The sequence below is a fragment of the Pinus tabuliformis genome, chromosome 3_2 (assembly GCF_031772625.1).
Source record: "Pinus tabuliformis cultivar Carrire ecotype Pingquan chromosome 3_2, CPIR1, whole genome shotgun sequence".
Classification (NCBI taxonomy): domain Eukaryota; kingdom Viridiplantae; phylum Streptophyta; class Pinopsida; order Pinales; family Pinaceae; genus Pinus; species Pinus tabuliformis.
In genome coordinates this window covers 157,137,374-157,209,462 of record NC_142302.1, presented here as the reverse complement: position 1 = coordinate 157,209,462, position 72,089 = coordinate 157,137,374, and positions in this window count along the sequence as shown.

Sequence of the window (72,089 nt, the reverse complement as noted above, 5' to 3'; positions counted from 1 at the left end):
GGCTTGGAAGGATTGATGGCTCTCTATGGAGCAATGATATTCTATGTACATACATATAATCATATTTGAGGATCAATTTAATGATTTTAGAACATGCACCAACATACTTTCTTGACGATTTCTTCTTGGATTTTACTTGATGCTTTGAACATCCATGATTGTGTGTTTCGATCAATATTATTTAGGATATCTGTTCAATTTGTGTGCTTCATGCTTTTCGCCAAGGAAGTACATAGAGAATATACGTTTTGACTAATCTTCATTGATCATTAAGCTATGTTTTATAGTGTTGATGAGTATTGGTTAGAGAATAAAAAGGTTGGCTTATTGAGAAGCTATAAGACCTAGAGGGACCAAGACCTTGTTCTATGGAGAGTCAAAGCATCTAAGATTTGTATGGCTAAAGAAGGTCAATGTATCTGCTGTCTCATAGGAAGATGAATCTCATAATATGCCAGCAAAGTTCTAGATTATAGGAAGAAGGCCAAAAAGGCCTTGGGTTGTCTCTTGTAAGCCAAAAATCCTCAGAACTAGGCTGCAGAAGAGACAGAAGATGTGCCTCGGTCAGTGGAAGTTTGAAAGGCCTCAGGGGTGATATCACAGAGGCCAAGAGAAGCCTTAGAGGTGGCCAAAAAGGGGATACAAAATGCCTCAATCAGCAACCCAACATTTGAAAGACTAAGAAGCAGGTCCTGACACCTCAAATCAATGAAGAAGCCAACAAAGTTGTCTTCTGTGTAAAAGCTGAGTTGCAAGACCAAATATAGGCCTAGTTGAAAGGTTCAAAAAAATCTTATCCTCAAAGCGTTACAAACTTGAAATATCAGGGGCCTTGTAGTCATTCTAAAGACTGATATCTTTGTATAAGTCTGAGATCAAAGAACAGAAATTTAAAGACAAGTTAATCAAATATCCTAGCATCTATAAATGTGACAATGTGAAAGCAAATTCGATCTGCAAATATATGAAGTGTTCCATGACTATTATCTGAGAGTATTATCCATGTTTTGCAAAGCTATTGCCTTGTCTAAATACCATATTTGATGGATCTACCATATCCAACAACATAATTCTTTTGTTGGTCGAATGTATAAAGTTCCCACTTAATATGACTTCCAATCTCGTATGAGAAGGCAAATGAGACGAGTGTAGTGTGAAAGGCGTTTTGGTTTGCAAACGTAATATGGATGGATAGTTATGTCTGACTCTGGCGAACTAATCGATGCAAGGGCTTCTTAATGCTCTACATAGAAAAGAGGATATTCAATTCTTCTAAGCTATCAATACATGGGTTTGATACCTTATGATGTGAATATGAGAGTGGTGCAGTGATTTGGCATGCAATCTCAAGTTATGAGTTTTGGAGTAAAGATTGCCTTAATCCTCTAATTACACAAATGAACCTTATGGAAAAATGAAGTCACGAAGTCGCTTTCTCATTCAAATCTTGTAGTAATTCTTGGAGATTCTAATAACAGGGTCAAAAATGATTTAAGGAATCTCATTAACAATTCTGTTACATGGGTCATATCTCATTAAGAAATGTGTTGTATTGATTCAAGCTTTAGGGCCCAGACAAAGGCTCACATTCAGGCCTGTTTGGGCAACCTTAAAAGTATGTTTAAGGAGGTTTGGGTGGATTGCAGAGAAAAGTATTCATATGAAGTCCATTAGCATCCATACAAGACAAGGAGATTTTGAATTGATATAACAAATTTCATAACGTTAAGTATCTTCAAAATCTGTGAAGGGCCATTTGAAGATTGTTTGTTTGCCTCGGTTGATGAAACAAATTCTCTTGAAAGAATTTTGAGGAAGTCATTGAAACATATTTTGTTGACATGATACTAGTTAAAAAAGAAGCAGATGAAGCATTCCTTGATTAATTGAATACAACCTTATCACATTTACAGAAGCATGGGACCACATGGCACATTCTTGTCCTACTATGCTTTGAATGAACTATCCTATCTACACTTGCACATGGCTGATTCGATGACCTTAATTATCTTACAAGACTTGAAAGAAGCATGCAAGTCGTATTTCAAGAGGGATACTTCCTTTGGAGATACTCATTACATTGTAGAGTATGTGTGAGGCTGTAGAGATATGATCTTTTAGATACCATATATATTATTAACTTGTTGTGGCCAGCAACAACCCCCTTATTATTTAGTGTTATTACTAATACTAAATAAGTGGGGACCCTTAGTCAAAAAATTAAAAAAATCAAATAGTGCTTGAATTTCCTTTTTCAATAAAACTTACCTTCATAAACTTAGGAGAATACCCTTGAAAAATCGAAAAAAGCTTAATTTTTATGATAAGGTAGAATAAAATCACTCCTTAAGAAATATCGCATCACAAAAAGGATAATGGATACCTCCTTACAAACAAAATTCTAAGGTTGCGAGATCGCAATGCGAAACTTCATCGCATCGCATGCATCAAATATCACTTATACCGAAAAACCTCAAACTGTTGATATGCGACGGCGCATATCGCAAATTGCATTTCACGGAAAACATATTAACAGATGATTTTCATATAACACGATAGTGCGATATTGCGATAATGCGATGTAGTGATCTATGATATTACAAAGCAAATCGCAAAATCGCTTCATCGCAAATCTTTCAGGATCGTTGTTAAAAAAATATTTTCCATAAACCGAGACCTGGTTATGCACTTTAATGCTAATTAATGAGTTAGTTGCCAATCATTAATGAAATAGGGTTTCGTGCTTATCGAAGAGCCATTTCACGTAAGGTGGTATATTTTATATGTCTTCAGCATTTAAAACTTTTCCGTCACCTTTTCCTTATCATGATTCTCATCTCATTTGTAAACTGCAGGAATGAAGAACAAAGAATTATACAAAGCAGTATTCAGGATACTATGGGAAAGAAAGGCAAAGCTCCTAGTTCTGAAGATCAAGAAATGACACCCTTGTATACAGACACCGCCTGTAACAGAGACGCTGGTATTACTACTTGAGGAAGAGAATCCCAAAATAATGGAGGTTATAGCTACTGCAGGCTCACACGAGTCTTTTGAGGTGTCTATTACGGAGCTAGCTTGCTCATTCTTACACCGAATAGCGGCAAGGCCCAAAATTCTTCCATACACGAACATGGTTAAATGGATATTGGAAAACACCGACATAAAAAACAGACAATTTAAGACTCAGGGTCAAGGACTCATTTACTCATTTACTCCACAAGATTTGAAGCTCATGTATCATTTACCAGAGCCATAGGTGACTTATAATGGACAGTTCATAGAGAAGTTTGCCAAAGAAAATGAAAGTCTGTCAGAATGTACCAAAGAATGGTCAAGGAGGGACGAACCACTAAAAAGGGATAAACATGGTATGTATAGTACTGGTTCTCTCACCTTCCCATATTGCTTTGCTGCTGCTATGCTCTGTAGACTTTTTGGGAAGCAAGACATTAACAAATTCTCATCTGAATGGCTACCATTATTGGATGCCGCCATTAATGCTATTGTAATGGATCGGGCTAAAATATTGTCTGACAACTTAGCCACAGCCATTGTAAGTTACCGGTCTAAAAGAACTGTTTCTCAGAGAATTTACCCCCCTTTCTACTTATCTATATCTATAATGGATGCAATCTGTTATGTTTCCAAGTTTCATTTAATGGGTTGGAAATGGACGACTCAAGACCCCTTACCCATTCATATTTATCATAAAGAATTGTGGGATTCTAAGTTCACTCCGTATTTCTACAAGATTTGTCATGGAATCATGCTGCCCTTGTACAAAATATTGTACGATAAAGATGCTCCAAGATTTTCTCTTGAAGCAGAGGTAGATATACTCCTTGTCGCAAGATGGTTCAAAGAAGAAGTGTTTACATATGTCAGGGTATTCGGAAGTCTCGCTTCCCCTCATGTCTTACCTTTGTATGTTCTTGATAAACTCATGGAACGATAAATTGCTTATAAAACCTACGGACAAGGAGGCTTGACTAAAGAGTTGAAAGATAAAAAGAAAGCTATTTGGCCACAATTTCCTATGGCCTGTGGGGCCTTTTCATTATTTGATGTAGGCCATGCATTCAAAGAAGTAAATAACATAACATGTCTACGATTGTTCAAATTTCCAGGAAGACCGTTTGACCCTTATGATATTGCTAAGAATTTCACTACTGCAGTCAAAATAAAGGTGTTTTCTAAAGCATATGATCTTTTTGATGACATGTTCCAACAGAAAAGTACGCTTGAAGAAATTCTGCATTCGGCCCAAGTGCGATTCCCTCCAGCATAATTTCAAGAGTTCAAGATATACAGGGAAAGGAGGTTAACTAATATCCATTTGGGAGAACTACGCTTGGAACCCGTAACGGAACCAACTCCGAGTATCAGTCTCAGTGGAAGCTCAGGCACAGACAAATCTAAATCTAAATCTAGGAAAGAAACATCAGAACATTCAAAGAGATCCGAAAGTGGCCATGATAAAAGTGAGGGGTCAGTAAGAGATACTGCCCAGTCAAAAGAGCTCCCATAGCAACAGGCTTTGATCTCTCCACAGCTAGATCCTTCCCCTCTCATCGTCCAGCCACCTTCAATCAGAACCGAGCTAGATAAAGAATGGGAGACATTCAATGATTTAATTAATATTGAAGGAAAAAGCACAAAGACACCCGTGAGTAATATACAGGCAACGGATGATATAGTCACAGGAACAATTAGCAATGTCTCAGAAATGGAACATATTCTCATTACCCCATCCTCTAAACTTGTGCTCAAAATAGAGGATATTCCTCCTCTTGATGTATTTTATAGTCCACAACACAAGGCAGTAGTGAGAAGACAAAGAAAGAAAAGAAAATTGGAAAATGTGCTCTCACACGATGCAGAGAAATTAGACATCCTATGGCAAGATCCTACCACCGATCCCACTAAAAATCTCACAAAATTATCTTAGATCGTAGGAGCATATGCCTTTGCGACCATTGATAAAGCATCTGAGGTACAACAACTACTAAAAGAGAAGGAATATAAAATACAGGTTTTGTAGCAACTGTTGCTACAAGCTGGTGGGCTCCAGTATTGTAGCAATAATGCTACAACTCCTGGGGCTTCCTATCTCTAATTTTATCAACCCGGTAGTTCGTACAAACTTGGAAGCGATGGTGTTGTATGCACAAGTACTAGCTCTTGTCGCAGCTGTCACTTGGTCAGCTGGCACAAGTCCGCTAGGGCTCAAGACAACTTCTATATGCTCTCAGAAGAAGCTTTCTAAATGATGGACGAAGGCTATCTCAAAGGAAATTAATCTATTTTGCAAAAATGAACTGAAAGCCAACCAAAACATGGAAACCCTGGTAAACCCTAATCTGACTAGTTTAATCTCTATGATGCAATAGTGGAAGTGCAAGTGTCTAAGAATGCTGCCATTACTGCTAGTGATATGAAATGCATGAACTTAAACTACTTCCATTGAAAAGAACATTGTTTTTGTATTTTTGCTTAAGTTGTTGGAGTGATTATGATTTTGTTTCTTATTAGGGTTTGATTGTGCAGGGGTAGTGTGAAGGGAAAGAAAGCTTGGGAAAGGTCAGGGAGGCTAAGAGAGGGTCTAAGGGATCCCTAACATTCTTTCTGAGAGTTTCACAAAGTCTGGATGACATGCAACCGTGTTTATGAACTTCTACAGGAAGTCTGCAAGGGTTTCTACAGGATGTTCTGCAATTCTTCTACAGGATGTTTCGAAATGGGATGTTTGAGGATGGATGGTTGATGGAAGATGCATGGATGGTTATGGAGGTAGGATGGGGGTCTGAATTGACCCAGGAACTGATGGATGGAGTGGTGAGATGATGTGGAAGGCTGACTTGCATCAACGAAGGTGTAGGCAATGGAAAAGCAAGAAGGTAGGGTTACGTGGCAAAAGAGCAGATGGGAGATGAGGAAACAGACTTGGTGATGGAGGAGCTGATCTGGACGAGGCTCAGATGAATGAGGAGGTGATGAAGGTGATAGAGATGCCCTGCACAATGCTCATTCAAACGAATCAATGAATCCTTGCAAACAAACCAAGTCCTAGCTAACTTAATCCAACTGTCAATGAAATGAATAAACAGCAGCTTTGTTTGGAAAGAGAACCATGTACATCACGTGAGTAAGAACATTCAAAAAGATCTAAATGCATGACAAACTCCTACCAATCGATTCTAACCATAAAAAGCTACTTTAACCATCAAAAACAACCAAAATAACAAAGCAAGATCTAAAGAGCAGATTTCATTTTAAGAACGCAGCAAACACATAAAGATAAACAAGGGAGGTATTGAGCGCTTGAGATGGGCCCAACCCCAAGAGCTACAGCCTCCCAAGAGAGATTTAGAGCTGGTGCAAAGCTGGATTCATCTTATTTAATCAAGAATGAAGAGTTACATCAAAAATGTCCACAAGGAGAACTTGAAAATGAGCTGAAAGCAAAGCTAATCTATTGCCTAAAAATCGAACTACAAAATGACTACAACAAGACTATGAAATGGCTAACTACAAGCTACAAAATGACTAACCACTAGCTAACCAAAATGAGGCCCTAAGCCTTCTTATTTATACAATTTGAGGACCCAACAGTCCTCCTAAAATTTAGGGACTTGGCTGCCCAAGACTTGTAGTTAACAGCAGTCCTACTTGACTTGCTTGGCTGCCCTTGTGCTCATTGATTTGGTGGCCTTTGAACTCTGAGCTGATGGTGGAGAATTCGAGGTAAGGGCCCATAAATGAGGGGGACACCTTCCTACAAATCCTCTAGCTTGTTCTCCCACGAATTTGGATGCCAAGTGCTCATTAAGACCTTCAATTTTGTCTCCAAGTTTACCAAAAAGGCTACACAAAGCACCCATTAGACTTGTTGGCATAATGACTAACCAAATTCACTCTATTGACATAAAAATAATCAAAAACATGCAATAAACAAATGAGAATGGTGGACTAAGCCAAATTAGGAGGTTGAATGAGCCCAAATAATTGCCCATTTTTGGGGCTCATCATCACCCCCCTACTGAAAGTGTTGCTCATCCTCTGAGCAACCAATCTCTCTCCTTGTCTTTGATGGCCCTGGTGGCCTCCTTTGGCTAACATCTCGGCCGATTCCTCCTTTGGCTTCCCTATTTTCAAACTTCCTGTAGAAACAGTTCGCTGGCTTCCTGTAGAAACAGTCTGCTAACTGTTCTCTGTCTTCCTGTAGAAGGTCCTGTGTCAACTGTTTTGGTCTGCGTGGCTGAGGGTGCCTTCTTCTTGAACTGTGCTGCTAGGCATGGTGAGAATACCCGTGTGACAGTGTCACATTTTTCATCATCATTCATCACTGCTTCATTGAGATCTTGATCTGTCTAGACAGATCTGAATATAGAGCCGAGATGTAACCCTTGTTATTTCTGCACTATATACACAGTCTTCTTTGTCCATCCAGGATACTGCGTTTCAGGCATGCCGAGCTTGTAATTGCTTCAGTGATAGATTTAGAGCTACTTTTCACACTAACCATATAACAGCCACAAAAAGAAAAAAAGTAGTTTATATGTGCACAGGTGAGCGTTACAGTGGTTTATCATTATCATGTGGAGCATTTGTTAACAGGAACCTTGGAAGAGAATGTGATGCAGCGCTATTTGAAAGAAATTCTGTGTATCCCACAAGCAAACCACCATTCTTGACCCACAGGCAGACTAGTTTTAATTGTCCCCACTTCAACCAAGCTAGTTCACCACCCTTTAAAATCTCATGCATGGAAATGGTATTTTTGAGCCTACCTTTCTTCAAGCTTCACTGTGTCCTGCTTGGCTGTGGGTGATTTTCTTCAAGCTTCACTGTGTCCTGCTGAGTAGCCTCTGTTACACATCTCCCTGCATGATCTTCATTTATTTCTCCCAATATTGGAATTGAAATAGGCTGTTTTGACTGTCCAGAATCAACATGTTTTTCTTGAAAAGATGCAGTAACAGTTGTGTTGTGTCCAGCATCATTGTCTGACAACACCATGTCCCTTGGATTTTCATTCATCCCACCTTGTCGTGTATCCTCCATCTCTGTCAGACTGCTCCGGAAGGCTATGTTGTATTCCCTGTAGAAGACTTCACCCGTTTCCTGTAGAACGTGATTCGGCCTTTGAGTGAGCCCGATGCACTAGAGAAATTCGAAAATAGGTAGGAAACTCAGCGGAGGTCGATAGATCAGAGGATGTATACTTTGAGTGAGCATGATGCAAGTGCAAGTTGACTAACAGTCTTTGAATTTCAGCCGAGCGCTCAGTGATGTCTGCGTGATTTTTGGAGTGAGGTGGCACATACGTGTGCTGGCTTATGCGACTGTTTTGCAATCATGAACTGCAGTGGTCACTATTTGTTCTCTGCTTGAAATCTCATCGATTCCGGTTGCACTGGAGTTAGACTGCCCATACTGTCCGTTTTTTGACTTTCACGTGCATGGTTGACCCATGCATGCTGCATGACTTGCTAGAGAACTGGACATCAAGTGAACCTTCCTAAATTTGTGGCTTAATTCCATCACTCCATTCGTTCATGTAGTTCTTGAATTAGATTCATGCAATAGAGGAATAGGTTTTGTCACGTACCTGAAGCCAAACGGCTGCTTGTGAAGCTTCTTGCTGCTGCATGCTCTGATTTTGCTGCTGCATGCTTGGATCCTTTGATTGCATGAGGCTTGGCTAATGATTTTTGATTGCTTTTCCTTGTGCAGGTGTCCTCTGGCCGGATCTGAGCTGCATGCAATCGTTTCCACGTTCAACTCTGCCCGTTCAAGCTGCTGCTGCTGCATGGTCACAAAACCAGAACTTCTTTTTGCCATTTCTCCCAAACGGTAGATCAGATTGATCTGAAACTCGGTGAGCATGTTCCTACCATCATTATGCATCTCCCATAGCAAATTTGTGATCAATGGATGCACGGATTTCGAGAAAAATGGAAAATGGCTGAAGATTTCAGAGGTCGATTTCTCAGAAACCGTGCATCAGAATTGGCTGAAACTGCTTGGGTATGCTACTATCACCCATGTGCATCTCCCCATGAAACAGGTTTTAAAACGGATGCACGGATATGGAGAAAATGCAAAAATGGCTGATGGTGATGGAGGCTGATTTCTTGGAAACCGTGCATCGGAATTGCATGAAACTGCTCAGACATGTTGTCATCAACCTTGTACAATTCCCCATAAAACGGTTTGTCAAATGGATGCATGGTTTTCAAGTTATGGCATAAACAAATTCTGCTCTATGTGTTTTTGCTTCAAGGCCTTTTGCATGTGTTTGCATGGAAGGGAAAACTGAGCTTGGGTTGTGATGCAGGCATGGAGATGATGGAGGAGGAGTTGGAAGATTGCATGAGGACTTTTGAACCCTTGAGGAAGCTACCATGTTCGCCAAACCACTTTTTGAAATGCATGCCTAGTTTCCCACAATTTCTACAGGAAGTTCCTGTAGAAGCACAATGAGAAGCACAAGGAGGCGGAAAAAATGATGGAGAAAGGCAAGGGATGGACACACAAGTGCTTGTAGGCCTAATCAACAGATTCCCACCATTAGATTCACTTTTGAAATTGGATTTGGCTCGCCCAAAGGTTCTACAGGATGTTTCCTGTAGAAATACAGAGCTTCCTGTAGAAGGCACAAGAAAGATTCCTTTAACCTTGATTTGAGTGCTCCTCCTGTCATGAAACGCCCTTCTTGCAACCTGCAATGTCATTGCTGCAACATGAAATTATTCAATGGAGATTAGCTTTTATTTTTATTTTTCTTTTTCTCTTTTTTTGAAAAAAACAACTAGGGCGCCTCATGGAGGTTTTCACCCTAATTGCCTGCCTTGGGCGCCTCCAAGGGAGATTTTCACCCAAAGATCTTATTCTCTTTTCTCTTTTTTTTTCCCACCCATTGACCGCCTCATGGAGGTTTTCAATCAATGAGCCAATCTAAGGCGCCTCTGAGGAGGTTTTCACCTTAGATTTCTATTTTCCTCTTTTTTCAAATTTTTTCTCTTTTTTTTTTTTTCCTTTTTTTTTTACCCTACCCTACTTGAAAAACAAAATCATTTTCAAGTATAAGAATACTTCCAATGGAGCCATGTGCACATCGAGATTAGAGAAAAAATTATGTGAAGGCTCGAAATGCATGCTTTGATAGGTATCCAGATCTCAGAGACCAAATGATTTGGCTTTGGAGGGATCAAACAAAGCTGAGGAAGAAAGTACCGCTGCAACTTAGTGACCTTCTGAAACCATATCTCAATATAGCTTTGATATCCTTGGTTCTTTTGCTGATCTGGATCATGTTTCATGTCACCTTCTAACATGACTTTCTCATCTTCCTCTTTTTGCTGATCTTTCTCTTGAATACATGGAAGATTTGATGGTAACCATGATGAAGCTTTCTCGATCTCTAATTCTGATCTCTTCTCTTCATCAAGTGCAACCCATGGTTCTTTGATCTCTTCTTTTGAATCTTCTTTTGCTGGATGTGATCCTTCAATGCTTTCAAGATGATCTCTTTTTTGCAATGCTTTTCCTGAGCTATGGTGAAGATCATTGAGCTCAAAAGGAGTCATTTGCACATGTTGTGCCTCAGATTTGCAATGGGGTTGAGCTGCTCCATTGTATGGCTTTGGAGATGGTACGGGTAGTTGAATGGAGGTGTGAAATTGAGATGGAGATGGGTGGCATTGTGGTTGGGTAGGCATTTGGGGTTGCCTTGGTGGAGGAGGAGGCGATGGTTGTGGATGAGCAGGTGGTGGAGGAAAATGAGCGGGATGAGAGTTGTATTGGAGCCTCCACTCCTGATAAGGTGCATTCCACTGAGGCTGTGGTTGAGCATAAGAGTGAAATGAATGAGAAACTGGTTGGGCATAATATGGATCTGTGAAGGAACAAGGAGGATATGACCACGGAGGAGGTGTAGACCAGGAAGGATGAGCAGGGGGACCCCAAGAAGGCATGAAAGTGGCTTGATAGGGGTCATAATAGGTCTCGGGTGTCCCTTGCAGTTCCTGCTGGTAAGATCTAGGTTCATGTGGCCAACTTTGGTTCATGTAATAGAGTGATTCAGTGGTTCCTTTGGCTCTCTGATATGCAGCTTTGAATCTGGGTAAGGAAGGGCACTGATCTGTAGGATGGTATTCTTCACAGACAAAACACACTTCTATGGAGTACAATGGACATTCGTTCCTAGGATGCTTTCTAGTGCACCTAGGACAAAAAATGACCAAAGCCCTCTTGGCTTCCTCTTGCTTCTGATGGATCCGCAAGGTATCCAGTTGCATGGCAAGAAACTGCCTCATATCACTCTTGAAATCTTTGATCTGATTTTCAAATTCATCTTTGGACAAGATGTTGCTCCCAACATTTCTGCTTGTAGCCATTCGCTTAGAGGAATGTTTTCTTCTTCTTCTCCCCTAGAGGTTCTTCAGATATGTCTTGATGTCCACCCAGGGGTTCTTCAATCACAGCCATCGAAGAAGAGAGAATATTGGCTGTGTGAAGCAGTGGGGGTGTTGTGCAATCATTTTTCTAACTTATCTCTACTCCTACAAGGCATGAAATGAAATCTTTTTGGTTGATTTTTGCTTTTTTTTTCTACTTCTACATGCAAAACTGAAATAGATTGAACTGCAACTAACTATCTTGCTAAAATGAAAATGCGGAATTGAAATGAAAGCAGGAAAGGACTAATCTATTTTGCTCAAATGAAATTGCAGGAATGAAATGCTAGTCTAAGCTTGCGGAATTGAAATGCTAATCTACGCTTGCAGAAATGAAATTGCGGAATTGAAATGCTAATCTATGAAAGCAGGAAATGCTAATCTATGAAAGCAGGAAATGTCTATGCTACTTTTGCAGAATGGAAATGAAATAAACTACTTAGCAGAAGATTGTAGTGGAAAATAGAAGAAAAGCGACAATCACCAATACTCTGACGCTTCCCTGGCAACGGTGCCAAAAAGATGGTGGGCTCCAGTATTGTAGCAATAATGCTACAACTCCTGGGGCTTCCTATCTCTAATTTTATCAACCCGGTAGTTCGTACAAACTTGGAAGAGACGGTGTTGTATGCACAAGTACTAGCTCTTGTCGCAGCTGTCACTTGGTTAGCTGGCACAAGTCCGCTAGGGCTCAAGCCAACTTTTATATGCTCTCAGAAGAAGCTTTCTAAATGATGGACGAAGGCTATCTCAAAGGAAATTAATCTATTTTGCAAAAATGAACTGAAAGCCAACCAAAACATGGAAACCCTGGTAAACCCTAATCTGACTAGTTTAATCTCTATGATGCAATAGTGGAAGTGCAAGTGTCTAAGAATGCTGCCATTACTACTAGTGATATGAAATGCATGAACTTAAACTACTTCCATTGAAAAGAACATTGTTTTTGTATTTTTGCTTAAGTTGTTGGAGTGATTATGATTTTGTTTCTTATTAGGGTTTGATTGTGCAGGGGTAGTGTGAAGGGAAAGAAAGCTTGGGAAAGGTCAGGGAGGCTAAGAGAGGGTCTAAGGGATCCCTAACATTCTTTCTGAGAGTTTCACAAAGTCTGGATGACATGCAACCGTGTTTATGAACTTCTACAAGAAGTCTGCAGGGGTTTCTACAGGATGTTCTGCAATTCTTCTACATGATGTTTCGAAATGGGATGTTTGAGGATGGATGGCTGATGGAAGATGCATGGATGGTTATGGAGGTAGGATGGGGGTCTGAAGTGACCCAGGAACTGATGGATGGAGTGGTGAGATGATGTGGAAGGCTGACTTGCATCAACGAAGGTGTAGGCAATGGAAAAGCAAGAAGGTAGGGTTACGTGGCAAAAGAGCAGATGGGAGATGAGGAAACAGACTTGGTGATGGAGGAGCTGATCTGGACGAGGCTCAGATGAACGAGGAGATGATGAAGGTGATAGAGATGCCCTGCACAATGCTCATTCAAACGAATCAATGAATCCTTGCAAACAAACCAAGTCCTAGCTAACTTAATCCAACTGTCAATGAAATGAATAAACAACAGCTTTGTTTGGAAAGAGAACCATGTACATCACGTGAGTAAGAACATTCAAAAAGATCTAAATGCATGACAAACTCCTACCAATCGATTCTAACCATAAAAAGCTACTTTAACCATCAAAAACAACCAACATAACAAAGCAAGATCTAAAGAGCAGATTTCATTTTAAGAACGCAGCAAACACATAAAGATAAACAAGGGAGGTATTGAGCGCTTGAGATGGGCCCAACCCCAAGAGCTACAGCCTCCCAAGAGAGATTTAGAGCTGGTGCAAAGCTGGATTCATCTTATTTAATCAAGAATGAAGAGTTACATCAAAACTGTCCACAAGGAGAACTTGAAAATGAGCTGAAAGCAAAGCTAATCTATTGCCTAAAAATCGAACTACAAAATGACTACAACAAGACTATGAAATGGCTAACTACAAGCTACAAAATGACTAACCACTAGCTAACCAAAATGAGGCCCTAAGCCTTCTTATTTATACAATTTGAGGACCCAACAGTCCTCCTAAAATTTAGGGACTTGGCTGCCCAAGACTTGTAGTTAACAGCAGTCCTACTTGACTTGCTTGGCTGCCCTTGTGCTCATTGATTTGGTGGCCTTTGAACTCTGAGCTGATGGTGGAGAATTCGAGGTAAGGGCCCATAAATGAGGGGGACACCTTCCTACAAATCCTTTAGCTTGTTCTCCCACAAATTTGGCTGCCAAGTGCTCATTAAGACCTTCAATTTTGTCTCCAAGTTGACCAAAAAGGCTACACAAAGCACCCATTAGACTTGTTGGCATAATGACTAACCAAATTCACTCTATTAACATAAAAATAATCAAAAACATGCAATAAACAAATGAGAATGGTGGACTAAGCCAAATTAGGAGGTTGAATGAGCCCAAATAATTGCCCATTTTTGGGGCTCATCACAAGCCAATGCCAACAACGAAGCACAGAAACAACTTGAAAGATTACATCAAGACTTCCAACAAATACAGAGAGACTACCAGAACAGTTTGGCTGAAAGAGAAAAACAGTTATAGGATATGCAATATATGCACAAGGATGATCCTAATCTTACAAAATTCATTACAGAATCCATTTCCTTAAATGAAAAACTACTGTAGCAACAGGAAGCATTGTGCCAAATAATATCAAAGTGGAACTCTTATTGCGAAATAAGCGATAAAATCACTAATCAAGTCGTGGACTTACGACATGATTATGATTTAATTGATAGAAGAGTTACTGAATATTTGGCTTGGAAAGAAAAAGAGGAGGGGAAAGGAGCAGGCGCACCAATAATCAACGACAATCACAAAGAAATACTCTTTAACAAATGGGATGCACAAAACAGGAAAGCAGAGCAAGCGGCAGAAGAAGCAGCCACAACAGTAAACAGTGTTATTGACTGCATAAATGAAAATTTTCACACGAAAAATTTAATCTCAGAAACCACTCTAGGGTATCTACCAAAATCACAGCAACTGCAGACAGGCTGGAGACAGAAAGCTCAAGAAAAGGCAGAATCGATCAAAAGATTAACTAAGTTGAATTGGGATTCTTACTGGGCACATTTGGTAAAACCACATAGCCAGTGCATGTCTCTCAAATGCATCATCAATTTTGTTGAGAAGATGGTGCCAACTCTTGTCGATGCCGTTTTCACAAGACAGTTAAAGTCGGAAGTAGGCTAGCAGACTCTTCTCAAACAAATGCTGAACACTTGCAATTACAAGGAACAAATACAGAAATAGTTAGTTGTTAGTTTTAAATTTTAGATTCAATGTTAGTAAGTTTTGCTTTATTTTTTCTTGAAATGACTATGGTCATTTTAACAGTATCCTACATTTTTGTAATAAGTTATTTTTAGATTTAGTTAGTAGTATTTAAACCCTTCTCATTCATTTAGAGAAGGGTCCTGAAATTTGTCAAAAACTTGTCCTCAGAACATGCACTTTTGCACCCTACAAGGAGGTTTTGATGAATGAATGAAATAGGATTTATTGATATCTGCATATAATATCTACTACTGATGTTGTACTTCTGTACTCTTAGTGGATGTTGGATTAAGAAGAGATAAATCACTATCACTTGAAGCTCATAAGTAGAACTAGTTATAAATGGTACTTCTATCTCTTAACTCTTTCTGCCTTTGTGTTAAAGTGATATTTATGTTCAGTTGTTTATATATTGATGCGTGAATGCTTGAGTTATCATTTGGCACTTCTATATGGTGATAGCTATTTATTTATGCTTAATGTATGAGTAGCTTATTATGCGATATGTTTTTTCACAACTGTTTCGTCTAACTTTTTATACGAATTGGTTTATCTCTATTAAATTCTCTTCTTATAACAGTTGAATTATCTTTATTACCAATTGTTATTTTAAATCATTTTAGATTGCATAACGGAAAGATTACACCCCGGGTTAGTGTAGAATTAGATATTTTTGTTTATTAGAATACAATTGCATGTTATTAGATTAGAGTTAAAGTAAACGCATTTCACTTAGAATCTTTTAGAAAGGAAATATCAAATCTCAACACACACACACATAAATTGGGAAACTAGTCCCATATCCCCAGTCGGACCCACTATACCAAATGGAAAAGGAGCTGCTAACCAAGTTCCAGACTGGGTGGGTATCCCCCTTGTTGTAGACCTGATTTTCGGGGCTTCAACATATTTGGTGCAAGAAGGAGGGCCCCCGAACTGTGAATGGCAAGTAAGTATAAATCTAAATACCATTCTAAGAGTAAATCGCCCTCACCATCAACCCCGACTTCTCCATCGCACTTAGAATCTTTAAATCTAGAGCCAGAAGTCAAAAGAACAATAGTCGTTGCTACAAACCCTGACATTTCAAAACAATCTACTATTGAACCTCCTGAAGTTGAATCTTTGATTCATAAACTTCAGCGATTTTCTATATCACCTCAGAAATTTGATAAATCTCAAGGTAGCGCGACTTCACAATATAACCCTGCTCATCCTCTTACCAGATTAAAGAGTGAAAATTTTGGTGTTCAACCAACCGAGTTACCTCTACCTACAAGAAAGAGAGCAAGGAAATCACCTAAAGTGTTTTATAGTGAGACTCTTTCATCATCATCATCCATCTCCACCTCTCCACCGTGAAGTCAACCATCCACTCCTCCACTTCTGATTATTGTCCACCAGTCCATAGGAACTTCCACACCTTTTTCTCAATCATTTGGAGTCGTAATATCCTCATCTTCTCAATCGCAGGGATCATCTTCTGCACTTTACTCTGTTAGTAGTTTAGCGATGGCCCAATCTCCATGGAATAACCCAGGGGCAGTGTTAATGCCTACGCCCTTGAATCAGTTACCAGCCCATCCTGAAAAATGGCTGCCTAAGTTTAATCCTGAAGCAGGAATGCTAGCGGAAGAACATATAAATAGCTTTATGTTATCCATAAATCTCAATGGAGTTACCAACGAAGATGTTGTCATCCGACTTTTCCCTTATACTCTGTAAGGAGTAGCTGGATCATGGTATTTCTCATTACCGTCTGGATCTATCACTAGTTGGGATATCTTCCAAGAACAACTCCTGACTAAGTTCGATGATGACAGGTCTAACCTTAGGGCTAAGTCAAAGGAACCTATCAAAGATTTTAATTCATGTTTCAATAAACTATTAAATAAAATTCCTACTGCTTCCAAGCCTAGTGAATAAGTGTGAAGTGAGTGGTACATCTCTGCTTTACGATCAAACATAGCAATCTTCGTTTATAGGGCTAAAAAAACAACTTTAGACGACAATATGAAAGAAGCAATAGTGGTAGAGAAACGTATCATAGCTCTAGAAAAGAAAAATGCGATAGAAGAATGAAAATCCAAGAAGGTTACTTTCAAGGAAGACCCCAAGAAAAAACAATCGAAAGATCCATTTGATTTAGAAGGATTGCAAAAAGTTTTGAAAACCATGTCTAACGAAATGGTTGACATTAAGAAACAAGTGATAGAAACTTCTTCTAAAAATCCGTATAAGCCTTATAGAAGAAACCCTTCGCCAGATTCAAAGCCGCCAAATGCTATCACAAGTGCTAAATCAAAAGAAGAAGAAGAGGAAATTGTTACCAAAGAAAATACCGATGAAAAAGAAGTTGTAGAGGCACAAGGTATGTGGGACTTCATCCTCCCAGATGAAGAGGATCAAGAGGCATCCCTTGTTAGTACTCGAAGTAGAAATCAACTTGATCCTCCTCAACCTACTCCCAAGCCAAAGAGCACAAGCTCAATGACTAAGGATAAAGTCACAGTCAAGAAAATGACACCTAAAGCGACTCAAACTAGCCCAGTCCAAACAGATTCATCAACTCCATCAAAAACACTGATCGTTTTGGATGAAATGGAGTATAATATCATAGAAGACATGAAAAAGACTAGGGCCAACATAACTTTTTACAAATTGAGCAAGTTAAAACACCAGCAAAAGGTACTTTTGAAAGAATTACATGTTGTACCAATTGCACCTTTGCCCGCCGCTGTAATCTCTCAAGCTTCCCATGAAATGGGAAGGCCTCCAACTAACATGATTAATAAAGTTGATCCAAACAATATCGCTTTAATTAGAGGAAGGTCGAGATCTCACACTCCCCCATTTCTTCTTACTTATGAAATTTTCAATAAAAATTTGCATAATTGATTAGTGGATTCTGGAGCGTCATCTAATATTCTACCAAAATCAATATGTGCAAAGTTGAACATTCAACCGCAAAAATATGTTGTGTGCATAGTTCAGCTAGATCGATTGCAAGTTGAAGTGATCGGTGAATTAAATCAGGTTACCATAAGGCTGTCATCCAATCCAAAGGTATGTCAAGTTATCGACATTTTAGTTGCTGATATTCTGGAATTTTATGGCTTAATTCTTAGCAGAGATTGGTCAGAAAAACTTCATGGATACTTTGCAACTGACTGGTCGCACATGTGGCTCCCTTACAATGGTGAACCAAATCATATAAAAGTTGAGCGAGAAAAACATCAGAAATACATAGTAATGGAATTGGAAGGAGAGAATGAACCAGTAGCATACAACAATAACATCATTGGCAACTACTCAGTAGATTCTTTCTTAGGAAATTTTAATGCTCATACTTCACCTTACTTAGAACATTCTGTTTTATCTCAAGTAAAATATTTCTCTCAAACAGATAGTTCTAAATGTATTAATTTTATAGATAGTCCTATAAATAAATCTTTATTCTGGAAGTTATTTTTTGACGGTTCTAAGTCTAATGAAGGAGCAGGAGCAAGATGCGTGTTAATCAGTCCAGAGGGAAACAAAACTCTGCTAACTTGTAGACTCGAATTCGATTGCACCAATAATACCGCAGAATATGAGGCTTTAGTTCAAGGATTATACAAAGCAATCGGATTAGACATCAAATATCTTCAAGTTTTCGGAGATTCTGAAATTGTAATCAGAGAGGTACACAATACTATACATTTTTTATCAGGTCATCTAAAGCATTACCAATCTTTAGTTCAAGATATAATTGAACACTTTATAGCATTTAATATTTCATCAATTTCCAGACTCTAGAACGCTAGTGCAGACCTCCTAGCTAACGTAGCGTCCAAGCTCATTCCTTCATAAGACTATAGCCCTAATTGATTTTCAATCGAATTAATCTTTAGACCCTAAATTCTTGATAACATTACCAATTGGAGGATTTTTAACGACGATCCTAATATTGTGAGCTTTCTCACATCCAAAGGATCTTACACCAATCAGATAATTGATGAGGACCAATATGACAGACAATTGCAACAAGATAGCACTGATAATGCTATGCCAAAATCAGTAGTCAAGTTAGAAGACCTTTATGATTTGAAAGATCAATTCAAAAGATCTACCAATTCAAAACTGCAAAGTTCATATAGAAAACCAGATCAAATCTGAACTCAATAAGTTATTGAAAGCCAAAATCATTTTTCCTGTTCGACATTCCAAATGGGTTTCCAATATGGTTCCCGTTAGAAAGAAAAATGGAGACATTAGAATTTGCATTGAATTTCAAAACCTTAACAAAGCCTGTCAAAAGGATAATTTTCCTTTATCTCCCATGGAGAAAATACTACAGGCAGTCGCAAGATCAGAATTAATGTCCTTCTTGGATGGATTCTCGGGATACAACCAAGTGTTGGTTCATCCCCATGATCAATTAAAAATCACATTCAGAATGAAATGGGGCACTTACGCATATCAAAAGATTCCCTTTGGTATGATCAACGCTGGTGCCACATTTAAGTGAGCCATGGACATCGCATTCAAAGGATTAGTTAACAAACCAGTGGTAATCTACTTGGATGATATAACTGTATATTCCAAGAAACGAGGCAATCATCTTAGAGATTTAAAACAAATCTTCCAACGTTGTCAAAGGTATGGAATTTCACTTAACCCAAAAAAATCCTTTTTCGCATTAAGTGAAGGAAAACTTCTTGGATTCATAGTGTCAAAATATGGAATTCATATTGATCCTGACAGAATCAAGGAGATTTCCGAAATACCCCTACCTCACAACAAGAAAGCTATGCAATCTTTCCTTGGCCAAATTAATTTTGTAAAGAGATTTGTTCCAGATTTTTCAAGAATCGTGTCTCCTTTACAAGCAATGATTAAAAAGAACTCAATCTTCAAATGGGGCCAAGATGAATATGAGGCATTCAATCTAATCAAACAAGAAATTGTTAACACTCCATCTTTAGCAACTCCGAACTTTTCCGATCCTTTTATTTTATATACATTTTCCTCTGATAGATCATATGCTGCGATACTCACTCAAGCAAATCAAGACAAGGCAGAAGCTCCAATTACTTTTTTCATTTCAAATTTACAGGGTGCTAAATTAAATTATTCAGATGTAGAGAAACAAGATTATGTTGTTTTCAAAGCAATTAAATATTTCAGACCCTTTCTACTTAAGACCCATACAAAAATCATAGTACCATTTCCAGCGGTAAGAAATCTCTTAGTACAGAAAGATGTGGATGAGAAAAGAGCCAATTGGGTTACTGACTTACAAGAATATGACGTAGAAATCAAACCAGCAAGTATTGTAAAAGGTCAAGGCTTTTACAAAATGCTGGCTGGAGCATCGCTTATTTCCGAAATACCATCTACAGAGATACAAATGTATGAGGTAAGCCTAAATGATGTTGAATCATTATACGCTGATATTATATCTTATCTAAAGAATGGATATGCTCCTTCAAACCTCGATCATACCAAGAAAATAGCTCTAAGGTTGAAGGCTAAACAATATCAGCTCGTGAACGATGTTCTTTTTAAAATAAATTATGATTTTGTTCTCCTTAGATGTCTTGAGAAATTTGAAGCTGAAAAAGTCTTGCAGGAACTCCACGATGGGCCAGCAGGCGGACACTATGCTAGAGACGCTACTGCACATAAAATCTTAAGCGCGGGCTATTACTAGCCCACATTATTCAAAGACTCACATAACTACGCAAGGAAATGTTAAGTTTGTCAAACTGCTGCTGGAAGACAAAAGAAACCATCATTGCCATTGCAACCGGTCAACATTGAGCAGCCTTTTGATCAATGGGGATTGGAAATAATAGGTGATATCACTCCTCACTCCTCTAAATAGCATAGATATATCCTTACAGCAACAAATTACTTCACTAAATGGGTAGAAGCACTTCCTCTCAAGACAGCTAATGCTGAACACATCATCGAGTTCATAGATCAGTTCATAATCACCAGGTTTGGGTTGCCTTCTGCTTTAATGTTTGATAATGCATCATACTTTTCTGGTAATGCAATGACTGAATTTGCACTCAAAAGGGGTTTCAAGCTTAAATACTTTGCCAATTATTACCCACAAGGGAATGGTTAGCTGAATCTACAAATAAAAACTTAATCAAAATCATTAAGCGAACCATTGATCAAAATCATAAAAATTGGCACAAGTCTTTAATATATGCTTTATGGGCAGATCGAATAATGCAGAAAGCCTCCATTGGCACTTCTCCCTTTAATTTAGTTTATGGGAAAGAAGTGGTTCTTCCAACTCATTTAGCAATTCCCTCTTTGGCCTTAGTTCAATATATTGATGAAGCACCAACTTCTTCCTTACAACTAAGGCAACTGGAAATAATTAAGTTAGAAGAGAAATGAGAATAGGCCAAAATAACTCATGCTCATCACCAAGCATTAGTAAAAGATTCTTTTGATTCAAACATAATATCCAGAAAGGACTTTCAGATGGGAGATCTAGTTCTAAAATGGGACAAGGCTCATGAGGAAAAAGGGAACATACGAAATTTCAACGAATGTGGCTTGGCCATTTTCAAATCGCAGAAGTCATAGGTCCGTCTACTTTTATGTTACAGGATTTAACATGAAAAAGAGAATCTTTACCTGTTAACGGACAGATCCTCAAAAAATATTTTCCATAGGAGATCATTATTCTATCTTGTAGATTAGTTTCTTTATTTTAGTTTTTATTTTGATAATAAAACCAGTTGTAAATGGTTACATTCGGAATTCACGAAAAAGACATAAATTCTCTGTTAGATTTTGTTTTTTCACTTGTATAAATAGAATTGTTACACTAAAAAATGTCACCATGACTATTTACAGTTAGTATGGCTCTATCAACAGTCATGCTATCCTCCTGGGCAAGTCTTATGCCTCTGCTCTCCATGTCAAAACTCCAAAAAGAGAGAAAGTCATTATAAATGTATTTATCTCTGGGTACGCAGGTTCTCTCAACCTTACCTGCGGATACGCACCTAATGTTCACAAAAGCTGCATACTTGTACGCTCTGTATGTAAAGGGGCAGGTGCATACCCCTGTAAAGGTCAAAATGCGCAAGTTTCATCTTTAAAAAGTTACTTGTGGTCATTTCTAGAGCATTCTAGAAGGTTGTTCGACGTGTATTGAGCGCCTCCAGATGGTTCATGTACCCCTACCAAAGAGGAACTTATCCCATCAATAAGGGAGCTATCCCATCCAAAGAGGGGATTATCCCATTGATGGTGGACCTGAATAACTTCCTCTTGAGCACTATAAATACAGGCATTGGGCCAGAAGGAGGGGAGGTTGGAAGCTAAACATTTCTAAGGGTAGATGCTGCTGGAATTAGGACTCCCATTTAGAAGCTTGTGAGGAGAGATTGCCATCTTTGCTTGTTCTATTTGGAAGTGGGTGAGCTTTGTCAAAGTAAAGGAGAACTCTTGATGGACCCTGGGAGGGACTTGCACAACACCAAGGCTCAGGTTGTAATTGTTCCTTTTGTTTCCTATTAATGCAAATGAGTCCATTCTTCTCAATAACTTGTTATTTATGAGTTGTTTCATGTACTCCTTGGTCTATGTGTTAAATATGTTTTATTTTATGAGATTATCAAGTGCTATTTAATCGTTTGATTGTTAGTGAATGCAGGTTTCGAAGTGAAGGAGGAGCTCATCCGGATCAGCGAGGCTGGACTGCTACAACAGCGTTGGACTACAGGTAGGATCTAAACACTTGATTTCTTATATAGTAAATGCATGTTTAGAGAAGGATTGCTCTTATTTGTCTTGTTTGTCACTAGAGAGTCTTAGGCTCCTAGGGAGGTTGGTTGTGTCCGCACTATCGACTCTTTCCGCCTGACAAAATGGCGACTCCACTGGGGACTCCATTGATGTGAAAGTTTTTTCCTTTATATGCAACTTTGATCTGAGAAAAGTCATTTATTTTCTGATTTTTGGCTCTGTGACTTTGTATTTGGGTGGGTTAGCTTAGGGTTAGATTGAATTTAGTTTTTCTTGGCTTTTTCAGTAGTACGCACCCTCTGAGTATTGCACAGTGCGTACTTGTACGCACTGTTTCTGTGTGCACAGAGCGGGCCCGCACCTGTCTTAACGGGTTGCCTGCGTACCCTGCTAAAAATTAAGAAAATTCCATTTTTTACATTTTTCCTCTTAGATTTTGCTTTTTCTTAGGTTTTACTGCCCAGATCCATTAGTCTCTTGTCAAAGATCTTCACCTGAACTTGTTTCGATAGCATTGAGTGTTTTAGTGGATTTCATAGAAGTTTAAGCCCTAGGGTTTGATTTTTGAGTAGGTCTTGTAGTGACTTTGGCGGTAGAAGTTGTCAAGCCTTAGATCTCTCTGGTTTTGTCAGCCTTCTTAGAAGTCGGACCTGTCATAAAGTCTACCTGTGAGAGCAACTTACCTTTGAGTGGTCTCTTTGGCAAATTTCGAAGTGCTTGTTGATTGAGTATTGAATTCCATTTTACAAAAAGAACAAAAAGATTTGAGTTTTGTTTTGACTGGTCTTTTGATTCTGCATTAGCTGGTCCTTGGCTTGATTATGGTCAAGTAAAACAACCTAGAATCATCTTTGTAGGCTTTTTCCTCGTTAGGTTTGCTTAGAGTAAATTTCTTTTTGATTTGCTTGTGAGTCAAGTTTTCATAGATTTTATAACTTTTGAGATTGATTTTCGTTAAAATAGATTTATATGCTTTATTAAATAAGAAAAAATACAAAAACATCTCCTTTGAAAAGTTTTGTTTCAAGTAGCTTTGAGGCGTTTTGAAAGAAAAAAAAAATTTCGTGCACGTAAGGAGTGGTCATGTTTGTATGCTTGGAAAGATAAAGAGAATTGTTTCTTTGATTGTCTTTACTAAGAAAGTTGTTTTCTATAAAATTTGCATTTCTCAACTCTCTTAGTTAGGAATTTCATTGAAAGAGAAAAGTAGCGTAAATCATCTTAGGTGCATCTTTGTAGTGGTTTGAGTCGAGTCTACACACCATTGGTTTCATTTCCGCTACCTTTTGTCTTTAAGAAAAACCATAAAATTAACGCTTAAAGTAAAATCAACGTAGTAACTTTTATTTACTAGGGCTCTGAAACACCAATTTAGATCAGGCTAGTGTCTTGGAGTAGGAGAGTAATTAACTCTCCAAGACAACAAAACCAAACAAGTAGCTTATCTTGTGATAGAATAAATCCAATTGTCTCATTTGTACTCTGGGAAAGCTCCTCTTAAAGGAGAAGCACGAGCTCGTGTCCGAACCAGTGAGGGGATCAATCCTCCCTCGTTGGGAACGACGCCAGACACGCACGTATTACAAACGGTAAACCTCGGATTAACCATTGTCGAGGAGCCAGGGGTCACTTGTCGGTAAACCTTGGATTATTGTCAAGGAACCGGCAAGGGGATTGAGCTTGATACTCTGCCCTTGCGTGCTGTCGGAGTGTAGACTGTTCCCCCAGGTGCATTTGTTGCGGTTGGTAACCTTAGTGACCATTATCTTTAGGATTCTACCGAGGTGACGGTGGAGGGAAGATCCCACTGTACCTGGAGCAGACGTCGGCTAGACTCACTTGGATTTTCCGGGGGTTCACTTCACTCGAGACGGTTAAAGTGGAGGAACTTGTGCCGGTCTATTCATTAAGCAGGTTGCCGGGGTAACTGTTCCACCCGCCACTTCTGTACTGAATGCGATGTTGGGTTTCATCTCCAACTAGCGTTTTCGGTCTGGAAGGCTACTGTTTGTGCTTGGTTTGACGCCCTAGATTCTTTAGGCGTGTGATTCAAATTTGTTTGGTTCTTTAGAGACTTTAGGTGGTTTGATTTGAGATTTTACTTTGTTTTCGTGTGTAGTAGTTAAAAGTTTTTAGCTGTGGCGGAATTACCGAGACAGTCCCGTAGACTTCGGGGCCAGTCTCCTGAAGTTGTTTCTGTGGCCGAATTGTTGAGGAGATCCCGTAGACTTCGGGGTGAACCTCCTCGAGACGACCCCAGTAATCTAGAAGGTTTGAAGGTCCTTGTAACTCCTCCTAGTGGCAGTAGAGTAGGTTCACCTGAAGAAGGAGAATCTTCCTTGGTAGTCCATCCAGATTACCAAAGTCTAGAGACAGGTTATAATCCTAAAGCTGTTACAGTTTCTGAGCTTGCTGGTAGTTTTTCGTCTACTAGTGATACAGGCGAAGAACCTGAAATATCTGAACCTGTTACTCCGACTTCTAGTGTTCCAGATTCACCAAGAGTAGAACGAGTTATCACCGAAAATCTTCCTACTGGTTTGATTGCTATTGAAGAACTTGCTCCAGAGGAAGAAATAGGCGTCTCTAACCTTGAAGATCAACTTACTATTGACCTCAGGGAGCGTGAATCTATCTTTTACAGTCCTCCTAGAAGTACTACTTGGTACCTTTCGTTAACCAATTATTTAGACAACTCAGGGGTAGGTTTTTCTACACCTCGTACTCCTTTTCCACCTGGAGGTATTTATACTCCTGTAAATATGTCTGGTCAGTCGTCCGTGTTTACTCAAACTCCTGAATCTTTCTTACACGGCGGTCCTTCTGTTCCCACCGGGTATCAATCACTTTCTGGTACCTTTGCGGGGGCATCTCCTCAACCCATTGATCATGGGTTATTAGCTGGAAACAATGGTAATATACCATTGGGTGTAGGAGACATTTACATGATGTCAGGTTCAGTTCCCGTTTCCCAACCTCAAGGTGGCCAATTACCGCCTGGGGGGCAGCCTCAGTTAACGCCTGGGGGGCAACCTCAAGGTACACAAATCGTGTCTGGGGGCAACCTCAAGGTCAGTATGTACCTATGGTGCAATACATGCCTCAAGGTCAACCCCAGCCTCAATATGTACCCCAGGGTCAACCTCAGTATCAATATTTACCTCAAGGGTATCAACCCCAAGGGTATCAACCCCAAGGTATCAACCTCAAGGGTATCAACCTCAAGGTCAAGGTCAACCCCAGTATCCGTATTTACCTCAAGGTTATCAACCTCAAGGTCAATACTCGAGTCAAGGTTATCAACCACCTCAAGGTCAGTCATATGTTCAAGGTATGGGAACTGCACCTTTCAATTATCAATCCTATCCTCAATCCGGTTATGGATCTCAGTATCCTCAACCTGTTACGGGTCAATACCCCGGAATGTTAGTGTGGGATCCATCACAGGGTCAACAGGTGTTGCAGCCAAGTATACAGTTGGTACCTCAAGCTGGACAACCCGTAGTTTCTGGTCCACCCCAGCAACCGCAACCTGTCCAGTCAAATGTTCAAACTTCTGTAACTTCGGTAGTTACTCAGCCGCCAATTGCACCTAGTACTCCATCTCAAACGGCTGCTGCAACTACCGCTACATCTGCCGCACTTACTTCTGGAGTATCGACAGCTCCGGTTTCTACTGTCTCTGCAACCACTCCTCAGACATCTTTACCGTTGTCTGGATCTACGATTCAAACCACGGTCCAGATGCCTACAGGTCAGCCTGGTATAAGTACGGTTGTCACTACTCAACCTCAATTTGTTCAACAACCGTACCAGGGACAGTACCAACATGGGCAAGCTGTCCAACAGCCGGTTTACCAGTATCAACCGTATCCTGGGTACACTTATCAACAACCTCAACAACCCCAGTACGGTCCGGTTAATCCTGGTTTTCCAGGAGGATATAATATCCCTAATGCGACTCCTGTTCCTAGTTATCCTGGATATCCTCCTCCTGGGACTGGTCTTGTGACCCAGAGTTTTAGAGATCCTAACCGGCAATTACCGTTTATCGCAACTTTGGATTTACCAGACTTGACGCGCCTAACGAACGATCCAATTCAATATCTTCCGTTCTGGCCGCCAATGCCAAATAAGTTGCCCAGTGATATACCCAAGTTCGAAGGTAAGTCTGGAGAGGATCCGTCCAATCATGTGATGACTTACCACCTCTGGTGTGCTTCAAATTCTATCTCGGATGATTCGATCCGCTTACGTCTTTTCCAGCGTACACTCATTGGTCTCGCGGCCAAGTGGTACATTGAGTTACCACGGGCCTCTTTTTACAATTTTAGCCAGTTAGCTACCTCGTTCTTAACTCACTTTCAGTTGCCGGTCAGATACGATAACGGCACGAAGTTATTAACTTCACTAAAACAATCAACGTCCACGTATATTTCTGATCACATTCATGAGTGGAGACGTCGAAGAAGGCTAGTGAAAGTTTTTATTCCGGACCAAATCTTAGCTGAATGGTTTGTTAAATCATTATTACCGAAGATTACTGAAGATGTAGCTAAGGCCGGAGTAGTTACTGAGGAGCAAGTCATTGCTCAGGCGCAGTACCTTGACTTAGTTTATACTCAGTCGGGTACGTTACACGAGAAGATTCCAGATCTTCCAAAATCGAATCAAATCGCTGCTGCTCCTTCGGGATCTCATGCCGCTGATGGTATGATTGGTATCGTGAATACAAAGAGCAAGAAGAAATCTTCCAAGGCTTCTACTACTCCTATAATCACTTTGCCTGATTCCCCGACAGGAGAGTCTTCTCCTGAACTTTCCGCCGATATTCACGCTGTAGAGTCATCTACGGCCAAATCAAAAAACGGTGGAAAGAAGAAAGGAAAGAAGAAGGCTAAAGCAGACAAGGCTCCGAAGGAGAAAACGAAAAAGTCGGAAACCAATGACGAAAAGCGCAAACCTCGATATCCTTGTCTTATTTGTGAAGAGGATCATTTTACAAGAGATTGCCCTCATCGGGCCGAGGTTGTGAAAATAGTCAAAGGTTCTCCCACTCCTGCTGTGTTAAAAGATCCATTTCCAAAGCAGGAGAGTAAGATGATAGGTTCTTCCTCGACTGCCAGTGAAGAACCCATTTTGATGATGTCTCATGTGAGGATTGCGACTCGATCGCAAGATTATGGTAGTAAGAATCCTGTTGATGGTAAGGAAGCAGAATCTTCTCATTCTAATCCATCAACCTCAGCTCCTGGTTCCGATCCACTACAGATCGAGAAACCTAACCCAGACTTAGTAATCAAACCGCCCGCCAAGGGTGTACTTCGAAGGTCTGCTTTCAATCCACATGCGAGAGCAGCCCAGAATTACAACATTGTTGAGGACTTAGCTGTTTCACCCTCAGCAATGTCGGCTTTAGAAGTGCTGCAATCATGCCCAGCACAACGAAAATTACTTTTGTCGGCTATCGGAGCTGTTGATGTTCAGGACCCGAATCTGATAATCTTCGATCTAGAAAATAGTACACCGCGTCTACCCCATCAAATGGCTTTCCAAATTCCAGTGATAGTCAAAAACAGGCCTATTCATCGGACTGTGATTGATGAGGGAGCTTCTACGTGTATTATGTCGATTCAATGTTGGAGATCGCTTGGTTCTCCTTCGTTGAACCAATCCCCGACCATCCTTAAGGCCTTTGATGGCCGTGGGTTCCGTCCGACCCAGCCTCTTCAGAGAGTATCCAGCATGTCGGTAAGACGACAATCCCTTATAGGGACGTTGGCGTAGGTTTAGTTAAAGATTCCGGTTTACTGGGAACTTTTCCTTTCCCTCCAATCAACGCAGACCCTTCATTTGCATCAATTCATATGATTACATCAGACAACATTATTTATGATGATCCTTGGATTGTCCCATCTGAATCTGAGATAGACTCATTCGGTGATGCTATGCCTTTGAGTCCATATGAAATTGCTTATGAAGCTGTCATGTCTTTTACCGACTCGCGTTCAACCCAAATCGACCAAATGAATGTGGTCAGTGAAGAATCACTTTTCACATCAACCTTAGAACGGATAGCGTTTCCCGAAGTCGTGTCATCTGACGAGCAACTTCGCGAAATCCTAAGTGTAGACGATCTACCATGGGAAGATCTCCATCACAGATCTTCGTTTTTACCTAAGGATGATGCTTTTGAAAATGATTTTTCATCTATCTTTACCGCTGAATATGTCAAAGACGCTCAGAATCCAACGAAACATTCTGATTCAGAGTTGAATTTAGGGAATATTTCTCGCACTATTCCCATTGATATTTCAGTGAAGCCCGGAATTGAGGAAAACATTCATATAGGTGCCTCATGTACAGAAGATGAAATCCAAACTTACAAGGCCCTATTCCAAGAATTCCGCGATGTGTTTGCCTGGTCTTACGAGGAAATGCCAGGAATCGATCCTGCCATTGTTGTTCATGAAATAAAGACCTACCCGGACGCTAAACCCGTCCGGCAACGGTTGCGTCAGATTCACCCTCGGAAAGCGGCTGCGATTAAAGCAGAAGTCGAGAAGCTGTTGAAAGCAGGTTTCATTTATCCAATCCCGTTAACGGATTGGGTATCGAATATTGTTCCGGTCAACAAGAAACAAGGAACAATAAGAATCTGTATCGACTATAGGGATATAAATCGAGCTTGTCCAAAAGACAACTATCCTACGCCTTATATCGATCAAATTATTGATGATTGTGCCGGAAGTGAAATGTTTTCCTTCATGGATGGTTTTTCGGGCTATAATCAAATCAATATTCTACCTGCCGACCAACCAAAAACGGCATTCATTTGTCCATGGGGGACATTTGCTTATTGCAAATTACCTTTTGGACTTAAGAATGCCGGGCCACTTTTCAACGGGCGATGTCTTACGCATTTCATGACATCAAGCACATTGTGCAACCGTACCTCGATGATTTGCCTGCTCATTCTTTACATCGAGCTGATCACCTTGTCCACTTACGAGCAATCTTTATGAGGTGTAGGCATTATCGAATTCGGTTGAATCCCCACAAGTGTGTGTTCTGTATAGAGACGGGTCGATTGCTGGGATTTGTTGTTTCAAAAGCCGGCATTCGCGTCGATCCCTCGAAAGTCGAAGCTATCATCAAATTGCCTCCTCCTTCGAGTTTGCGCCAACTCCAAAGTTTGCAAGGGAAAGCGAACTTTTTACGCCGATTCATCCCAAACTACGCCGAGGTCACTAAAGGTTTTACACGGTTGTTGAAACAGAACGCTCAATTCTTTTGGGACGAGATTGCCCAACAATCTTTTGATGCACTTAAGCACGCGTTGACCCATGCACCGTTGTTGCATCCTCCCAACTACAACCAGGACTACTTCTTATACCTCGCAGCTTCGCATTCCACCATTGGAATGGTGTTAGTTCAAGAAGATGAATTCGGAGCGGAACATGTGATATATTATCTTAGTAGGACATTAAACCCCACTGAGCTAAAATATTCGCATGTGGAGAAATTGGCCCTGGCAGCCGTTCAAGCTGTCCAGCGTTTTCGTCACTACATTCTTCTCCGTAAAACTACAGTTATTTCGGATTGCAACCCTATGATTTATATTTTGACAAAACAACTGCTAGGGGGCAAGTACTCTAAATGGATCGTTATCCTGCAAGAGTTCGACTTGGAGTTTGAGAAGTCCAAGTCTAAGAAATCCTTAGTTTTTGCGGAATTGATGTGTGATTTCCCGCATGCTGACACAGAAACTGTGGCAGAGGAGTCCATTGCGGACGAATCTTTGTTTCTTATCAGTACTTTAGATCCGTGGTACGGGGATATAATCATCTATCTCCAAACCCAAACCTTTCGGCCTGAAGCTTCAAAGTCGGAACGTCGAAAAATTCGGTTTCAATCCCAGCAATACAAGATTATTGGAGATACACTTTATCGCCGGGGGGCAGACTTAGTTTTTCGACGTTGTTTAACTCACGAAGAGGCTGAGAGGGTTTTGAATGATTGTCACTCTGGAGCATGTGGCGGTCATATGTCTGGGTATGCCACAGCTCAGAAGGTGTTGCGCGCTGGCTATTTCTGGCCGTCCATGTTTAAAGATTGTATCATTGCGGTCCGGAAGTGCCACAACTGTCAAGTGTTTGATCGCAAGATGCGCGCACCACCTGCTCCTCTCCATCCTATAATTGTCGTTGGTCCTTTCGCCAAATGGGGTATCGATTTTATTACTTGTAACCCTCACTCGGCCGGGGGGCATGCGTATATCATCCTCGCGGTTGATTATTTTACTAAATGGGCCGAGGCGATGCCTACATTCGACGCAAGCGGCAAAACAGCTGCAGTTTTCGTATTCAATCATATTATAACTAGGTTTGGTGTCCCACAAGCAATCATCACTGACCATGGGAGCCATTTTCGAAACATCATGATGACTGAGCTTACAAGCCAGCTTGGTTTGCGCCACGATAGCTCTACTCCTTATTATCCGCAAGCCAACGGTTTGGTTGAGTCTATCAACAAAGTTCTGGTTATCATGATCCGACGAACCATTGGTATTCATCGGTCGAATTGGCACAACATGTTATTTTCAGCGCTATGGGCATACCGAACCTCAGTGAAAACTTCAACAGGGTTCACTCCTTTCCAGCTAGTTTATGGCTTGGAAGCTGTGTTACCCATTGAATGCGAAATCCCATCACTTCAAATGGCTGTCGAATTACTCCCAGCTACTTCCGAAGAGGAGAAACGTTTATTATACTTAGCTCAGTTAGATGAGACTCGACGTGACGCTGCATTGGCAATCGAGACTCACGCGAAGCGAATGAAAGCTCAGTATGATAGAAATGTGACCCCTCGAAGTTTTTCGGAGGGAGACCTAGTGCTATTATATGATCAAGCTAACGATAAGCTAGGTGCTGGAAAATTCGTTCCTATGTGGCATGGACCCTACATTGTAAAGCGAAAGCTAGCAAAAGGGGCCTATGAGCTGGTAGATTTTGATGGGGACTCTTTGGGTAAACCCAGAAATGGACTTTACCTTAAGAGGTATTATGCTTAAATGATGGGTATGGAGAATTTTAAGTTAGGTTAGGTTTTCTTTCTAGCTAGTATGTTTGTTAGTTTAGTTAGTGTGCTTAGCTTAGAAAGTGTGTTTTTCGTCGTTATTCTGGCTTATCTTGGTTTTACTCTTGATATTGCAGATGTCGACGCCTCTCCAAACATACATTGGATTTGCTGATGGTGCTTGTCGTAGTACACGGAATATCTCTTCCGCAGCTTGGGTTATCTATTCGCCCTCTGACGAGTTAGTTTCTATGCATGGGGTGAGCCTCGGTCAAACGACGAACAACATTGCAGAATACAGTGCAGTGGTTGAATTATTGTTTGAATCTATTTCATTTGGAATTCGACGTTTGATAGTGAGGTTAGATTCTGAACTCGTTGTATTACAGCTTAATAGAGTATATGCCATTAGAAATCCTGTGTTATTAAGGTTGTTTTTGAGAGTGCGTCTCTTGGAACGTGAATTTGATTACATTGAATATCAGCATATTCCAAGGTCTTTAAATACATTAGCAGATGCAATTGCTTCTCGAATGTTGGACAGACATTTGCGATAATCATGCAAGTAAATTTAAAAACATTTCATCACATATGTTAAACAAAATGAGCCGGTAATAATGATATATATATAGATAGGAGTGTGTCAAGAAATATACATCGTCTTCGATCATAGGTTGAAAAACACCTTATGATCGGCAAAAATGATAAGTACAAAAAACCAAAAATGTCATATGTGTCTACAAAAGTGACTAGCCAATCACTGGTGGTGCTCTCTATACGAGACCACTGCCCGCGCTACCCTACACAAGAACCTCCTAAAAGGTCCTGGGACTGCGACCACATAGCGCTGAAGTCGAATGGGAATGTCATCTATGGTGGTCTCTGGTATATCCGCCGTCAGACGCTCTAGATCCTGTTCCAGCTCGGCTAAGGTCTCTGCGGCCGCATCCTGTGGGGCTGGTGCTGGTACAGCTGGTACGCTCCTCTCAAAAGCCCGGAGGTTGGCTGGACGCCGTGGACCTACATCTGCATTTTGAAAAATTTGTGCTGTCAGTTTGAGGCGATATATAAAAACAAAAAAAATACATAATTTAAAAACTCGTGGAAAATGAAATACCTCTGTCGTCCCACTGTTCTCCCTGTGGAAGAACCATGTCCGGATCATTCCGAAAATCCATTCCGGCATAAGGAAAGTCCTGAATAGCAAAGACCTGGCTCTCTAGCCAGTGAAAGTAACCATCAGGAAATCGAACAACTGCCGCGCCCTCATCAGGATGTCGGGCCATTACCGCAACCCATCTCGTCAACTTAGGCTCCCGAGGCACCCCGACTGGAACTGTAAGATGCTGGGGAACCAGCATTGGAACTCTCTCTAGGGAAAAGCTTACAACTATAGGCCCATATCCAAAGGTCTTCAGTTGTCCTCTCTTTTCCCTGGTTAGTTGGCCCTTCAAATTAGCCAACACAGCATCACACCAGTTGAAAATGGTGCCATGGAAACAGTCTATAGCCATCCGCATTTGGGACCCGGTGGCTTGGTGCAAAGCGGCAGCACCGCAAATTCTGGTAACAGTAAAGGCTATCACCATAAGTTCAGGTCGGGATATGTACTTGATTTCTATCCCCTTCTCCTGGTTTTGGTTGTTGCACCACTCTAGCCGGAGACTAGCAAGGGATTGGCCACCCGGCCTAGTCCCGAATAGAGAAAGTTGCTCGCCCCTGTTAGGCAAGCCAGTGAGAAAATATATGTCAGAGGGCTCTATCTCGAGCTGGTGCTCTCCGATATAGAAACATTGCTCCTGAATGTTCCACCTTTCAACCAGCCACTCAAGAAAAGGCACTTGGCCCCTCATGCCAGGTATGGCCCAGTATTTGTACATTCCGCATGCTTTTAATGCATCAATGGAAGGTTGATGACCTATCGCGGCCAAATCAACATCCTCGTGCTCTCTTTCACGCCAATCAAGCATGGTGTGCTCCCTGCACATCATAAAACATCAGTTAGGATCCATAAAATTTAAAAATTTTGGTCTATTTTGGAGGGCCGAGGGTTTCAATTTGTGTTTTGCGGGGTACGCACCCCGGCCTTTAGGGACAGAGCGCCCGGACGCAGGTTCCCTTAAGGCCGGGTGCGTACACCCCGTAATTTTCCCATTGGGAAAATATCGGGGTACGCAGGTCAGCAGTGCATGACCTGCGTACCCCGAAGGGCGCATTTTGAAACCCCAATGCCCCCAAAAAATCAAATAAAAGCTTAAAACTGAATTCTAAACGGATGGAAAACAAGAGAGGGGTGTTGTAGAATACCTGGTGAAACGGCGTTCGATTCTGACGGTCTGATTCTCCGCAATCTCCACGGGAAGTTTCTTGTCAAAAGCCCTGTTCTCAACCTCAACAGTAAAATGGTAAAAATGACATGGTAAGAAGTCTTTTTATAGGTTTTTTGGATAAATAAATGCTAGATTTGTTTATTTTTCACCATGAAAGGACATTTTCAATGAATTTTTGCCCATCTTAAACAGGTATGAGTAATGTGTTGTTTTTGTGCAGGACAAAGGGACTTTAGGGTAAATTATCATTTTTCACGTCAGAGTCATCTTTTAAGCTCTTTTCTGACTCCTAAAATATGAAAAGATCGCCGAGCGTTTCTTTTACACTCGTTAAAACAGAATTAAAAGACGGTCCCCTTATAGCTCTTTTCTGACCGTAAAATCAGGAAAAGATTGCCGGGTTTTTGTCGTTTCAAACTCGATATGGAAATAAAACGACGTGTCCTTGATCGCTTTTTACTTTTCAGGTCAGAGACACTAATCATGAAAGTACTCCTTGGTCGCAAGATCAAGCGGTTCTCCTAAGTATTATTTTATACTTTTTCGGGCTTGGGGGACACAAATTTACGAAAACGTTCAACCTGGAGTCTTCTTAAGTTTTTCAGACTCTCTAAAATTGAAAAACGCCGAGTTTCTCCTATAATGGGCTCGTTAAAATTTCACAGTAAAGGACCTGTTCAATTACAAACAGGAACGAACCACTCCTTCCTAGGGTTCGAATCAAAACTAGGTTGGACTCATCCGAAGGATGAGCTTATAATCAAGCATATGTTATCCTCCTCAAGCTTGTTAAAAATAAAGAGGTACTTGCCAGAAATGGTGGGGGAAAAGAGAGAAGAATGAGCCTGTTTGTTATCTTTTGTCTCAGAAGAAACTTTATTACCACTCTTGGACACGACACTTTTCATTCACCTGGGTTGGGAAATCCTTTACCTCACAGTTGATCAAACCACATTGAAAGTCTTCAGCCGGGTTCCGGGGATTAACTTTGAGTCGTTTATCACCAAGCCATCTGTTGTGTCGTTATGTGTTCAAGAGGTCTACAAGCAAAACTTTCATCTGCAAAATACTTGTCATCCATTTGACCATCCCTGAGTCAGTCCTTACAGCAACATTTCTTCAACTTGAACAATGATTTCGTGTTGTGGGCTTGCCTGCAACGGGTCGCTTTCTATCGACATCAGCATATTATCTAGAGAGATGACTTAGAAATCGTCAGTACCTTGAAGTCTGCATGCATCAATGGCAGGTTTCTCGCCTTTGACGTCAGTTTACATCATTGACTTTCGATCGAAGGATTCCGTGAAATGTTCGACATCAACTCATTCATTCACATCTCATGGATTGTACTGGGTACTTTGAGAACCATTGACATTACTGGTGGTCTCTCTCACACTTGTTAACAGTTTACATCATCGACTGGTAATCAAGTGGTTTCTACCATGTTCGACATCAACCCATTTAATCGCATGGCTAGAATCGTACCAATTCGGGAAGTAGAAATGAAGACCCTGGATCTAGTTTCCACCATCCAGGCTGCAAGGAGTTTTGTATTCATTATCTAAGTAGACTAATCATAAACAGATGGTTGCGCCCATACTGTGTCTACAAAAGTCTATAATTATGATGTACTGCAAGATCATTCCTGTATCAGAGTAGTTAGTCTGTTAGTTAAAGTTTTGATCTGAGTATGGGAATGTCTACCTCAGTGTTGATATAATTTTATACATGTATTTTGTGTTGAAAATTGCAGGTTCTGACCAGGCTCTCCACGAGATAATCCTTGAAATGATAAAGCGCTTCACCCTTCCTAGATAATACAAAACCCTAATCTACTACAGGTTTCGCACTTTAGGGGGCAATCTGTTACACTAAAAATTGTCACCATGACTATTTACAGTTAGTATGGCTCTATCAACAGTCATGCTATCCTCCTGGGCAAGTCTTATGCCTCTGCTCTCCATGTCAAAACTCCAAAAAGAGAGAAAGTCTTTATAAATGTATTTATCTCTGGGTATGCAGGTTCTCTCAACCTTACCTGCGGATACGCACCTAATGTTCACAAAAGCTGCGTACTTGTACGCTTTGTATGTAAAGGGGCAGGTGCGTACCCTTGTAAAGGTCAAAATGCGCAAGTTTCATCTTTAAAAAGTTACTTGTGGTCATTTCTAGAGCATTCTAGAAGGTTGTTCGACGTGTATTGAGCGCCTCCAGATGGTTCATGTACCCCTACCAAAGAGGAACTTATCCCATCAATAAGGGAGCTATCCCATCCAAAGAGGGGATTATCCCATTGATGGTGGACCTGAATAACTTCCTCTTGAGCACTATAAATACAGGCATTGGGCCAGAAGGAGGGGAGGTTGGAAGCTAAACATTTCTAAGGGTAGATGCTGCTGGAATTAGGACTCCCATTTAGAAGCTTGTGAGGAGAGATTGCCATCTTTGCTTGTTCTATTTGGAAGTGGGTGAGCTTTGTCAAAGTAAAGGAGAACTCTTGATGGACCCTGGGAGGGACTTGCACAACACCAAGGCTCAGGTTGTAATTGTTCCTTTTGTTTCCTATTAATGCAAATGAGTCCATTCTTCTCAATAACTTGTTATTTATGAGTTGTTTCATGTACTCCTTGGTCTATGTGTTAAATATGTTTTATTTTATGAGATTATCAAGTGCTATTTAATCGTTTGATTGTTAGTGAATGCAGGTTTCGAAGTGAAGGAGGAGCTCATCCGGATCAGCGAGGCTGGACTGCTACAACAGCGTTGGACTACAGGTAGGATCTAAACACTTGATTTCTTATATAGTAAATGCATGTTTAGAGAAGGATTGCTCTTATTTGTCTTGTTTGTCACTAGAGAGTCTTAGGCTCCTAGGGAGGTTGGTTGTGTCCGCACTATCGACTCTTTCCGCCTGACAAGAATTCTTTTAGAAAATTAATCGTTATCACTGAAAGATACAGTTAAAAGCTCTAAGCCTAGAAATGATACTAGTTTCAACCTTGTAAATTTTGATGAAAAGCTACCTTTAGTAGGAAATTGTTTTATATCAGTCCAATGAAAGGTATCAATAACAAAACAAAGATTCTCTGTAGAAAATCTCTTTCCAAAAACTCTACTATTGTCATCCAAAGCTATCTTAAGGAAACAATGACTTCCTCCCCACCTAGGAAATTACAACATTCAAGGAATAATCCAATGATACACTTTAACTTAAAGAGTAAGAGGTCTCATCACGAGCCGACTTATCATGATCGTAGATATTATAGCTTGCTGACTTTGCCAATACTGCATACCACAATAGGGCAATGACTCAAAGATCGTTGCAATCAACAGACAAGGGGTCTCATCATGAGCTAGCTTGTTCAGCATAGTTATAAATCAAGTGAATGACACTGTCATAAATTGGCTACCAAACCAAGACATTGTTCTTTAAGGGTAAAAAGAAAAATGAAATCAATAAGTGTGAATATGGATTTCTCTTTGAAAATTGTATATTTCTCTAAGTGGGATACAAGATCATTGCTGGGTAACAGGTAACCCTGTCAAGGCTATAAATGCCTCCTGGCAGCAGAGGCTCTACCTACGACAAATGAGCATATTTAAAACTGATTTACAGAGAAGGCTTTGTTTTTATCTTTACAAACGAAGTAGTGACTGATGTAGATACAAAGACTAGCTTGAGGGAGTAAATAATCAAAATTAAAAATAGAAGAAATGAAATATCTTTGATAGGTAAAATCATAATGTACTTTGTCTTTCTATAATAAAGTTTGATTTTCTAGAAAATTTTCTGTTTTGGAAGTTTGGAAAGTTCAAAAGAAAAGCAGAGATAACTGGTTCTTCCAAGTGAATCGCCAATTATTGTGGCCAACAACAACCCCCTTCTTATTTAGTGTTATTACTAATACTAAATAAGTGGGGACCCTTAGTCAAAAAAATTTAAAAATCAAATAGTGCTTGAATTTCCTTTTTCAATAAAACTTACCTTCATAAACTTAGGAGAATACCCTTGAAAAATCTAAAAAAGCTTAAGTTTTATGATCAGGTAGAATAAAATCACTCCTTAAGAAATATCACATCGCAAAAAGGATAATGGATACCTCCTTACAAACACAATTCTAAGGTTGCAAGATCGCGATGCAAAACTTCATCGCATCGCATGCATCAAATATCACTTATGCCGAAAAACCTCAAACTGCCGATATGCGATGGTGCATATCGCAAATCGCATTTCACGGAAAACACATTAATAGATGATTGTCATACAACACGATAGTGTGATATTGCGATAATGCGATATTTCGATAATGCGATGTAGTGATCTGCGATATTGCGAAGCAAATCACAAAATCACTTCATTGCAAATCTTTCGGGTTCGTTGTTCTAAAAAGTATTTTCCGTAAACCGAGACCTGTTTATGTGCTTTAATGCTAATTAATGAGTTAGTTGCCAATCATTAATGAAATAGGGTTTCGTGCTTATCGAAGAGGCATTTCACGTAAGGTGGTATATTTTATATGTCTTTGGTATTTAAAGCTTTCCCATCACCTTTTCCTTATCATGATTCTCATCTCATTTGTAAACTGCAGGAATGAAGAATAGAGAATTATACAAAGCAGTATTCAGGATACTATGGGAAAGAAAGGTAAAGCTCCGAGTTTTGAAGATCAAGAAATGATGCCCTTCTATACAGACATCGCCTGTAACAGAGACGCTGGTATTACTACTTGGGAAGGCATGTATAGTCTACTTGAGGAAGAGAATCCCAAAATAATGGAGGTTACAGCTACTGCAGGCTCACACGGGTCTTTTGAGGCGTCTATTACAGAGCTAGCTTGCTCATTCTTACACTAGATAGCAGCGAGGCCCAAAATTCTTCCACACACGGACATGGTTAAATGGGTACTGGATAGCGCCGACATAAAAAACAGACAATTTAAGACTCAGGGTCAAGGACTCATTGGCTCATTTACTCCACAAGATTTGAAGCTCATGTATCATTTACCAGAGCCACAGGCGACTTACAACGGACAGTTCATAGAGAATTTTGCTAAAGAAAATGAAAGCCTATCAAAATGTACCAAAGACTGGTCAAGGAGGGACAAACCACTAAAAAGGGATAAACATGGTATGTATAGTACTAGTTCTCTCACCTACCCATATTTCTTTGCTGCTGTTATGCTTTGTAGACTTTTTGGGAAGCCAGACATTAACAAATTTTCATCTGAATGGCTACCATTATTAGATGCCGCCATTAACTCTACTGTAATGGATTGGGCTAAAATATTGTCTGACAACTTAGCCATAGCCATTGTAAGTTACCAGTCTAAAAGAACTGTTTCTCAGAGAATTTACCCCCCTTTCTACTTATCTGCATATGTGATGGATGCAATCTGTTATGTTTCCAAGTTTCCTTTAATGGGTTGGAAATGGACGACTCAAGACCCCTTACCCATTCATATTTATCATAAAGAATTGTGGGATTCTAAGTTCACTCCATATTTCTACAAAATTTGTCATGGAATCATGTTGCCCCTGTACAAAATATTGTATGATAAAGATGCTCCAAGATTTTCTCCTGAAGCAGAGGTAGATATACTCCCTGTCGCGAGATGGTTCAGAGAACAACTGTTTACATATGTCAGGGTATTCGGAAGTCTCGCTTCCTCTCATGTCTTACCTTTGTATGTTCCTGATAAACTCATGGCACAAGAAATTGCTTATCAAACTTGCGGAGAAGGAGGCTTGACTAAAGAGTTGAAAGGAAAAAAGAAGGTTATTTGGCCACAATTTCCTGTGGCCTATGGGGCCTTTTCACTATTTGATGTAGGCCATGCATTCAAAGAAGTAAATAACATAACATGTCTACGATTGGTCAAATTTCCAGGAAGACCGTTCGACCCTTATGATATTGCTAAGAATTTCATTATTGCAGTCAAAATAAAGGTGTTTTCTAAAGCAGATGATCTTTTTGATGACATGTTCCAACAGAAAAGTACGCTTGAATAAATTCTGCATTCGGCCCAAGTGCGATTCCCTCCAGCAGAATTTCAAGAGTTCAAGATATATAGGGAAGGAGGTTAACTAATATCCCTTTGGGAGAACTACGCTTGGAACCCGTAAGGGAACCAACTCCGAGTATCAGTCTCAGTGGAAGTTTAGGCACAGACAGATCTAAATCTAAATCTAGGAAAGAAACATCAAAACATTCTAAGAGATCTAAAAGTGGCCATGATAAAAGTGAAGGGTCAGTAAGGGATACTGCCCAGTCAAAAGAGCTCCCACAGCAACAGGCTTTGATCTCTCCACAGCTAGATCCTTCCCCTCTCATCGTCCAGCCACCATCAATCAGAACCGAGCTAGATAAAGAATGGGAGACATTCAATGATTTAATCAATATTGAAGGACAAAGCACAAAGGCACCTGTGAGTAATATACAGGCAACAGAAGATATAGTCATAGGAACAATTATCATTGTCTCAGAAATGGAACATATTCCCATTACCCGATCCTCTGAACTTGTGCTCAAAATAGAGGAGATTCCTCCTCTTGATGTATTTTATAGTCCACAACACAAGGCAGTAGTGAGAAGACAAAGAAAGAAAAGAAAATTGGAAAACGTGCTCTCTCATGATGCAGAGCAATTAGACATCCTATTGCAAGATCCTACCACCGATCCCACTGAAAATCTCACCAAATTATCTCAGATTGCAAGAGCATATGCCTCTGCGACCATTGATAAAGCATCTAAGGTGCAACAACTACTAAAAGAGAAGGAAGATCAAATACAAGTTTTGCAGCAACTGCTACTACAAGCCAACACCAACAACGAAGCATAGAAACAGCTTGAAAGATTACAGTAGGACTTCCAACAAATACAGATAGACTACCAGAACAGTTTGGCTGAAAGAGAAAAATAGTTACAGGATATGCAAGGTATGCACAAGGATGATCCTAAGCTTACAAAATTCATTACAGAATCCATTTCCTTAAATGATCAACTATTGCAGCAACAGGAAGCATTGTGCCAAACAATATCGCAATGGAACTCTTATTGTGAAATAAGTGATAAAATCACTAATCAAGTCATGGACTTACGACATGATTATGATTTAATTGATAGAAGAGTTACTGAATATTTGGCTTGGTAAGAAACAGAGGAGGGGAAAAGAGCAGGCGCACCAATAATCAACGACAATCACAAAGAAATGCTCTTTAACAAATGGGATGCACAAATCAGGAAAGCAGAGCAAGCGGTAGAAGAAGCAGCCACAACAGCAAACCGTGTTATTGATTGCATAAATGAAAATTTGCACAGGGAAAATTAAATCTCAGAAACCACTCCAGGGTATCTACCAAAAGCACAGCAACTGCAGATAGGCTAGAGACAGAAAGCTCAAGAAAAATCAAAATCAATCAAAAGATTAACTAAGTTGAATTGGGATTCTTACTGGGCACATTTGGTAAAACCACACAGCCAGTGCATGTCTCTCAAATGTATCATCAATTCTGCCAAGAAGATGGTGCCAACTCTTGCCGATGCCACTTTCGCAGGACAGTTAAAGTCGGAAGTCGGCCAGACGACTCTTCTCAAACAAATGATGAACGCTTGCGATTTCAAGCAATAGATACAGTAATAGTTAGTTGTTAGTTTTAAATTTTAGATTCAATGTTAGTATTAATTTTGCTTTATTTTTGCCTGAAATGAGGAAGGTAATTTTAACTGTATCCTACATTTTTGTAATAAGTTATTTTTATATTTAGTTAGTAGTATTTAAACCCTTCTCATGAAATTAGAGAAGGGTCCCGAAATTTGTCAAAAACCTGTCCTCAGAACATGCACTTTTGCACCCTTCAAGGAGGTTTTGATGAATGAATGGAATAGGATTTATTGATATCTGCATTTAGTAACTACTATTGATGTTTCACTTATGTACTCTTGGTGGATGTTGGATTAAGAAGCGATAAATCATTATCACTTTAAGCTCATGAGTAGAACTAGTTATCAATGGTACTTCTATCTCTTAACTCTTTCTGCCTTTGTGTTAAAGTGATATTTATGTTCAGTTGTTTATATATTGATGCGTGAATGCTTGAGTTATCATTTGGCACTTCTGTATGGTGATATCTATTTATTTATGCTTAATGTATGAGTAGCTTATTATGCGATATGTTTTTCATAACTGTTTCGTCTAACTTTTTATACGAAGTGGTTTATCTCTATTAAATTCTCTTCTTATAACAGTTGAATGATCTTTATTACCAATTGTTATTTGAAATCATTTTAGATTTCATAACGGAAAGATTACACCCCAGATTAGTGTAGAATTAGATATTTCTATTTATTAGAATACAATTGCATGTTATTAGATTAGAGTTAAAGTAAACGCATTTCACTTAGAAACTTTTAGAAAGGAAATATCAAATCTCAACACACACACACATAAATTGGGAAACTGGTCCCATATCCCCACCCGGACCCACTATACCAAACGGAAAAGGAGCTGCTAACCAAGGTCCGGACCGGGTGGGTGTCCCCCTTGTTGTAGACCCGATTTTCAGGGCTTCAACAGAACCTTGTACTGCTACGGAAATATCTTGCACAACTGAATACAGGTTCTTGTCAAGAATGCAAACAATGTCTTGCATTGTACTATTGTGATCATGATTATATTGGCTGAGGTATGTTGCTGGTATCAAGATGCCATTGCTTTATTCTAGTTGTTGCTAGTTTCACGAGTTTGTTTATTTTCTTTCCTAGTATGAGTTTGTAAAGGCATATTTGCATCTAAAAATGTGTTTTTCGCCTATAGAATTCAAGGATTTTATTTATTTTATTTTGAACATTCTGTACTGTTTAACCCTACCTTTCACCATAGAAGGTAAGGAAGGAAACTGCTGGATACATATTTTTATGGCTTAAAACAATCTGAGTGTGGATAAAGTTGTCTTTTGTAGATGCATTTGGGTTGATCGTTAATTGGACCGGCCCCTATCATGACAGAAGAACCCACCCCTTGGGTTTGCTTTATTTTTTTTAGTATTTTCTTCAAGTTTTCACAAGTATTCAATTGATGTTTTAGCTCTTAAATGTATGAAGTTGGAAGATAATGGCATTTTTTTTAGTAGATTGTTAATTTTAGCATTTTAACAATAATAGATTAGAAAATACCAAAAAAAAAAAAAAAAAAACAAATCCAACACTGCCTTTGAAGAGTTGAAGGGTTGAAAGAGTGGTAAGAAGTGTATGTGATCAGATTCGACTTGTTGACAAGTTTCTAGGTGGATTTTGAGTGAAGTATTTCAAACCCTGGATCGTGCCTAACATTTTTGACATTGTTACAGGGGATGTGTACCTCCCAACTTTATAAAGACATAAAAAAGTAGAAGAAAGATATTATTTGAAGATAGGATCAAATTCTCCATTCCTTCCTGCAAAGGAAGACATTTTTTCCCATACCCGAAATAGAGCCAAGGGCATCAGTGATGGCACAATCTCTTTCCTTATTGTGTGACCCACAAACAAAGATTTAGAGAAAAAGGGAAAGCAATTTGTAGAAATGTCTACCATTATGCAATGGAAGACTATGCAAGCATATATTCTATTCCTATTCAATTTGAGATATGTGTGAAGTTACCACATCGATTTCTAAGACCTTTTAGAATCAAAGAGAAAATTGGACAAGTTTCCTATTGTCTTGTACTACCACCCCACTTGCATAAAACTCATGATGTTTTTATGTATCTATCCTATAACATTATGTTTTTGATGAATCCCACAAACTCAATTGGAGGAAATTATAAGCCTCAGATGTGGGAACCATAAAGGTTAAACCAATATGCATATTATACCATATGGTTCGATATCTCAGGCATCACTTGGTGGACCAAGTTAAGATACGATGGAACAAGTATAACTCAAGATCTGCTACCTGGGAGGATGCATAGACTATATGTCACAATTACCCCTCACTTTTGACCGTTTATGATGTCCATTTTTTAGATAAATACTTATGCTAAGGCTCTATTTTGCAGTTCCATGTTATTTATTTATGAACGCTATGTAATATTGATGCATTTAGTTGGATAGGTGAAACCACTTACCTAAATCATTAGATGGATTAGGTATTGATGATGGAAATGTTTTATGTATGACCTACTGTATGACTTGCTTGGTTATGATTATCTAGTGCATAACTTATCAGAGTTATTATGTTCCATGTATGGCTTAAGTGGATATGATTTATCTAATGAATGACTTAGTGAAATTATGATTTATCTTATGTAAGATTTAGTTTCAGTATGAACTACAAAATTGACACATGGGTACTAGACTTAATAACATGATGTTTAAGATCACTTATCTATATATATTTTGTTGTTATATATATGCATGAATGAGAACTAACCTGTAGATTGGAAAGAACCATATGATAACCAAGATCCACTATTCCATTAGGGAAGGTCGAGACATCCAATGAGGAAAGGTATGAAGTACATTGTTCTATTACATATGGTATCTACTTGATATGCACTCTTATGACATGGGTAAAATGTAAATGATAGGTGGCAAGACTACTTGACTGGATTAATTGATGACAAGTCCAACTAGCACTGTAGTGTGGTCCATATTAGGGTTTTGACCCTAGTTGTAAGGAGGGGTGGAGGTATTTCCCACTGTGTAACCTCCAAACCTGGAATCGTGGGAGGGTAGTGATGGACACGCTCCCCTAGATGTGTGATGACGATTACCAGTTGGTGTTGACCCTAGTTGTAAGGAGGGGTGGAGGTATTTCCCACCGTGTAACCTCCAAACCTGGAATCGTGGGAGGGAAGTGGTGGACATGCTCCCCTAGATGTGTGATGACGATTGCTAGTTGCCTGCTGGGGAAGTTAGGTCGATATAGTCTATGCTTCTTCCATATTGGTTTTATCAGTGGTTAGATTGGTATATCTGATTCCATAGTATATAACAGCAGAGGATGGATAGGGTGGGAACGGAAGTAGGTTAGGAAGGATAGGAGGATATAGATTAGTTGGAGACTCTTGATGGGAAGTAATGTCATTGTCTGACTTATCAAATTTTACTACTATAACTCTCTCTCCATTTGTTATTCCTTATTGCCAAACTGCTTCAAACTCTTGTATCTTTTACACACTAACACCGGGATGAAATTTTCTGAAGGAGGAGTGTATGCAATACCCTATTTAATATTATCCTACAAATTTTACTAAGTGTTTAAATTTCCTTAAAATATGGACTTATAATTATCAAGAAATATTGTTACATACCTACATTGGTGAAATTGTAAATTTGGTACTGATATAAATTTTGTTACTATTCCTAATTTACCTCCCCATAGTTTTAAATTTTGAGAAGACATAGTCCTCTCCAATTCATTACCAAATTATATATATATACCTCATTCCCAAAATGTTCTCTCATATTTACTTGGGAGAAGACATAGTCCTTTACAATTAATTACCAATTTATATATTCATCTCTCATCCCCAAAATGTCCTCTCATATTTACTTGGGAGAAGACATAGTCCTCTCCAATTAATTACCAATTTATATATTCATCTCTCATCCCCAAAATGTCCTCTCAGATGTACTTGGGAGAAGACATGGTCCTCTCCAATTAATTATCAATTTATATATTCATCTCTCATCCCAAAAATGTCCTCTCAAATTTACTTGGGAGAAGACATGGTCCTCTCCAATTAATTACCAATTTACATATTCATCTCTCATCCCCAAAATGTCCTCTCACATTTATTTGGGAGAAGACATAGTCCTCTCCAATTAATTACCAGTTTATATATTCATCTCTCATCCCCAAAATATTGACTTGGGAGAATACATGGTCCTCTCCAATTAATTACCCAATTTAATATTCATATCACATTCCCAAATGTCCTCTCATGTTTACTTGGGAGAAGAGAAGTCAAATGTAAGAATGAGGGAGAAGATATGACATTAATGAGAGGTGTTTGAGGTGGAGAAGAGAAGGGGGCATAAAAGGGGAAGGATGAGGGGAGGAGGGGGGATCCTTGGGCTAGCCTTTGGTTTTGGTTTGGATGTGGTTTTGGAGGAATTGTTTGAGAGAGAGGAGGGGATTATTATTCATCTTGGACACACTACATTTGGTTGGACTTGGGCTCGGAGGGCTAGGGAATTTGTGGAGGTTTCCTAGGCTAGGAATTACTTCCTAGTTTGTTGGGAGGTAAATCCAGCTGGTAGTCAAGAGAAGCACTCCTATAGGAGTAGCAACTCAAGGGCATCTCCACCGGGCCATTGGTACAGGTATTCCTCTATGCATAAATTACTCATGTAAGTGATTGAAATGAAATGTTCACTATTTAAATTGTAGGAATTATATTTTAAATGGTAAATTATCATCGTTTAAATGTCTTGTCAGAAAATAAATTATTGCCCTTTTAGTGCATTTAAAATTTGAGAATATAGATCTGGTAGAGGACCCTGGGAGGGGACCTCACACAAAGCCTTCAGGTTCCTTCATATATATCTCTTCTTCCATATCCCCGTGAAGAAATGTTGTCTTTGCATCCATCTATTCTATCTCAAAATCAAAAGCAATAGCAATAGATAAACCAAAATCAATTCTCCACACCTGGGAATAACCTTTTGCTACAAACCGAGCTTTGTATTTCTCCACCTTTCCTTTTGCATTTGTCTTCTTCTTAAACACCCATTTTCTTCTAATGGGTTTCCTTCCAGCCGAAAACTCCACCAGATCCCAGGCCTCATTTTTGTCGAAAGATGAAATTTCTTCAACCATAGCCTCTTTCCAGAGTTTTCCATCCTATGGAGTCTACTGCCTCCCTGACAGTTCTAGGATTATCGTCAATAATAGATAAAGAAAAATTTGAAGAGAAAGCAGATGGACTATACCTTTCCAGTTGCCTTCTTTCTCGAACTGATCTTCTCACATCTAGAGTTTGTAGTTCTTCATATTCTGATACGTGTTCTACTATAGAGTCTAATTCATCCTCCTTTAGCTCAAACTCTATCTTCTCAGGTTCCTTTGGTAGGAATTCATGTTTAATAACATCTTTCACCTCTCTAAACACCACATCTCGGTTGTACACAACATTCCTTATTTCTAGATTCTAAAGCCTATAACCTTTTAAAGCATCCTTATACCCAATAAAGATGCACCTTTCAAATTTACTATCTAACTTGGTACCTTTTTTCTTTGAAAATATACATATGAATCACAGCCAAATAACCTCATATGTGAAAGAGATGGTTTCTTACCAATCCATACCTCATGTGGAGTCTTATCCTCCAACGCTGATGAAGGTCATCTATTAACCAGGTAACATGCAGTCTCCACCGCCTCTACCCATAATTCTTGTCCTAACCTAACACCACTAAGCATGCTTCTTGCCTTTTCCATTAACGTATTTTTCATTCTTTCTGTAACTCTATTTTACTTAGGTGTGTATGGAGTAGTCTTCTCTCATGTTATACCAAACTTCTTACACAATTCTTCAAATTCCTTCTTGTAGAACTCTCCACCATTATCTGTCCTCAACACCTTTATCTTTCTTTGTCTCGTTTTCCACCAAAGCCTTAAATTCTTTAAAGCTATCAAATACTTTAGATTTATTCCTAAGGAAATATATCCATGTATTCATTGAGAAGTCATCTATAAATGATGCATAGTACACAGACTTACCCAGTGATGGAACCGACACAGGTCCAAACACATCACTGTGCACAAGCTCTAATATCCCTTCCGCCCTAGTATTTCTCACAAATAAAATCAATTTCACATTACACAGTGAGTTAGTATTTTTATTCTATAATCATAGACCATCTATGTTAAAACAATATAATGTTTTACACATAAATGTGTAGTTAAAAAGAAAATTATTTGAATGATAGTATTAGTATAGTTTTGAGTGGGCCTAATGGTTAAGAGCATGTGTTTCCTTGTAAAAAGTTCACAAGTTAAAACTCAAGGGGGATCAAGCAATCAATGGTTGAGAATCATTGTGCCACCCCCACCTCATTTTTCCAAAACCACTAGTAAGGGGAAGCACAAAGCAGTAAACGGTCTTCTAGAACCACTTCTAGCTAATTGTACATGGTTTTTGCACCTGCCAGGTGAGCCTGCCAAGCGAGCGATACAAGCGAGCCAGTATGCCACCTCACCCTTCCACCTCATACTCTTATGGCATCCTCCACATCATCCATCTGCCATTCGTACCCACCATTAAATTTGTTTTCCCGCACAAGCGAAAGGGTTAAAAGGGCCCGTTTAGTTGTTCCTCCCGGTCATTTTCCATGCTCAGAAAAAATTGCTAATCAACATCCAAGTCAACATACAATCTACGCACCTCAACAACTCGTCCTTTCATTCCATCTCCAGGTATTTAGTCTTTGTATCATACCCAAATCATTCATAACGATTAAACTAAAAAGAGCCTCTAAATCGGCCCCGAAACTTGCAAATCTTAATCCTACCAGTTAAGAACCTTTGATGGACATTGAGGCCAAAATCCATGAATCCTTTTGTCCTCTTAAATTTGAATGTTTTGGTCATTTTTTGGATAAATATGATACATATAGGGTTGTATAGTCTAGCCTGTATTACATTATAGCTCTGACTACTTACTAGTTCCCTGAATTTGTAACCTGGCTAGCATCTGCATATATCCCCCAAATAAATTATGTTGTTTGTTTTAAAGGAGAGAACATACTTGAGGTTACAATTATCCTTATTCACAAAGCTTTCTGTTTTCCCAGTACACAAAAATCCAAGCCATTCACTGATACTTCCTTACTCTTGAGTTTTTCTCATCTCTCAGAAGAAAACAAACAATATTTGTTTAATCAATTTTTTCGTCGAGGGTCGCAAATTCCTCAACCAACTGAGTTCTATCCTATATCTTTATTTTCCCAAGATGCACAAAAAATCCTTGCTATAATCTTATTATTTCTTGGTGAGGATGATAAAGGGAATGTAACGAAACCAACCCTAGGGTTTTTGAACCAACTTTTGCAACCAAATGTGGTTTTAGTTATACCTTCATATTTATCTCAATTTATCAATTTTCAAATCAAGAACTTCCACCTTTCCAATTCCTTCAGACATCCTTCCATTTTGGTATACCTTTTTCTATATGTTCATATAGACAAATTTGAATATTTGGGTCTGAGCATCTTTGATTCCAAGAAACAAAGGAAGTCAATAGTTGAGTGGACTAATGTAGTCAAAAGAAAGATTGACAATGCAGTGTTATCTTAGTTTTTTTTCCATATACGTGTCAACTTCTTACACTATTTTGAATGGTTTACCACCCCTAAGAATTCTACCATAGAAGAAGCAGTTATTATAACTTGGGTTGGGGATTGCTACCTTTTTTAGGATTTTACATAAATAAGGATATATGGATGTGAAGTGTGGCCTTATTGATTGCCTTCTTTTCAATCTATGAGAATATTCTCCCTAGAATTGATAAGACAAATTTTACATGTAGATCAAGACCATTTTATTCCCAGGCGCAAAGGGTATATGTTTAAATTGGAGAATGATGTTGGTATTTTCATAGTAAGTTCCAGACAAGCTCTTGCTAAGGTAAAGGAGATTGTGAAAGAGTTTCATTTTTAATTGGGGGAGGAATGGAAATATGATCCTCATCAAGTGATTTATGATAGGAGGAAAAATACTAATTCAACACCATATTCCCATGAAAGCATGCCAGAAATAGAATGGAAAGCACATCAAGATATATGTCCCATCAATTAAGAATAGAGTTTGCAACCCTTGTTGTTAAAGAAAAGTCTTTGAAAAGAAATACATGTATACATGGAAGATCTACAACCATCAAAGAAGACCAAGATACAACTTGAGGTTGAGGAGGAAATCAAAGTAAAGTTGAAAGAAGATACGTTTAGTCAACCAGGTTTCTAGATGAATTGGGAAACCCTAAGCTTATTATGCCCTCTAGTTCTATAGATTTGATAGTGCTCTTAATTGTGGGCAGTTCTTGAGTGATAGATACAACATTAAAGAATTATCAAGTAATTGAAGAGAAAAGTTAGAAGGTGAAAGGTGAAATGATGTCTCAACTGGCTATGCAGGCATCTTCTTCTTTTCAAACTAGATTACTTTCAGCAATGGACCTAGAAAGAAATCAGCTAAAACTTTCTCTTTTGCATCCTACTATCCAGTCACTCCCTTCAGGTGTTGAGTTTAAGACAATAGATTTATCTCTTAACATTGTTGATGTTCCTTTACATGATAAGATTAATTTGCACCAGAAAGCAGGTGAGATGATATATAGTGACTTAAGCAGAGCTTCATTAACAGTCAGCAAAGCAAAGAAGCTCTTAGAAAAAGCCTCAAACATAATCAAACAAGAGAAGGCCAATTCTAGAGCTCTATACTTGCAGAATGATGGTTTCAAGGAATTGATTATCAAGCTTGGAGTTGACCCAAATGACAAAGAGGCCATAAAATCTCTAATACAAAGTACATAATCTGAAATGAAACCGTTGAAGAATAAATTGAAAATACCTGTGACAGAACATGTTCAAACTAATGAATTAGTTTTTGTATAAAAGGAAAAGGAACAATTAATGATTCAACTAAAAGACATAAATAAGGAGATAATATCTCTAAAACAAAAGGTTGAAGACTTGGAGTAGACTATCAAAAATTACGTGTGTGCAATTATAGTGTCTGCTGAGTGTAAAGATCCTACAGACAAATTAAGAAAGGTAATTATTGAGCTCACAGTGTCACGGGTTGATATGACCAGGAAAAATTAAGTGATAAAGATAAACAATTGAGGTCTGCAAAGTTATAAAATGAGTAAATATCTGAAAATACAAGTCAGCTCAAGAAGAGGTAAAAGAGCTAAAGAATAGATTGACGGGCAATATGTCTTGAAGAGGTAAAAGAGCTAAAGAATAGATTGACGGGCAATATGTCTTTAATTGAATCCAAGAAGATCATTTGGGATGACATAATTCAATAGGTGCTTTCCACTTGGGGGTTATTTCAAGTTGTTACTAAAGAGAGGGTTGTAATCAATAATATCATTGAAGATGTAACTTCATGTAATAAGGAGATGCAAAAAGAAGTGCATAAAGCTAGGAAAGTCAGTAAATTTTTAAATGAAAAATCTACAACAAGGTTGAAAACAATGCATATTGTTGATAAGGTTGTATTCATTATGGAAATCAAAAAAGTCATTTAGAAGAACCAACTACCATCCAAATTGAGAGTAAGTTGGAAATAGTAAAGAATTGTTTTGTTTCTTTTGATTCCAGATTTGATCAAAGACAAAGAGTTGGGTTGTCAGGATGTTGGAGTATGGATGGGAACCTGATTTCTTTATAAAGTTATGAACAAGAATTAATAGCTACAAAGTGTAGATTGGATTCATATCTTGAGAAAGCTATGGTACTAAAGCGTAAAACTGTGGTAAATTTCATGTAGAGAGATTTTCATCTGTTGTGGCTGATGAAGATCATGTTTGAATCAACACATGATTACACCAAATTATCAGATTTACAAGTTGCTTTTCAAAAGATGACTCAATATTTAGTTCCATATGAAATTCTTTGGAAAATATGTGAAGAATTAGCCCAGCAAGCTACAGTCCGAATTGTGGAATTGTGTACCCAGTCCCAAGAGCAAAGTTCCATTGCTCATTTGGGTTTTCAAACATGAAGATTTTTATTTTGTAATAATACGTAAGTTTTAGTTAAAAGCTAGTTAGATAGTTAAATAGTTTGACAATTACTTGTAACTGTTTTTTAATGTAATCTTTCTTTAAAAGAGATAGAGGAACTAGTGTGAAGGGTTTAAAGTTTTTTCCTCGGAGACTTTTCGTAAGAATTTTTTATGTAATGCTCAAAGTCCTTTTCGAAGATCAATAAAAAATTCAAGTGATTCCATAAAATCAAGTGATTCCATAAATTTGTTGGTTATAGTATGTGTTCCTTTAATTTTTACCTCATTTATTGTGGTTATTCTTCTTCTCAAATTCATGTATCAAGTTGTTGGTTTAATTCTTTATAAAAAAAATTATATATGCTTTGAGAATAGAAAAATGTACCTGCCAATATTTACTTAAAGAAACCTTAATGATGCACTCCACAATTTCATCACTCCACCTTAATTCATTTCATATTTTATACTAAGATTCGGTGTGTGGGATTCTATTTAGTGTTGTGCATTAAATATTTCTTCTAAAAATTCCTCCTGCTATACTACAACTTCAGAAGGACTGTAGCCACTAATATACAGGCCATCTTGAAAGGTCTTGCATATTCTTCCAAGAGTCAAATCACATTACACCTCAAGGGTTTTCTCTGGAAAAAGATATTTAAACACAATAAAAATACATCTTTCTTTTACCTGAGTGGATGTCCTAGGAATTGACCTCTCTTCATCTAGAGGTTGTCTCTAGGGATACAACATAAATTTGAGTTGTTGCAAGGGAACGAATTTGAAATTTCTTCCCTAGGTATACTTTTGAACATTTATTTGATTGTTGAGCAAAGAAAGTGGGGCTTGAAACCACTCATTAAAGGAATTTAATATTCGGTAATCCTAGCTCTAAGAAGAACAATCACTCTGATATATCCCAATAGAAAACTCCAACTTTATCTGATCCAAAGAAAATTCTTTCAAAGAAATTTTGGAGAGAAAAGTAATCTCCAATGACCCCCAGTCCTACCATATCTTCTCTTTGGGCTTCAAATTCCAATTCTCAAAAGACTAAACCAAATATTCTAGAAGTATCTCCAAAGACTTTAGATTTTTCAGAAGGAGACCTTCCCCTTCCTACTTTCCTTTTTCTGAGCTTGAGTTAGAAGATGAATATTTTGGATCAATTTATTTCTCTTTCCCATTTTTTCCAGAAGTTGAAGAAATTAAAGATATTGTTACAACAGTTACAAATTAGGTTATTACAACTATCTCACAGTTTTTTCCAATAACCACAGTTCCTCCCATATCATTTGCTTCACAAACAATAAATCTTCCTCCACCTCCACTTCAGAATATGGAAATATTAGGGTTTTTACTTAACATATATGCCCCTCTAAATCTTCCACAACCAATGAATGTTATGCCACAAGACTATTTGAAACTCTTTCCTTGTTTCACTAGAGAAGATGAAGTAATAGATGAAAATCATGTGGAAACATTCTCTGTGTTTGATAAAAATCTTAATGTTGAGTATCTTGATGTTGTTATGAGGTTGTTCATACAATATTTAGATGGGGAAGCAAGAAAATGGTTCAAAACCCTAGCTTCTATTTCAATTAATACATGGGAAGAGTTAGAAATGTGTTCATGCAGAAATTGAGATAAAAGAAGGATCATAGATATTTATTAACATAATTCAATGGTACAAAGAAAAAGGTTAATGAAGATGTTGTTGAGTTCACAAAAAGATTTAGCAAACTTTACATCAATTTACCAGCAGAAATCAAGCCTCCGCCAGCAGCTGGAAAAGTAGTATTTGTAAGGGATTTTGATTCTAATTTTGGTTTTACTCTGAGGGAAAGAAAATCACCTACCATTGATTTAATTTATACTGATTCTTTGGAGGTGGAATCAAATATAGAAGCAATAGGAAATTTAAATAAAAAACAAAGCATGTTGATAGAATAAAGGGGAAAAAAGAAGTTAGGCCTTTAGGGCAACAAAAGGATATGCAAGAGAAGAAGTTGGATGAAATGAACAGAGTAATAAAGAACATTTCAAATAAGTTGGTAAAGTTAGAGCTAGAAAATAAAAATCCTCCAAGATAAATCCAAAAAGGGCCAAATACGAATTTGAATCCCTAGTTAAGGAGGCCCCCTCTCCAGATTCTATAGAGGGAGAGGAAAGACTAGTAGGATTAGGTATAACCACCTTTATATATAGAGGATGAAATGGAGGAAATTTTGGAAGAAGGCCTGAAGTTTTAGGAGAATCAATATTATACATTATAAGAAGAAGAAGAAGTAGAGGCACAAGTATAAGGTGTGGATTTGGATCCTCAAACCCCTTTATATGAAGAAGAGATTGATGTTTACTGTAAGAAGTTTTCATAATTAATGCAGACTAAATTGCATAAAATATATGATTTGAGATCCAGGAAAAGGTCTAGAAATTAGGATCAAAATGATGGCCAGGTCAAATAGAGTATACAAAAAAGTAATGATAAGGGGAAGGGGTCCATTTATACCATTCCAGTAACCAGAGGAGAATCATCACAGTTATAATAAGCCAAGAAATTCAAACAAATCAAGAAAATCAACCTATATAGTTAAAATAGTCTAGGAAAATGAGGCGAATGAACAAATAAAGATGTAAAAAATCATACATGCTTTTAGCATCGAAAACGAATTAGAAAAAGTAAAGATCCTTGTTCCATCGGTAGAATTAGCAAGAGATCTTGCTTACCAAAAGAAAATTTATAATTTCATGAACTTAACACATGTAACTTCCACTCAAGATAATGTGAATTTATGAGAAGAAAGACCAGTTGTGATGTTTGGGCTGCATGTAGAGGAGAAAGACTAATAAACTCTTCCTTTCTATATCACATTGTTAATTCATGATTTGATGCTACATAATTGTATACTAGACTCCAGGGCCTTTCACAATTTTATGCCTTTGACTATCATGGAGCAACTTGGTTTACATATTACTAAACCTTATAAGGATTTGTACTCTTTTGATTCAAAAAGAGTAAAGTGTCTTGGCTTGATTAAAGATTTGGTGGTTACTTTGGGACCAATTCCTATTAGGAGTATAGTTATGGGAATTGTAGTTTCCAATATTCCAACATAATTTGGTATGCTTCTTTCAAGATCTTGGGGAATGAAGCTTGGAGGATCCATCAAATTAGATCTCACATATGCAACAATTCCAATCTTTGGTGGAGAAGAATGAAGGCTATACAAAGAATCAAGGTTTGTTAAAACCATTACCAAAGAAGGTAATCCAAATAACTCCCTAGTGTATAGCCAGGAAAAATATTTTTCTTATTTTTTGTTAGAAGTAGATGACAATATAGTTGAATATATTAAATTTGAGATTCCAACAGTTGTACAGAAACCATAAATAATGCATAACTCCATTTGGAAGTTGTACCTCGATGGAGCATACTCTAGGGAAGGTAATGGTGCAATATTTTTATTGATGTCTCCTAAAGGTGAGATGATTCATCTCTCTTATAAATTGGATTTTGATAGAAAAAATAATATCAAAGAGTATGAAGCATTTATTTTGGGATTACAAGCTGCAAAGAACTTGAAAATAGAATGTTTATTAGTTTTTGGTGATTCTGAATTGATCATAAAATAGATAAAGGGCCATTGTTAGACCAAACATCCAAGGTTTAGGTCATTAGAAATGAATTTTAGGATTTGATTGACAATTTATTTTCATCTTTTAACATACAATTTTTTGCCAAGTGAAAAGAACAGACTCACCGACTCTTTAGCAATGGAAATTAATACATTTAAGCCTCCATTAAATCCACACTTGAGGTATGAAATTAAAGTTAGGTATAGACCTTCGATACCTGGTAATGTGCAGTATTGGCAAGTGGTAGAAGATGAAGATAAAATCAAGCATTTTATGGAGGTAGTTGGAGAATTCTCTGCTTCAAGAACTGACCAAGAAGAAGAAGATGAAAATGAACAGGAAGAAGCTGAAGAAGACTTGCCTTGGAAAGATTTTATGCAGATTAGAATATTGTACCATTAGAAAGGTTATTTGATTTGAATTATGTTCCAACTAAAGTAATCAAACAAGGTTGGGAGGAAGATATTGAAGATTGAAATATTGGCACATAACAACAACCCATATTGATCAAGTTGGAAAAGGGGATTCCAAAAGATTATAAACAAAGGTATGTAGATCTATTTAAAAAATATTTTGATATTTTCACCTGGTCATATGAGGAGTTGAAGACATATATTGCATATATTATTCAGCATACAATTCCATTGATTCCAGGAGTGAAGCCATATAAGAAGACGCTTAGAAAAATGAATCCTTTATTACTTCCCCTAATAGAAAAAGAAGTTAAGAAGTTACTTCAAGCAAAGATTATTGTCCCTTTAAGATATTCAGACTGGGTTGCAAATATTGTCCCAGTGAGAAAAAATGGAGAGATAAGGTTGTGTGTATATTTTAGGAACCTAAATAGGGCATCTCTAAAAGATAATTATCCCTTTCCTAAGATGGATTATATCTTGTAAAAGGTAGTAGGGTCCTCAAGATTATCAATGATAGATGGTTTTTCTAGTTACAACTAGATTAAAGTACATCCAAATGACCAGAAAAAGATAACTTTGACAACACCTTGGGGCATGTTCATGTATGCCAAGATTACATTTTACCTCATGGATGTCGATACCACAGTTTAGAGGGCCATGGACATAGCCTTCATTGGGGAGAAATATAATTTTGTAGTGATTTACCTTGAAGATATAACTATTTTTTAAAATATGATGATGAACAGCTGGATCATTTGTTAGGAAAAATACTTTTGGGGGGTGGGGGGGGTGAATTAGTATTTTAAACTACTTAAACTTTTCTTTTCTTATTCATATTTATGTACGCGACTGTGATGAAGATAAGTAGTGTATATCTAGTTCACTAACTTTTCCAGTTAATTCATCATTTGTTTAACTTGAACCAGTATATCAATACTTCATTAAACTTCAATTGTGACAATAACTATGTGATGTAAGAAAAGAATAGGTCATCACACACAAGAAACATGTGAACACCAAGATTTTAGATGGAAACCCAATGTGGGAAAAAAAACCACCAATGTTTTCCTCTTTGTCTTCTTCTTTTATAAAGATAAATTTCTTACAAGCTTGTATTGGCCCAATCTCATACCAATACATAGGCACCCACCTGCAGAATCCTACAACCTTCTCTCATTTCCCAACCTCTACTGGAAGGGAGATAAAACCCCCTTATCCTCTATTATTTGTGGATCACTTATTAAAATGTTTCAAACTAGATCCATTCCAAATATCAGACAAAAATACCAAAACCAACACTGTATCAAATCACTGAACCGTGTCTTAATCACAAAATCATTGAATAAACCAATTACCAAATCTCAAACAACCAAAGCAAGTAGATCATTTTAATTCACTATATACTCTTCATCAAAATATCAGACCAACCACTGTTCATCACAGATCATGTCACTGAATACCTTGGTCAATCTTATTTCAGAATATATACACTACTATTATGAGACATACCTTCGTATATACATGATTTCTCTTTATATAACTCACGTATAGATCTCAAACAATGAACCCTGAAACTGAATCACTGCACTACTAAAATCAATCATTAAAACACATATTGCTATTCTCATAGATATTTGAACTAAATACAAATCATCTCTTATCAACATCATTACTATTCAAATTTTATAACATAATTGGTTTAACCTCAATCAACATTGTCAAACACAGATCATCATGAAAGACTTGATCGATAGATAACAGTAAAAACAACAAGACTGATCAAACATCATATACAAAAAAAAAACCTAATATATGTACGTGACCCTTATAAGACACTTCCGCGTATGTATGCACCTTTCAAGAAGAATACCCACGTATATATTTGTTCATACTCATAATTGATATGAAACTATCAAGAAGCAGATCCGCATACATGCGTGATCTTTCTAAAGAAAATATGTGTATATATCGGCATATATTGTAAAAGACACACATCATATCATCATCACAAATCTATCACCCCATAAGAAGATTATTCAATGTGTAGTCATTTCAAATCTATAAGATCTGATCATCGTCACACTCTCGGGTGCATACTTGTTTCAGATCAAATAATTCATCAATAAACCATATCATGCACACTCAACACTTTGATCTCCATCTCCGTATATATCTTAGGCCTTAGACAATACCTTAGACCAATTCCGTAGTTATGTCGATGGTATTCTTTAATAGAATCAAATATTTGTTGTCACTCTCATTACTATGGGCCAATACCATGGTAAAGACCCCTGGTATTTATAATACCATGGTGCAGAAACTATACGCAAATTTTATTTACCATACCCGTGTATGTACACATCCTTTGTTCACAGGACCTGGGTATACTTCTTAAAACATCATCCTTATCATTCCTTTGTCTATGAAATGATATTACTTTGTCCAAGCTTTTTGTCACATATGTACTAGCTTGAATACTTATCCTACTATTATCATGTTGACATCTTTATTAAGTATGTTTCCATCAAGGAAAATACATTGGTCGTAATGCCAACAATGTCCCCCTTTGGACTTGATGGCAACCACTTTAGTGTTTGATCACCACCACTTGTAGATACTTGTAAACACATCTATAGATATACCATGTTTCTCTCCCAAGTCACCAAGAATTATCCAAACACCAAGCTTCTCTCTCCCTTTGACATCAAGGGAAAAGAGTTGACCAATGCTGAATGACCATACTCCCCCTGACCACATGATGAATTTGTTGAAGATATACAAAGAACTACATGAATCTATGACTCAACCAGACATAACCTTTCCTATAACTAACGACTCATGTTTACATTGATTACCCAACATAGTGGGGTTACATATTTGACTCAAAAATACATCACATGCCCAAAATGATGGCATACATGACTTTACCACAATAATCCATACATGACTAGATTTTAAAATGATTTATAACATAGGTCTTTACATGACATTTACAGCAAGAGACAGATATGGAATTTATAACCAAAACAAAAGACCTCAATAATACCATGATAGTCATAAACAACTATTATACACCATATAGGATCTACACCATAAGCATTAAGTGTGACAACAAACACTTCAACAACATATGTGTCTTTAGCAGCATCATGCATGATATATACCTATCCAGAATGCTAAAGAAATCATAATGCCAACAATGCACTATTAGAAGCATAGCTCCCCTTTCACCTGTGCCAATTGTTCACTGTTGGATATGATCACATTAACTTAGGTCATCAAAGTATCTTCAGAAAGTTCATCAAAGCATTAATTTCATATTGCAACAACTCATAAACTATGATAAGGCAACACCACTTCTTAGTATCACTAATCAACATCAAGACCAGAATGCCAAATAATAATTGTCTGAAGCATATTAGAGCCTTTCTCCCAGTCTATCCCATTTTTTCTGCATCATAGAGAAACATACACGACTATCTAGATCAGAACTTACTTATATATATGACTGTCCTTCATAATATCCGCATATAGAAAGAAAAATGTTGATTTTTTCATAACCACAACTCCCCCTGAGCCTACACTATCTGTATGTGTTCATTGTTATTACATCAAATGTACTGCCATTAATATAAGAAATAATAACATCAAAGCAACCATGGGAGACAAAAACAACATATGTATTTCTCCCCTTGAATATGAAAGATCTATCAGAATAATTAATGAAGTGATGAAGCAGAGACCACTCCTAGTTTATGTCTGAGATATTCAAAGGAATCACGTGGAAGAGGCTTTGTAAATATATCTGCAACTTGTTCCTTTGAGGGAACATACTCCAGTTTGACCTTTTTTTCATGTACATGTTCTCTCAGAAAGTGATATTTGATTGGAATATGTTTGGTTTTTTAGTGCATGACAAGATTTTTAGAAATACTTATGGCACTAGTATTATCACACAAAATAGGTATAGGTTGAGGACAAGTGATTTGAATATCTTGTAATTTTTGCATCATCCATAGAAGTTGAGTACAACAAGATGCAACAACAACATATTCTGTCTCAACAGTAGATAAATCAATGAAGCTTTGTTTTTTTGCTAAACCATGATACCAAGCAGGGTCCCAAATAGAATGCTCCTCCACTAGTACTTTTCTAATCATCAACATTACTTGCCCAATATGCATCTATGTAAGCATGAAGAGAAAAATCTGCATTTTTGGGATACCATAGACCATAATATTGAGTGCCTTGTAGGTACTTGAATATTCTCTTGACTGCATGGAGATGAGTTTCTTTAGGATTTGCTTGAAACCATCCAACAATCCCAACTACATGCACTATGTCTAGTCTTGTGCCTGTAAGGTAGAGCAAGCTCCCGATCATAGATCTGTATTATGGTTGATTTACTAAGGGAGAATCATCATGTGAATTGAGGTTATAACATGTTACCATTGGTGTGCATACAGGTTTGCAATCTTCCATTCCATACTTCTTTAAAATCTGCTTGAGGTACTTAGTCTATGAGAGAAAGATACCATTCTTTGCTTGTTGAACTTGAAGACCAAGAAAGTATGTTAGTTCACCAAGTAATGACATTTCAAATTCTTGCTGCATGACTGAGGAAAAAATTTGACTCATAGAATCTTCATTGTTTCCAAATATGATGCCATCTACGTAAACAACTATTATTAAAAGTTTACCACCATCCATATTTATATATCGGTTGCTATCTGTAGATCCCTTAGTAAAACCTTGTTGTTGAAGATACTTGTCAAAGTGATAATACCATGCATGAGGAGCTTGTTTTAGCCCATATAATTATTTCTTGAGTTTCCAAACAAGGTTTTTATCATTTCCTAGAATGAACCCTTCAGATTGTTCAATATAAACTTCTTCTTCCAGGTCCCATTCATAAATGTAGATTTAACATCCATTTGATATACTTTAAAGTTATGAAATCTTGAAAATGCAAGGAACATTCTTATGGCTTCAAGTCTAGCTACTTTTTCAAAGTCTATTCTTTCTTGTTGCGCATAGCCTTTGCATACAAGTATTGCTATATTTCTAATTACCTCTCCATTTTCATTTAGTTTGTTTTTGAATACCCATTGTTTCCCAATAACATTTTTATCATGAGGTATTGGTACTAATTCCCATGTATTGTTCTTTTCTATTTGGTTAAGTTATTCATCCATAGCCTTAACCCAACATTCGTCTTTACTAGCCTTACATTTTGCAGTTCAATTGTGGATAATAAGGCTAGATAACCCGAAGTTCCAACAAGAGTTCTTCTAGTTTGTACTCCAACTTCCTTATCACCTAGAATTTGAGATTCTAGATGATTTTTTTGAACATACCTTGATGGAGTCTTTTCTTATGCTTCTATACTTTCAATTCCTTCTTATGATGCTTCATTGATTCCCTCTCCAACATCATTTTGGCTTCTTTTATGAGTATCTTCGTCATCTGCTAGTGTTTCCTTTTTGGTACTTGTGGATGTTTCATCAATCACAACATCAATGCATTCAACAATATTTTGAATTCTTTTATTGTAGCATTGATATCCTTTGCTTCTAGAGGAGTATCTAAGGAGAATTAATTCATCATCTCTAGCTTCAATCTTTCCAAATCTTATCATCATTATTATTTATGTAACATTTTCTTCCTAAGACTCTAAAATGCTTGACAATTTACCAAACCATAGTTCATGAGGACTTTTGTCACTGTTTACCCAAATATGGGCTTTGTTGAGAATATTTACTGTTGTATGTGTTGCTTACCCCAACAAGGTATGAGGTGTTTCAGACTCATCAAGAATGGAACGCGCCATTTGTTGGATTGTTCTATTCATTCATTCTACCACTCCATTTTGTAGAGGAGTTTTAGCTATAGAAAATTGCCTTTTAATGCCATGTTGTTCACAAAAGTCAAAAAATTCATTTGATATAAATTATCCTTCTTTATCATATCTAAGACATTTAATTTTCAAATCTAACTCATTCTCTACTAGAGCTTTGAAAACTTTAAATTTATCAAATGCTTCATCTTTATGTTTTAATAATCCAATCCAACACATTGGAGTAAAAGCATCAATGAATGATATGAATTATTGTTCCCCTGGAGGAGAATTCTTTCTCATAGGACTACACAAATCAGTATGAATAAGTTCAAGTGGCTTACTTGAAGTACCCTCTTTGGCATTAAATTGCACCCTAGTTTGCTTATTGAATTGACATGATTTTCATATGGTACTTTCTGGTAGAGAGACATTAGGCAAGTCATGAACTACTCCCATTCTACTTGAATTATGTAATTGATTGAAGCTTAAGTGTCCCAACCTTCTGTGCTTGAGCCAACATTCTTCTAATTTTCTCAAGTAGCATTATTCTAAACCACCTTCCAAGACATATATATTACCTATAGTTCTCGTTCCCTTTATTATGATCTTACCTGTATCGAGATTTCGTGCCACACAATTATTTGATCTGAAAACCACCTCATGCCCTTGATAACACATCTGATTAACACTCAATAAGTTATTTTTTAATCCATCAACAAACAAAATATTTCTATATTTAACCTTTTCTTTCAGCAAAATAGTTCATTTTCCTTTGATAGCAGCAAGTGAATTATTTCCAAATGTTACATTTTCTTCTTTCTTTATTTCATTAAAGGACATAAAATTTTGTTTATCATTTTTCATATGTTTTGAAAATACACTGTCAATGTACCACACATTTTCTTGATCTCCTGCATATAAAGCTAAACCACAATTCTCAGATTCTATGGTTTTCTTTTTCCATACCTTAGATGTTGTTGCTTTTTGTTCATTCTAAAGAGTAGATCGTATTTTTCTTATGCATTCAATTTCTATATGCCCAAAGTTATTGCAAAAGGAACATTCAAATTCATCTTAAAGAGGTGAGAAGGTATTGTAAGAGTATTTCTTTAACCCAATCTCTTTCTTTCTTTTCTTGCTTCTCTAGTCATGATAGTTTTATAAACAACACACTGAGAAACCTTTTGACAAAAATTATGACAAGTGAAGCATTGACCAATAAAGTAAATTTCCTAGGAGTGTAGTACCTTCTAGTGTAGATTTCCTTTGATTGTGATAATGGTGATTCACCTAAGAAAAATTTGAGCCCTTATTCCTTTGCTGAGAGATGGAATTTTGTTGACTGCTTCCTTTTACTACATTGGGATAGATTCTTGTACTTGTTTAATAGGATTTTATAGTCTTTGATGATTCTCCATTGTATCCGAGACCTATTTTTATAATAGGTGTTGGGATAGGGTTCCCTAGGGTCAATTTTGGGGTTAAAACCCCAAGTTTTGGGATAGAAAGCCCAAGTTTTTGTATGTAAAGTGTAAAGTCTCTGCAAATTGTAGTCGCAGAGCACGTAGATGTAAAGTGTCATAAAGGGTTTATGACCTTCTTTTATGTAAGTTGTGTCGGCTTTAGAAGATCCAACCATGGTCTGCGGACCATGGGATTGTATAGAAAGGAAAGTCTTAGAGGAGTCTAAGGCAGTAGTTGAAGTTAGATGATGAATGTAATGGTTCATTAGAAAGAAGAGCGAAGAGTCTTAGAATAGAAGAAAGGCTCTGCAACTGTGTGCGCAAAAGCCTAAGGTAGAAGTCCGTAGCTGAGTGCGTAGGATATTTATAGTCTGTAAGAATATCTGAAGTACTAATAAAGAAGATTACTCTGGAAATATCTGTGTTTGATCTATTTACTTATGTTATGAATAAATGCGGTTATGTTATGTTGAATAATGGTTTCATGATTTAATGATATATTAATGTGCGAATCTATATGTTTTACATTTTTATCTGTACGCAAGTAGTAATATCTATTTACATGGAGAACATATTAATGCATATTGAAGCTATCAAATACTTAATCTAATCTGGGTAAATAAGGAAGTAAGAGTAATTACAGAAGCACATAAGTGGTTTACACGCCTGGTTAGGGTCCACGAATGACAATTATAGACCTTCGTGAAGGTATAGAGGCCAAGTAACAGAAGTATATCGATAAGCCCTAAAATTCTTATCAATCGGTGTGAAGGTAGAGTTAGAGCATAAAACGGCATCACTCCCATCTCTAGGTGCGGAAACTTGGTTCCAGCATCCCCCCATACTGCTTCGAGTGAGACTTCAATCTGCGCTCCATGGATTGATGCCGAAAGGGCCAATAGTGTAGGGATTTGTTTGGCTAAATTAATGCTGAACTTGGGTTAGGGCTCACTAAGCCAACAAATGGTTCCAATGCCAGGATCGAGATCTACATAAAGAGATGTGTGATGTCGCATCACTGTAATCCAACTAAGAAGGAAATTGAGGAATGGTTGGATAGGAAGATCCACGAATTCATGGAACAAGAAAACAGAAATTCGTGATTGATGAAAGAACAGTGGTTGGACAGATACCTGTACACAGAGATACATGAAACCTTCTTATGTTCCTTCTTGGTTGAATTATATGAGTGGATCGCTAAATTGGCACATGACCAAGGAAGTTGGAGGCTTGACGGTCTGATAGTGTGGAGCCCAAAGTTAGTGCGGAGATTGGAACCCTCGAAAGATAATATCGCACACGTTGTCGATCACTGGCTGGATCGTATCATAGGAGGATTCTTGACAGAGTTCGTGGTCGATACTTCAGTCAGTTATAGTGAGGCAGAGCACCACTTCTTCAAGGGACCGCGAGGTAAGTATTTAAGGTCTTTAAATACTTGGATTAATATTCTCTTGAGTGAAAAGTGGATTATGCTTTTACCTTGATGTTTGGAGGTATGTGAAGTGGAAAGATCTTCAGGGATAGAGGGAGAACAGGCCCTAAATATAGCCCACTAATCGAACCTCCCCTGAGTGATGACGAGGAAACAACATAGGCTTCATCGCAGAGTGTCGTTCAGTTAATAAGATGAGGGTTCCCGCAGATACCCCATCCACCCACACCACCTCCACATTCACCTTCGCCCACACCGCCACCACCTCTGCCACCATTCAATATGATGAATGTAGTAAAATTTCCCATTTTCAAGGGATTGGGAACTGAGGACCTGGACTAGTTCTGGTTTGTCGCAAAGGCCATATGGGAAGATTAGGGTATAGCGGATGATAAAATGAAGAAAGAAACATTGGTCGCTACTTTACAGGAACTTGCTCTGACATGGTACATTAACTACTGCATTGACAACTAAATGGCTTCATTAGTAGATATTCAGACTGCACTGAATAAGGAATTCAGTAGGCCTAAGTCAGAAGAACAATCAATTGTGGGATTCAAGGATATCATGATGAAGCATAGCAAGGAACCTGGGGATCTAGATCAGAGATTGAAGTGCATGATCCACCAAGCTAACATGAATCTTACGGATGGGAAGCATCGTGAATGGTTTGTGGCTTCTCTCTTGCCTCATCTAAGGGTTGCTCTATCACAACAAAAGTTTGGGACCCAGGCAGAAGCCCTGGAGATTTTGATGAGATTGCATGAGACACTAATGCAAGATGCTAATTTGGGAGTTTAGCAGATTCACGTGCAGTTGCATAACCTTTGCCTAGAGTTTCAGAGTTTGAAGAAGGATAGAGTAGTTTGGCCAAAGGTGCGCGAAGAAGTTTGGTGCATGAAGTGAAAAAGTCAGAGGCATGACAAAGATCATTGTCCAGTCTTCGCGAATTATGTTGCAGCAGGAGGGCGGATGCCTCTGAGGCTGGAAGCTCAAGCAGGACCAAGCACAGGAGCCACACTATGGTGTGCTACCTGTCAGGTAGTTGGAAAACATGTGACAGAAAATTGTCACCTACTGCAGAAATTTGTACAGACACTGCAACAACTCTTCTCCAACTTCTGTCAATCGGTGGGTCATGATGAGCGTAACTGCCATAGTTATGAGCTAATGATGGATAGAACGACCGCATATAGAGTGCAAGCAAAAACTTAGCCTCTGGATCAAGGTGCTGGGGGAGGATGAGGAGGATTCCAGGGGTGCGGACGAGGCTGAGGTGGAGGAGGACCCGGTAGAGGTCGAGGACAAGTAATTTGCTACAACTATGGGGGACCAAGACACCATGCGCAAGAATGCATGAACCTGACACGCTTGTCGTGCAGATATTGCACTCAGTTTGACCACACGACGGAAGATTTCCCTATATTACTAGCTAAGATACTCGAAAAAGGGGCATAGCCTCAACAGCGTACCCAGAATCTGTAGATGATGAGGGCTGAACCCCGCCAAGAGGATCCTAATGTGAACATCGTGTTGCGAAGTGGAATGATGAATGGAAAAGACAAGGGAAAGAAACCTGAAGAAGGTGAATGGGTCCATAAAGCTCCAGAAAAGGTGGTTGGATTTGATCTGGAGCATGCAAGGGAAACATTTATCGAAGCAAATAAAAGCTTCGCTGAGGCTTCTACCTCAGGAAGTCAGGATAAGCAGTCTGAAGAAATGGACCCATCCATGCTTACTACATTTTTGGAGACCTGTATGAAGCTGCTTCGGGATAGCAAGGCCATAAAGGGATTACAAGGGTTAATCAATAAATGTGTTGGTAATACTCCTGACAGACCATGCGTGGTCAGGAAAATTGGTAAGCATAAGGCAAGAACAAGGTGGGAGATGAGACTTATCGCACAGATAGGAGAGTATGAAATGGATCAAGTTATTCTGGATCTAGGGTCTAGCATGAATTGTTTTCCTAAACAAACATAGGAGAGAATAGGGAGACCTGCGCTATAGTGGTCTCCTATTCAATTGAGGATGGCGAATCAGCGAAAGATTATCCCCATGGGAATATTACAGGGAGTGACCATCGATATCGAAGGTGCAAGTGTGTTGGCCAATTTTGAGGCAATAGAGATTGTGGATGACAGAAATCCATACCCTATGCTCCTTGGGATCGATTGGGCTATCAACATGAATGGGGTGATCAATTTGAAGAAGCGGGTGATGTCATTTTAAAGAAAATTGCTCTGCATAGTAGTACCGTTGGACCTTACAGAAGGACCATGCTACACTGAACCAATCTGAGATTACGAGTGATGATGATTTGGACCAGATTTATAAGGTAAGAGTGTCAGATCAAAATTGGTTGAATCCGACAGCTGATGGACATCTTGCATGGGACCACGAAAGCTCCTGCACATCAGACCTAGACGAGGAATTGGAACATTGGCAGAATAGACTGCACGAAGTGTCTACGCTACGATGTAATATGATGATAAGAATTCTACCTTATTATGATAGTTTAACTAACATTGATAAAGTTCTTGATGCATTTGAAAGCGAAGTGTTCAAGAAGAATCGCTTCCATGCCCTGGACTTGGTATTGTGCGCTACACCTGCAAGATGGTGGGGTATGCATAAAGACGACTCTGATGGATGGTGCAAATTTAGAAGAATGATGAGGGTGTGGTTTGGTCACCCAAAGGTACAATTGATAGATAAATACAAGGGCAAAAATGATCCACGTGATCACTTAACCAAATGGACTAATGCTTATGTAGCAGAACCATAAATGGAGTGGGTGCATCTATTCAGTCACACCTTAGACATAATACCTATGAATTGGTACTTGGAAATAGAGCTCCGCCATGGCACAAACAAATGGGATATTTTGAGACATGGATTATTGATGACATTTAGTTTTGAAGATGGATTTGAGTGCATTGATGAAGCATTGTAGGAGGTCAAAGCGGCAATCCCTAGAATACCGCAGGATCCCTTGGATTTGATTCAACCGGATTGGACCACCTAGCTGCACCATGTGATAGAGTGTTACAATGTGACTGCTAAAGAGGAAGACGAGGATCCAACAAACATTAATATCCTGGAAATATAAGGTCACCGTGAAGTTGAGGGACCACATATAGATAATCCAGATATCACCGCGCCGCTAAAAACAAGACAAGTGAACATTGGGACATAGGCAAAGCTGAAGTTTGTGAAGATAGGGGACTACAAGAATGATGCTACGGTGGATAAGTGTTGGGTGTGGAGCATGATTGTTCAGAGGTCTTTTGTTTTAGCCAGATGTATACCCCAGGAAGTTTGTACACCCCTCCACGTGGGGGGGACTTGTCCCCCCCGTGGGGGTCTAGGGGGGCCGATCTCCCCCGACTGGGGGGGTTCGGGGGCAGCGCCCTCGAAGCCAAAAATAGATGTAAAATTTCCTTGTAAAAGTATAGTAATTTCTAGTCAATCTGGGCCGTTCATTCGGCGGATGATCTAACAGTAGAACTTATGTTTAGTTTAGGGTTTTTTTCCCTAGAATGCAACCCCTCTCTTTGTATGAGGGCATTGTATTTGAGGCTATGATATAGATGTGTATTCTCTGAGCAAGAAACGGAGAGGTGAGACTATGAGAGAAAACAGAGGATACTACAGCGGATTTGCTGTAGGTTGTGTCTCTTCATTTTGTTGGATAATAGAAAGGAAAGACTAGCTATTCGAGGTGGACGTAGCCCAAACTGGGTGAACCACATATATCTGTGTCTCTCTTGTCTTATGCGTTTTCTGTGTTTATATTTCTGTAATATTTCATGAGTTCCATTGCTCCGTAATATATAATTTCTAACAATAAGGTCGCCAAGTTTCTCTGGGAGTACCAGGACTTGTTCCCTACGAAGTTCACAAACTTAAAGGGGATAATAGGTGACGTGGGAGTTATGAAAATTATGTTGAAACCAGATGCAAAGCCAATTAAGAAAAGGACTTACCACCTCAATCCAAAGTATAAAGAAAGGGTCTCCTTAGAGTTGGATAAAATGCTTGTAGTAGGAATTATTGAACCGGTGGAAGAATCTGATTGGGTGAGTCCAATAGTAGTTCAGGAAAAGAAGAAAAAGGACGAAATAAGGATATGTGTAGATCTCAGCAAGTTGAATGACACATGCATGCATGATCCTTGTCCGAATTCGTTCACCGATGAAGTGTTGTATAATGTAGGAGGATAGGATGCATATTCGTTCACTGATGGGTTCTCAGGGTACCATCAGATCAAGATCGCGCTGGAGGATAGAAGTAAAATGACCTTCGCAATTGAGTGGGGATGCTTTCAGTATACTGTAATTCCTTTTGGGTTAAGAATGTGGCGGCAATCTTTTCGCATGTGGTCATTGCAGCATTCAAGGACTTCATTCACAAGTTTATGGAGGTATACTTTGATGATTGGATGGCGTTTGGATTGGTGAAGCGCCACTTAGCTAGCCTACACTTGATGCTAGCTACATGTTAGAGGTATCAAATCGTGCTCAATTTGAAGAAATGTTTGTTTTGTGTTCCTTTCAGAATCTTGTTGGGCCATGTGGTATGCAGACAAGGATTAATGGTGGACCCAGCTAAGATAGCAGTTATAATTAATTTGGAGGCCCCAAGAAGTGTGAAACAACTACGCGCAACGTTGGGGCATATGGGACACTATCGAAAGTTCATCAAGACTTATGCCCAGATTATCGCGCTGATGGAGAAGCTGCTAAAGAAGGATGCTACATTCTGCTGGAATGAAGAATGTCAGCAAAACCTAGATGTGTTAAAGGAAAAGATGGTCATCGCGCCGATCCTAGTCTTCCCAGATTGGAATAAGGAATTTCATGTGCATGTGGACGCGTCATGTATTGCACTCGAAGTAGTACTGACACAGGCCAGTGAGGGAGAGTTGGATCATCCTATAACATTTTCAAGTAGGAGGTTGTCTAAAGCTAAGAAGAAATATTCCATGATAGAGTGCGAAGGTTTGGCTATGGTGTACGTGCTCCAGAAATTTAGACATTCCTTTCTAGGCGAACACTTTAAGATGTATACAGACCATTCTACATTAAAGTACCTGGTTAACAAGGTTGTGTTGGGGGGGGGGAATATGCAGATGGCTGCTACTGTTTCAGGAATATGATTTCAAAGTAATTATGAAGCTAGGATGATTGAATGCATGACCGAATCATCTGTCACGCATTGAAATAGGAGAGGAGATTAATAATTTGGAGGAAGGACTTCCTAACGCACCGATTTTTGCAATGTGCATAACTGAAAATCACTTTGCAGATATCATACACTTCCTGATGATGAGAATGGATCCAAAAGGGTATACTAGTCAACAAAAGAAGGAGTTGGTGGTGCACGCGACTGACTTGTCTATCATTGCAGGACATTTATATAAAATTAGCTCGGATGAAATTCTGCGACATTATGTCCTTGAGTTTGAACGGAACAACATCCTCACTGAGGCTCATGGAGGAGATGTGGGAGGAAATTATGTAGGAAGAGCAACAACGTTGAAGATTTTACTCACTAGATTGTGGTGGCCGACACTGCATAAGGATTCCAAGGCTTATTGTGAGACATGTGATGCATGTTAGAGGATGGGCAGGCCATCCTAGAGGGATGAGAAAAACTTTGAATCTGCAAGTGTCGTTACAACCATTCGAGAAATGGGAAATTGATTTTGTAGGCCCGATCTAGCCTCTAGGAAAGAAGATGGGTGCACAGTATATCATCACTACGACGAAGTATCTTACTCGATGGATAGAGGCACAACCTATAAAGGATTGTATAGGGGCAACAACAGCAAAGTTCATATTTGAATATGTGCTGACTAGGTTTGGTTGCTTGAATATTTTGATGAGTGATCACAGTACACATTTCCTTAATGAAATGATCAAAGCACTAACGAAGGAATTCCAAGTTTATCATCAAAAGAGCATGCCATATCACCCGCAGGATAATGGGACAGTCGAAGCATTTAATAAGATATTGGAGAATGTGTTGATGAAGGTTTGCAATGCACAAAGGAATTATTGGGATGTGTGTGTACCCACGGTGCTATGGGCTCACATAACTAATTGTAAGAAGTTGACTGGACATACACCCTTCAGGCTGGTCTACGGCGTAGAGGTTGTGATGCCAATGGAGTATATTGTACTTAGTCTACACATAGCGACATTCATAGGAATGGTGGATCACAGAGCCCTAGAAGAGAGGCTCACATAGCTGAAAAAGCTTGAAGAAGATAGATTTTTCGCTGGATTCCATCAGCAAATTCAGAAGGAGTGCGAAAATGCATGGCACGATCGGCACATCAAACTGCACACCTTCAAGGTAAACGATTTGGTTTTATTATATGACAGTAAGTTTGATAAATTTCTAGGAAAATTTCAGATGCATTAGCTGGGGCCATATGTTATCAAAGAGATTACTGATGGTGGAGCAGTTCAACTGGTGAAATTGAATGGAGATCCCTTTCTCGGAAAGGTAAATGGCAGCCGATTGAAGCCATACACCAGTGATCCAGCCAAATGACTATATGATGGAAACATAGTCTTAGCGCTCCAGGAAGCTGAAAGGAGGCGCGAGACTATAAACTACACTGCCCGGGTTATAGAGTTGCACGACTAGGGGGCTGTGCAGAAGGGAAGAATGTCACAACATCAACAAAAGCACGATGGGACCTGCGCTATAGAAGGAGAGACCTTGTAGGGAAGCTAGAAAGTGATCGTTATGGTCACTGTTCATGATTTTACAGTGAGAAAATGGCTAAGAGGAGGGGGTCAGAATTTAAGGCTGAAATTAAGAGCGAGATATTTGAAAATATGCCACCAATCTAATATTTATGAGCAGGATTTGGGGGGAGTGGTCAGATTTGAATTCAAATTTGCATATAAATTGCAGATGGCTACCCAACGAAAAACACTTTTCATGTTGAGAGCTTTTGTGTCATGCTATCGATTGTGCATGAATCTTGTGGTTTTTGAGGATTTGGTGGTGAGTTCAATGTTTGACAAGTTGCCTAAGCAAACCCAGGAGCTCCTGAATAGCCTCATGTCGGCGCTCATAGAAACTGCAAGTGTTGGAGGATCTTTGGCCTCTGAGGGAGCTGCCCCTAAGGTCGTAAGTGTGGAGATGCCCGCTGTGGTGCCAAAATCACTGAGGTTGCCTAGGTCGAAGCCTACACCGGCAGTGGAGGCTTCCAAGACGAAGAAGGACAAACAAAAAGCAACACAGTTGGTGCACAAGTCACTAAGGAAGCACCAGAGAAAAGAGAAAGGTAAGGTGGTAAACCAAGAATTTGACAAGGGCATAGATGAAGGCATAGAATATATTGATATAGAAGGAGTAAACCCTACCTCAAAGCTACCCAAATACATCCCTCCACGTTGGGGTAAGGTGAAGGTCCCGAAGGACCCAGATGAGGGAACATTTCTGCTTAATACACCTCTGCTACCCAATCAGATCACATTTGAAGGTCCACACTTGGTGCGCTTCCCACACCTAAAGTTAGAGAATTGGGACTTGGCGGATATTGAGCGATTCCCCCACGTAACGACTAATACATTTATGAC